Source organism: Sorex araneus, chromosome 1 (genome assembly GCF_027595985.1).
Source record: "Sorex araneus isolate mSorAra2 chromosome 1, mSorAra2.pri, whole genome shotgun sequence".
Lineage (NCBI taxonomy): Eukaryota > Metazoa > Chordata > Mammalia > Eulipotyphla > Soricidae > Sorex > Sorex araneus.
This window is the reverse complement of record NC_073302.1, coordinates 4,581,853-4,641,021: the sequence shown is the minus strand read 5'-3', so window position 1 is coordinate 4,641,021 and position 59,169 is coordinate 4,581,853. Positions and strand designations below refer to the sequence as shown.

Below are 59,169 nucleotides of genomic sequence, written 5' to 3'. Positions count from 1 at the left end.
ACAGACACACATGGCCAACATACAGAGATAACGCGACACATATAGATGCACATACATCTATACACGTATCGACACATATAATACACATAGAGATACATGTAGGTATGAATAGGCATGTACACAGACACATATTATACACACACAGAATATATACACAACACATGTCCTCGGTGCCCAGACATAGACGTACATACACAGATGTGCCACCGATACACAGACTTGTACACACATGAACACACGTATAGACTCAGGCACGCAGGATGCACAAACACCAACCCCCGCTTCTTCTCTGCAGACTCCCTCTGGGCCAGGGGTGGGATGTTTCTCTGCAGTCAGGCGGCCATCTCTGAAGCGAATTCAAATCCTGACTGCCCGGAGCGGGCACGGCCCTGGCCTCGGGAGGGCTTCAGATACCGGCCCTGACGCCGCTCAGGAGCCCCCTAACCCTCACACTGCTGCCTCGCTCAGGCGTCCTCAACCATGTCCCCAGCCTGACGGGTCCCTTGGAAGGTGCGCAGACTCGGACGGGTCCTTGCAACGCAGCAGGCCCTGCCCGGCTCTGGGGGGGCTGGGACTCCTGCCCGCCCAGCTCTGCCGGGCCTCGCCAGCGACGGAAGGAGAGTCCAGAGCGCAGGGACGTGCCCTGTGTGTGGGAGCCCGGGTGAGGCCCTGCCCCTCATGCCCCCGGCTCTCATCTCCCCTTCGGCTTCAGGGACTGGGGACAGAGGAAGACACGGCTTTCGTTTTTTTTGTTTTTGTTGTTTGGGTCACACCCGGCAATGTACAGGGGTTACTCCTGGCTCTGCACTCAGGAATCACCCCTGGCGGTGCTCAGGGGACCCTATGGGATGCTGGGAATCGAACCCGGGTCGGCTGCATGCAAGGCAAACGCCCTCCCCGCTGTGCTATCGCTCCAGCCCACGGCTTTCATTTTTATCACTGTGGCAGCATCGAGAGTTTTAGGCCCAGACAGGCGTTCACTGCATCCCTCTGGCCACGGCTGGGCAGTGCATGAGGCCTGGGCTCAGGGGTGACCTCTGTGCCCAGGACCAGGGAGGGCCCCGGTGGGCGCCAGGCTTCTACACAGAGCTCTGCTCCCGAGGCTCAGCTCGGTGGCCGTGACCATTCGCCCTCCTGGGTACCTTGGTTGTAGAACGAATCTTCATCATGTGGAAACCCTTGGCGTCCTGAGGTTCGAACCCTGACCAAGCCTCTGCTCTCAGTGCAGGGGAAGCTCTCTGAGCTCAGCCCACGTCCCAGCCCGCAGCCAAGGAGAGGCAGACGGAGGCCGTGGCCCCACGTGGGCTGGGGAAGAAGTTGGCACTAACCCACGCGAAGCCACTGGCGCAGCGAAGCCAGAGGCCAGGGCAGGGCTGGGATTCAAACCCCACAGGGGACTCCCCAGGGCCCTCAGCCACTTCCTCTGGCACCGGCAGTGTGCCCTGTCCAGGAACAAAACCCAAGCAAGACACGTCCGGTGGGATCAGATCCAGGTGGTAAGCCGGTGACAGGAACACTTGGTAGGGTGCCATCAGTGGGCAGCACTGGGCAAAGGGAGTGAAGAGTTATTTTATTTTATTTTTGGGTCACACCTGGCAATGCACAGGGGTTGCTCCTGGCTCTGCACTCAGGAATTACTCCTGGCGGTGCTCAGGGGACCATATGGGATGCTGGGAATTGAACCCAGGTTGACTGCGTGCAAGGCAGACACCCTCCCCGCTGTGCTATCGCCCCATCCCTGGAAATGAAGATTTAAACTCAGTCCCCAAAACTTAATATGAGACTGAATACTGAAGGGCCGGGAGGATTGGCCCACGGTGGAAGCCTGCCTCAGGTGCTGGGGGGAGACGGCAGCTGGGCTAGAGAAGGGACCACCTTGACAAAGAGAGTTGAAATGATCACTCTGGATAGGAACCGCACGCTGAAAGTAGGTAAAGGAACAAACATGATAAACCCTCAGTACCTACTTTGAAAAACTTGGGGCCGGAGCAATAGCACAGCGGGTAGGGTATTTGCCTTGCATGTGGTCGACCCGGGTTTAAATCCCAGCATCCCATATGGTCCCCTGAGCACAGCCAGGGGTAATTCCTGAGTGCAGAGCCAGGAGTAACCCCTGTGCATCGCCGGGTGTGACCCAAAAAGCAAAAAAAAAAAAAAAAAAAAAAAAAGGAAGATCTCAAATAAATAAAATTTACTTAAATAAAAAAAAACTAAAGAGAGGGTGGCGGGAGGGAAACTGGGAGCACTGGTGGTGGGAAATGTGCACTGGTGGAGGGATGGGTATAGGGACACTGTATGAGTGAAACCTGACCATGAAATGAACAGCTTTGTAACTCTGTATCTCACAGTGATTCAATTAAAAATAAATACATAATCAAATAAACAAATAAAATCTGAGGAAGGGCTGGTCCTGTGGAATCAGGTGAATTTTTCTTTTTTTTTTTTCTTTTTGAGTCACACCCGGTGATGCTCAGGGGTTACTCCTGGCTCTGCACTCAGGAATTAGTCCTGGCGGAGCTCAGGGGACCCTATGGGATGCTGGGAATCGAACCCAGGTCGGTTGTGTGCAAGGCAAGCGCCCTACCCACTGTGCTATTGCTCCAGCCCCTCTTTTCTTTTCTTTCTTTTCTTTTCTTTTCTTTTCTTTTCTTTTCTTTTCTTTTCTTTTCTTTTCTTTTCTTTTCTTTTCTTTTCTTTTCTTGCCACACCCGGCGATGCTCAGGGGTTACTCCTGCTTCTTCACTCAGGAATCACTCCTGGCAGTGCTCGAGGGACCAAATGGGATGCCAGGGATTGAAGTCGGATGGGTGGTGTGCAAGGCAAACGCCCTTCCCGCTGCGCTGTCACTCTGGCCCCAGGTGGATTTTTCTGAGGGTCTGGCGATCAGTGCAAGGGGACCACAAAGGACCATGGTCAAGCCCGGAGCTCGCAGACACAGCAAGGGCTCCAGCCCCTAGAGTCACCTCCTGGCACCCCCCAGTCTGGAAGTCAAAGCTCTGACTCCCAGCGCTGAGGGTGGGAGCTTCCTGGAGAGAAGCGTTCTGGAGCGAAGGCGGGCCGAGGGGAGTCTGTGCAACAGCCCACTTGGAGACACGCCCCGTGAACAGGAGGGCAGAGGCCAGGGTGATGGTCCTCGCAAGACTGCCAGCTTGGGGGCCGGAGTGATAGCACAGCGGGGAGGGCGTTTGCCTTGCACGCCGCCGATCCGGGTTTGATTCCCAGCATTCTATAGGGTCCCCTGAGCGCTGCCAGGAGTGATTCCGGAGTGCAGAGCCAGCAGGAACCCCTGAGCATTGCTGGGTGTGACCCAAAAAGTTAAAAAAAATACCCAACACTTCTAGCCATGACCAGAAGCAGCAGGGAGGCCTGGAACATTCTCCCTGGCAGCGTCAGAAGGACCCATGTCAGCCAAAGCCGGGTCTTGGACTTCCTGACCCTGGAGCCTGAGGGGTGTCTTTCTTTTGGTTTTCGGGGTCACACCAAGCAGTGCTCAGGGGTTCCTCCTGGCTCTGCACTCGGGAATCACTCCTGGCGGTACTCGGGGGACCCTATGGGATGCCAGGGATGGGACCCGGGGCGGCTGCTGTCCCGTCACTCCAGCCCCAAGGGGTTTCTGGCTGCAGCAAGGTGCCTGGTCTGGGTCTCCTGTTAGGGCACCCCCACCCCCTAAGAGGACTCTGGGGCACTGCTCCTTAAAGCTAAGTCCAGATTGCAACCCCCCCACCCCGGGGACGGGCTGAAACGCACCTTTCCCACCTGACCTACCCACTCAGAACCCACAGGCTGGCCTGGACTCTGGATTCTCGTTCTCTCTTTTTCATTTTTGGGCCATGTCTGGCAATGATCGGGGTGGACTCCTGGCTCAGTGCTCGGAGGACCACGTGGTGCCAGGGCTGGAAGCTGGGGGCAGCCGCTGAGCTCACAGCCCTGGAGCCGGATTCTCAATGATCTCTTTTGAGAGTCGCCTTTGGGTTTTGTTTTTCAGGACTTTATTAGGCTCCAACTGGGTGCCCCTCCCTTCTGTTGTTGTGATGGGCAGGTGCCGCACACCTGGCTGCGGGGGCTCGCCCCACGCCCCCAGCCTGGGCCGCGGTGCCCGGGGGAAGGAGACCAGTCCTAGCTGTGCTGGCACGCGAAGGCGGTGCTGCACTCACGCTGGCAGGGCACGTGTTGCCAGGTTTGGGGTGGCAGCCGTCACTCCCAGGGCTGGGGAGGGGGGCTTGAGGGCATCAGTAGTGCCAGGGACTGAACCCGGGGCCCCCACATACACAGCACGTGCTCCAGACGGAGAGAGCACAGCCGGCTGAGCACGGGGATTGTGTGCCGAGCCCAGGTTCCATCCCCAGGCTCAGGTCCCCTGAACCAGGAGTCACGCCCCAGCACTGCCAGGTGTGGCCCAGCCCTCTGAGCCCGTCCCCGGCCCCCCAGGCCTTCTCCAGAGCAGTGATCGGGGGCCAGAGAGACAGCACAAGGCTTGGCGCGCCTCCTCCACGCGGCAGATGCAGGCCCGGGCCCGCCGGGGAGCCCAGCACCGCCAGGGGTGGGTAAGCACAGAGCCAGAGCAAACCCTGAGCACCAGCGGGTGTGGCCCCAACAAGCACAACAGAAGTTGCCAGCTGGAAGGTACCGGAAGGAGCCCCCACTCTCACACTGCTGCCTCATCACCCTGGGCAGCCGGGCCACTGCTGGCTATGAACGATTAGCCGCCGATCCTGAGTCCAGAGCGGCTTCTGCGCCCCCTTATTTATTTATTTATTTAATTTATTTCTTTATTTAAGGTAAGAATCCTTTTTTTTCTCTCTCTCTCTCTTTTTTTTTATTGAATTACCGTGAGAACAGTTACAGGTCTTTCAGGATCAAGTCTCAGTCACACAATGATCCAACACCCATCCCTTCACCAGTGCACATGTTCCACCACCAAGAACCCCAGGATACCCCCCTCCCACTCCCCACCCTGCCTGTGTGGCAGATGATTTTCACTTTACTCTCTCTTTACTTCGATTACATTCAATTTTCGACAGAAACTCACTATTATTATTTGGAGTCCCCCCTGCCCCCAACAATCAGACCTGTCAAAATGGCATCATTAGATCATGTTTTCTATTGTTAACAAAGAACAAATGATGTTGCACGGTCGCGAAAGCGGTCGCCCAGTTTTGGGATTCTGGTATTTTAGTAATTAAGGCCAGAGGTATTTCTGCCTGCAGCCGCTGCATTCCGAGATTGGTTTGTGTGCCTCTGGGATCATGGCTGTTCGGGAGCAGTGGATCTGTTTGTGGGTGGCTGCTTGGGGTCTCGTCTGGGCGGGGAGCAGGGCGGGTTCTGCCCCCCCCCATTGCGAGATTCCCCGTGTCTGCGCCCCCTTAGAGCAGGGCCGGCTGCTGTGCAGACCCGCGTGTGCTGGCTCTGACTCAGGTGCCGGCCTTGGACGCCCTTGGCGGCTTGGAGGCTCTGAGGTCTGGGATTTTGTAAGGGCGCCCCACGGGATCCGGGTGGGCGGGAGAGATGCCAGAGGTGCCAGTCTGAGCTCATCACACCAGGTTCCCCCTGTGCCAGCCACAGGCCATCCTGCCCTGCTCTGACACCCGCCGAGGTGTGCCGTCAGGGAAACGGACGCGAGAAGCTCGCCCTGCGACCAGCCCGGCTCCCGCCAGCCCCAGCGAGGAGCCGGCAGGCGGGCGGCCGCCGAGGACCTGCTCTGCTCCATTCAGGCGGAGCTGGGGACGGAACCAGCGCTTCCTGCTCATGCCACAGCCTCTCGGAGCCACTGAAGGAGAGCACACAGGGAGCAGGGCTGGCGTTGCCAGGCTCCAAGCTGCCATCTGTCCTGGCACCAGCTCGGCGGCATGGCTGCCCAGGGCTCCTGGTGAGAGCCAAGCTCCCCGGGGCTCGCGGCCCACAGGAGCCTGCAGGACTATGGGGCCCGGGGGGAAGGGCGGTGAGTGGCCAGGCGGGGAGAGGGGCCTCTCCCAGGGCACGGCGGGGGCAGGAGCCAAGCAGCGCTGTCCTGCAGGGTCCGAGCCGGGGTCCAGTGGCAGCCATGCCTCTCTGTCCCGCCTGTGTTGAGCGAGTGCTCCTGGGACCGGGAAAGCCACACGTGGACAGAGGCTTAGAGAAACCGCTGGGGGGGGGGCTGGAGCAATAGCATAGCGGGGAGGGCGTTTGTCTTGCACGCGGCCGACCCGGGTTTGATTCCCAGCATCCCATATGGTCCCCTGAGCACCGCCAGGAGTGATTCCTGAGTGCAGAGCCAGGAGTAATCCCTGTGCATTGCTGGATGTGACCCAAAAAGCAAAAAAAGAAAAAAAAAAAAACCGATGGTGGGGCCAGAGAGGGGCTGCAGTGAAGAAGGTATTTCCCTCGTGTGGCTCTGTCCCCGGCACCGCAGGGGATCCCAGGCACTGCCACGAGCGAACCTGAGCACGGGGCCAGGAGTAAGCCCCGAGCACCGCGGGGTGTGGCCCAGAAACCAAACACACATGGAGGTGCCCAAGCATTCTGCCCGGGGCCACAGGGAACACAGCGGCTCTACAGCACTCGCCTTGCACAAGGCTGGCCCCAGCCGTGTCCATGGCACTGCAGGTGTGGCACCCCCAGGCATGGTCCCATCTCCCCCTCAAAAGGACAGAAGCAAGGGCAAGAGTCTACAGGGTGGGGGAGGGGGGCGGGAGGGACACTGGGGGTGGGAAATGCGCACTGGTGGAGGGATGGGTGTCCGGTCACTGTATGACCGAAACTCCACCATGAACGCTTCATAACTGCATCTCATGGTGCCACTGTGTCACTGTGACCCCGTTGCTCATTGATTTTGCTCAAGCGGGCACCAGTAACGGCTCCATGGCAAGACTTGTTACTGTTTCTGGCATATCGAATACACCACGAGAAGCTTGCCAGGCTCTCCGAGAGGGGCAGAGGAATCGAACCCGGGTTGGCCGCATGCAAGGCAAACGCCCTACCCGCTGTGCTATCGCCCCAGCCCATCTCACGGTGATTCAATAATAATAATAATAATAATAATAATAATAATAATAATAATAATAATAATAGAATCCACAGGACGGAGACTGATGATGAGAGTCCGGCGGGGAGGGCATTTGCCTTGCATGGACCCACCCGGGCTGGGTCCCCAGAGCACTGCCAGGACTAACGCTGAGCACCGCCCTGTGTGACCCTCCCCCACCCCCGCCAACAGTCTACAGCGCCCCAGCGTCCAGAGCGGAGAACAAACTCCACAGAAGAATGGCTGGAAAGCGCCACTGCACTCTTCGGTCACTCAGCCACAGGGCGGGGGTCCCGGGAGCGCCAGAGACTCATGCTCTCCGGGGGGCCCACCCCGGCCCCGCTCCCGTCATTGTTTTTGGGATGTTCGAAGAGCCGTCAGGTCTGCAGAGCTTAACTGACTGGCTGCTGAGAGGGCGGAGACACAATTCCACCGTGCTACCATGACGGGGCGGTTCGGAACAGCCATGCATCTAGAACCTTCCGCCATCGGGGCCGGGAGAGCCCCTGAAGGCAAACTGCCAGTTCACAGGGCAGGGTACGAAAAATTGTGAAAATGATCATCAAGCTACTCCTAAGAGGCGCCACAGGGGGGCAGAGAAATGGTACCGTGGGCAGGCGGCTTGCCTTGCGCAGAGACCTGGGCTCAATCCCCGGCACCCCCGTGGTCCCCGCGCTCCCCCCGGGTGCCTGCTGAGCACAGAGCCAGGACTAAGTGCAGAGCACCGCCAGGTGTGGTCTCAAAACAAACAACAACAAACCAATAAAGGCAGTAGTCACCTTTTATGCTTCTGGACACTGCAGATGCCCGGTTTGCTAACACCGGTGTTATCACTTCATCGCCACCTCGTCGCGTGATTAGGGGCGGGCCTGGCTGCTGGCCACCTGGCGTCCTCCGCTCCGTGAGCACGTGATTCTCGGTCATCGTTCCCCGGGCGTGTGCTGACAGCCCTCAGCCCCCCACGGGCCCCCGTTCTCGGGGCCCAGGAAGTCTCCTCTCGGACCTGTGCCGTCTGTCCATGTTCGTGGCCTCGGAGACTTTGTCAGTTTGTGGTGCCAGGAGTCGAACCCAGAGCCTGTGTGAGGCACACGCTCTGTCCGTCATGGAGCCACCTCCCTGGCCTGAGCCGCAGTTTGGTTTGGGTTTGCGGCCACACCCCGCAGTGCTCAGGGTGGACTCCTGGCTCAGTGCTCGGGGATCCCTCCTGGCAGGCTTGGAGGACCCTACGGAATGCCGCGGACTGAACCCGGGTCCGCCGCGTGCCAGGCCCACACCCTCCTGCGGTGCCAGGACCCCCCGGCCGAGTTCAGCGCTTCCTGCCCCGGGGAGGAGACTGTCGCCGCCGCGTCTCGCTTTCTGCACAGTTCTGGCTCGGGAGCCTTCTCGCCTCCGTGCTGCGTCGGGTCCTGGGCGCGTCGGGATCTCGGGGCTGCTGGGTGTCCAGCTCGGGCCTCAGGCTCTCGAGCTGCGCGGCCACCCGGGGGGCAGCGTCCTCGATGGCCTGCTGGACGCTGCGCAGGTCCCACTGGCCGCGCAGGAGGGCCTGGGCCAGCGTGAAGCAGCCGTCCCGCGTGCGCCTCACCTGTGAGCACACGGCGCTGCTCCTCAGCTCCAGGCCCAGCTCGTGCACCAGGCGCCGCAGCTCCCTCTGCGTCTCGTGCATGCACTGCACCTCTGCGGGGACACGCTCGGGTTTGCTCAGCGGGAAAGGGGGGCCCGGAGGGGTGACCCCGGGGGAGGCGGGCTGAGACACGGTGCCCCCCCCTCCAGGAAAGCCGGGCTCAGTGCAACAGGGGAGGCGCCGCCCGTGGGGTAGACAGAGAAGGACAGAGAAGCGGGGGGGACAGGAAAGACAGAGAGGGGCTGGAGCGACAGCACAGCGGGGAGGGCGTTTGCCTTGCACGCGGCCGACCCGGGTTCGATCCCCAGCATCCCATAGGGTCCCCTGAGCACCGCCAGGAGTAATTCCTGAGTGCAGAGGCAGGAGTGACCCCTGAGCATCGCCGGGTGTGACCCAAAAAGAAAAAAACAAAAGAAAAGCCACAGAGCAGGAAGCCAGTGCCACGCGAGTGTGTGGGGAGCCGGTGTTTCTTGTTTGCTGTGAGGGCGGGGACACGCCTGGGCGACAGGCCTGGGCGACATGAGGGGCACTCAGGGTCGAATCCTGGAACAGGGCCTTTGTACATCCCTGTTTCCCCGCCCCCCCCCCCCCCGGAGGTGGGATTGGGGCCACACCCGGCCGTGCTCGGGGGCTGGAGCTGGGGCTGGGGTTGAACAAGCACCGGCCACAGGAATGGGAGCGGGGTCAGGGGCCCAACGCATGGAGCACTGGGCAGCAGGAAGGTCGGGCGGGATGTCTGCTGAGCTCTGGCTTCTCTGGAGGGGGCCTGAGAGCGGGGCTGACCAAGACCCGCGTCTGCCGGGGCAGCCCACCTCCCCCCCACCCCCCGACTTCCCAAAGCCCGGAGTCCCATCATGCTGCCCCAGGCCCCGGGGCCAAGTACCTAAGAGGAACTCGGGGGGCGCAAAGTGGAGGCAGCGGATGCCGGTCACCAGCATCGGGGACGGGGTAAGGGGCCGGAGGAGGCCCCGCACGGCCATCTCGTAGGCCTCCTGCGTCTGCAGGTCCACGTTGGAGTACCTGGGCGCGAGGAGGGGGCGGGGGTGGCGCTGCAGCCCGGCCGGAAGCTCCCAGGGCCTCGCACCCACCACCGCCCCCCAGCCTTCTCCTTGGGCCTCCAGCCCCCGCTGCGGGCTCTGGCCCACGTCCCCGACACCCCCCACCCCCGCACCTGCCCTCCTGCTTCATCTCCTCCCCCAGATAGCCCAGGACTCAGGGGCTGGCACTGGCCAGGCACCCAGGAGCACTGTGGGCACCCGCAGGAGACCCACTTACCTCACCAGGGCCTTCTGGTGGGAGCCTTGGACCATGGCCAGGATCCGGTCCAGCTTCTCTCTGGTCACGTGGTCTGGGGCGGGGGAAGGTCAAGGTGAGGGGGAGCTGGTCAGCACACATGCTGAGAATGGGGCGAGCCCCGTGCCCCCCGCCCCCGACCAGCCCTGGAGCTGGGCAAGGCTGCCGGGCACCCTGTCCTAGCCCCCCTGCCCGGGACCGAGAGCCCCCCTAAGTCTTTTTGGCTTTGGGGCCACATCTGGTGACGCTCAGGCGTTACTCCTGACTCTGCTCTCAGGGGTCACTCTGGTGGGGCTCGGGGGACCCTTCGGGGTGTCAGGGATCGAGACTGGGTCAGCCGTGAGCAAGGCAAACGCTTTCCCGGCTGTGCAATCGCTCAGTCGAGCCCTGGATCCGACAGATGATGCGGATACTCAGCTCATAAACGCCCAGGAACTCAGGGCTTGGTTCTCCTGCCGTAGCCCCCCACCCCGCTCTGCTCAGAGGCTGCTCCTGGCTCCCTCAGGGCGCGGAGGGGCCTGAGGCACGGGAGACCAGGCTGGGGCATCCCCCAGCCGCTTCCCCGGCTCTTTGCTCCATCAACTAACTGGCTGTGTGCTCGGGGCCCCTCTGACGTGCTGGGGGCCTCACGGCTGCCAGGGAAGGTGCTGGGGTGGCCACAGGCGAAGGAGGCGGCTTTACTTTCTCCCCAGTCCCCAAGGCCAACGTTTCTGAGGGCACCTGGAGGGGATTCTGGACTCCAAGGCAAGACTGCGTGGCGGGGCGGGAGTGAGACTACAGCTCAAGGTGCTTGCCTTGAGCATGCCTGGCTCGGGTTCGATCCCTGACACCATCAATGGTCCCTTCAGGTCCCTCCCTGAGCCCCGATCACTGCCGGGTGTACTCCCCTCCCCTCCAGAAGAGACGACTAGGAAACACGGCTCGGGGCGAAAGGGGACTGGCCCCGGGGCCCCGGGCCCCAGCCGGGAACGTCTGTGTTGTTGCTTCTGTGCCACCCCCGGGGTGCTCAGAGACTACAGGCCCGAACCCGGGATCCTATAAGCAAAGCAGTGACCCAGCCCTGTGCTGCCTCCTCGGCCCCACACCCCTCGTTTCCTGCGAAAGATACAGAGGGACGTGTCTGTCCTGCCCGGGGACAGCTCCACAGTCTGTCAAATAGAACACAACTCCGCGTCCATCCACCCACCCGTGCAGCCACCTACCCCCCCAGCTCACCCGCCCAGCGTCCACCCCACGCCCCATCCCTCAGCCACCGTCCATGCCACGTCCCCCACCTGCCATCCACTGATAATCCACCCACCTGGCCGCCCCCCGCCCACCATCCACCCATCCACATCCCTCCATCCGTCACCTGTTCATCCGTCTGTCTTCCCCCGGTCCATCTGTCCGTCTACTCTCCACCCGTCCCCACCCCCTTCCTCCCCCCCATCTGCCCATCCACACCTGCTCCCCCTCCGCCTGCCTCCCATTCACGCCTCTCTGCCCACCCCTCCACTCCACTCACATGGATTCCTGCACCCCGTCACGCCCCCCGCCTGCGCTCTGGGCGCCCCCGGGGTCAAGTCGGGCCGCCCCTGCTACCCGGGGAGCACCAGTGACGCCCCAGGAGTCACCAGCTGGTCACTCCCGAGAGTGCGCCCAGGTCGTGGGTGCGGCCAGAGGAGCTGCCGTGGGGGCAGCCGAGATACGGGGCCCAGCGGACCCCTGGGCCGGCCCGAGCCTGGCGTGCAGGCGAGTGGGTGAGGGGAGCCCGGGCAGCTGCGGCCCCCGTAGGGAGGAGGCGACCCCGGCCGACTGCGCTCACCGGCCAGTGCTCACCGTACGTCGTGCGCTCCAGCAGCCGCCCGTCCTCACTGAAGTCGTCGGTGGCCTTGCCCAGGACACCGCGCACGGTGTAGTCCTGCGGGGGAGGGCACGGCCAAGCTGGGGCACAGGAGGGGGCGGGCCGGGGGCTGGGCAGCGGGGTCCTCCCGTGGGGAGCTCGGCCTGGCCCCCGGGGGAAGGACACGGCTGCCCGCAGCCTTGCAAGGCCCGAGCCACAGCGCCCACCGCTCCTGTCTGGCTTCTCGTGCTTCATCTGGCTTGGGGCCTCCCCAGCGGCCCGCCATGGAGTGCTCAGGGCCGAGGCGGGCCCCGCGCCAGCCCTCGGAGCCACCCCCTCCCCCCGTCCCATCTTAGAGGGGGGTGGGAGGTGGGGGCGGCGCCCAGCAGGGGCAGGCGGACACAGTCCGAGTCACGCAGGAGCGTCTGGCTGCAGAACCCGAGCTCAGAGCCACAGACACGGGCTTCCGGGGGCCCGACCCTGGACCGGGAACCCCTGCTCGGCAAGGGGAGAGATCATGCCCCAGCTGGGGCACAGCCTGATGCCAGCGGCACGTTGCCCGGTCAAGCCTGAGGGCGAGGCGGGGCGCCCCCGTGACAGAGGCCCAGTCCCCAGCCCACAACGACAAAACCTGCCAAGGCCGAATGACGTGGGAGGGGACTGTGTGCAGCGAGGGCGTGGGGCCCCTGGGGGCCATGTGGCAGAGGGACAGTCCCAGGGACGTGGCCCGGGGAAGGGGCTGGGGAGGAGCAGGGAGCCCCCGCCCTACCCTGGTGACGTGAGCATCGTACAGGTCCGTGAGGAGCCCGCATCCTCGTCCCACGCCGAGCACTGCAAGGGGCAGAGCTCAGGTCACACAGGCTCGAGCACTGGAGAAGGGGGAGCTCCTCTACGGGGGCCCCAGCCCGCAGCCGCTTGCACAGACGGCCCTCTCGAGCCCCGGCAGCGCCTGGCCCCCGGCTGTCCTGCAGAGGGAGGGCCAACGGGGCCAGCACGGGGCCAGTTCCCGGGGCCGGCAGCACAGCGCAGCCCTGCCGCGGGTCCAGAGCAAACCAAACAACCCACGTGGAAACCAAAGAAAGGCCCAGGGAGGGAGCACAGCCCTGCCCGAGCACCCGTCACGCTGGAAGAAGGAGCTCAAGGTCATGTGTGCCCGAGGGGCCGGCACCATCGCCCGCGGACGAGGGGACCTGGTCACCGCCGGAGCTGGGGACAGGATGACTCAGATCCAGGCCGTCGGGACCCCCGGGTGACACCCAGATCCCCGGTGCGTGGCACGGGGTGAGCCCACTGTGACCGAACACAGCCCGGTGCCCCAGAGCCTCACGTCCTGCACCGTGGGGTCAAGGCTGTGGGCCCGGAGGGGCAGCAAAGACGTGGCACAAGGGCCAAGCACAGAGCACTGAGGGCGAGGGGTGAGCACAAAGGGCTGAGAGGGACAGGTAAGGAGCAACGGGCCGGGTGCAAAAGGTCAGGCGCGAAGGGTCGGGTGCGGGCTTTGCATGTGGGATACCCACACACCATCCTTGACACAGTTTGGACCCCCCACCCCCGGCAGAGCTAAGGGTCACCCCCAGCTCTACCAGGTGTGGCCCCAGATGGAAACCAGCAACGGGCCGTGAAGGTGAACGCAGGCGCCAGAGGCTTCCCAGCACACCGGCCAGTCACCTCCCACTGACCAGACCAGGGGCAGGGACACCGGAGGGACGTCCAGTTGGCTCGTGCTGGTCCCGACTGCCCCCCACTGCACCCCAGGTGACCCCACACCTACCGAGCACCCCCGAAGCCTGGGGGTCCAGCCGGTGGCCCACGCCGATCTTCAGGCTGGTGAAGGCTGGTCCACAGACTGTGGAGAGAGAGTTTCCACCCTGAACCCCACCGGGGCGGCTCTGGGCTGGGGGTAATGCACAGTCTCGGGGCTCCCCACCAAGGAACAGGACACCCAGACTGCAGCGGTAGTGGGAGGCGGGGGGGCGTGTACCGCCAAGGGACTACCACCCCCACCCCCACCCCCGCTGACTGATGCCCCGACACCACCCAGAAGTGTTTCCAGAGACGAGATCTACTGTGGAAACGGGGTCCCCTGCCACCGGCTCAGCACCCTGGCTGGAAATGGACGGCCGTCAGGAATAATGGAGGCAAAGGAAGCCCCAAGACTAAAAGCCCTGGAGTCGGAACAGTGGTGCACCGGGCAGGTGCTTGCCTTGCAGCGTCTGACCCGGGTTCAATTCCTGGCACCGGATATGATCTCCCGAGGCCAACAGGAGTGATCCCCAAGCCCAGAACCAGGAATAAGCCTTTGGGGTGTGGCCTCCCCCCCAAACAAAACCAAACCAACAAACACAGAAAAAGACTAAATCCCTTGTCTGTGTCCCCCCAGCAATGCCCTCAGTCCTCGAGGACACAGGTAGGGGGAAAATGCTTTCAAGCCAGCACCCAGGGCGGGAGTGAGACGGGGGTTAAGGTGCTTGTCTGGCGCACCCAGACCCTGGTTTCGATCCCCAGCACCACAGGAAGCCGAGTTCTGTGGGTGTGGCCCTGGAGGTTACCAGCACCGCCGGGGTGGGGGGGGGCCTAGTCATAGGGCCCTGCGGAACTGCATCCTTGGACGCGTGCACTGAACCCCGCGTAGGTTGACTGACAACTGCACAAAGTGTCTCTGGGCCTCAGGAGCACCCCTGGGAGGCAAAACCAAAAACAAACAAAAAAACAGCTTCTCGAGCAGCTTGGGGCGCTCCCTATGGGGGCGGCCACACCCCAACTCACGTGCCATCTCCGCTCCGCTGTCTCTCCAGCCGCCTGGGCCCTGCCGCAGGGCACAGCTTTCCCTCCTTTGGGGAACTATCCTCCTTCTCCCTCCACAGTTCCTACATTTTAAACTAGTTCACTGTGTCATCTCTGGAAACTGGCTTTTACAGGAAGAGGCCAAGCTGACGCGCTCAGGGATTACTCCTGGCTCTGTGCTCAGGGATCCCTCCTGGCAGGGTTCAGGGGACCCTACGCAGTGCCAGGGATCAAACTGGAGAAGGCCACGTGCAAGGCATTACCCCTGTGCAATCTCTCCAGACCCTAATTTTCCTCCTTTTTAAAAAAGAAGCCTAGGGTTGGAGTGATAGCACAGCGGGTAGGGCGTTTGCCTTGCACTCGGCCAACCCGGGTTCAATTCCCAGCATCCCATATCCCTGAGCACCGCCAGGAGTAATTCCTGAGTGCAGAGCCAGGAGTAACCCCTGTGCATTGCCGGGTGTGACCCAAAAAGCAAAAAAAAAAAAAAAAAAAAAAAGAAGAAGCCTAGGCGAGTTTTGCTGCCACGGCTATTCTGGTCTGAGAAAATGAATGTTCTCAGACCCTCATTTATTCCCTTAGTCTGTTTATATGCAGAACTGCAACTACCTATTTTTGTTTTCTCAATGTGTGGTTAAAAACATCAGAACCTGGTGTTTTCCACCTGAGATCTTTTTTTAGGGGGGATTAATTTTGGGGTCACACAATGCTCAGGGATCAATCCTGGCAGTGCTCCGGGGACCAGATGCGTGCCAGGGATGGACCCCGAGTCAGCAGATGCAAGGCCTCAGCTCTCAGACCCCAAGAAGAAATGCTTGACCTTCTTTTCAGTATATTTGTGAATGGAAAAGTGGGTGTCCTAGAATTATTTATAATTACTGAAGCTGATTTTGCTGGTTTTGTTTGTTTGTTTTACTTTTTGGGTCACACCCGGCAATGCTCAGGGGTTACTCCAGGTCGGTCAGCCGCATACAAGGCAAACGCCCTACCCGCTGTGCTATTGCTCCAGCCCCCTGCTGTTGTTGTTTTGGGGCCACATCTTGTGGTGCTCAGGGATCACTTCTGGAAGTGCTCAGGGGACCATACAGAACCCACTTGGCTGCATGCAAGACAAATACCCCCCCCTACTGCTGTGCTAGTCCCAAACTTTTCTTTTGGGGGTTTGTTCTAGGGGCCAGACCTAGCGGTGCTCAGGACTTCCTGCCTGCCTACCCACCTAAAAGAGCCTTACCCAGCGGGTGGTTGGCGAGAGAGGGCACACTGGTGGCCGTGAGGGTCAGCTCCTTCTCTTCGCTGCCCTCCACGGGACCCAGCAGGAAACGGACACGCTGTTGGGGGGCGGGCCGGGGTGCCCCTGCGTTGAGACCTGAGCACAGACAAGGAGAGGAGAATCTGGTCAATTCTGGCAGAGCGCCAGGCAGGGCGGGACGCGGGGGCGTGTACAAAGGCTGGAGCCAGAAGCAAGCCTGCTGCGAAGGAAACAGTGAAAGCAGGCAGGGAACACGCGGGCAGGCCCGGGAAGGGCTCGGCAAGAAAGCGCAGGACTTGCATGCAAGAGCCCTGGGTTTCATTCCCGACACAGACGGAAAAAAAGGGAAAAAGCAGGAAAGGAAGGATCAAAGGCGGAAGGCAGGAGGGACCTGGATTCAAATCCCGCCTCTACCACCTATTAGCCACTTAGGACAGCTGAACTTTCGGGAAAGCGTGTTGAAAAGGCTGCCGAGGGCAGGAGAGGATCATGCACGTCCCAGGCCACCCAGTCACGTGGCTCACTTGGCAGGACCCTTTCAGAGGTTCGCGGCGCTCACCCTTCAGAAGCTGCAGCTCCACGGTATCCCGCAGGTGCTCCCACTTCAACCCAGGGGGTTTGTAGGCCGCGAAGAGCCCGTGCAGCCTGGCCAGGCTGGCGGACCCCATGCCTGAAGCCCACGACGCGGGGCGAGTGACAACAAACGGACCTGAACGGAAGTGCCGTACGGCCCCGCCCCCCCACGGCAGCCAGAATGTGGGCGCCGCCATGCCCGGCGCCGGAAGTGGGTCTCTCTTTTAGCGTCCCGGGTGGGAAACCCGCCGTGGGGAAGGAAGTAGGGTCCGGCGCTGAACCCTCCAAGCAAGCTCTGTTACGTCTAATTTGGAGACCGATTTTATTTTTTTCCTGTGAAATGCAGATAATTTTACCTCGGTGGAAGGAGGTGACAGTCAGATCATTTGGATTTCCTTTTCGTCTTTCGAGATAGAGACCTTTCGTGTTTGCCGAGGCGTTGCTCGGCGGGAGCCGGGTTTTTTGACCCTTCCGGCGCTCCGGCGCGGGGGGGGGGGACACGGGCCTCGCCCCGCCCACGCGCCCCGCGCGCACGTCGCGACCTCCCGGTGCCCGCGCCCATGGCGAGCCTGCTGCCCCGCGCCCTGCGCCCCTGGCGCGCGCTCCGGGGGCCCGGCGGGTGGGCTGCAGGCGAGTGGCGGGGCGGGCCGGCGGCTCGGGGTACCCCGCAGCCGGGCGCCGCTGACCGCGGCCTTTGCTCTCGCCCGCAGAGGTGCCCTCCCGCGCCGCGAGCCTCGGCGCCGCCCCGCTCTACCCCGCGCATATCCCCACGTCCCCGCTGCAGAAGGCGCTGCTGGCCGCGGGCGCCGCGGGCATGGCGCTCTACGACCCCTACCGGCACGGTAAGGCCGCCGCGACCCCCGGGCACCCGGGGGCGGGCTGGCCGGGCACCCCGAGCCGCGCGGCACTGCACCACCCAGCAGACCTCGGCCGGGTTCCCGGCGCACGGGGTCTGAAGGTGCCCGGCTGGCGAGGAGCACGAGGAAGGGGCGTGTCGTCGCGTTGCCCTCCTTTGGAAGCCGTGTCCAGCCGGGGCCGAAGCTGTCCTAGGAGTTGGACGCGGTGCCCCCAGGGCCCGCGACCGCGCTGTGCTGCCCCGTCGCCGGCAGCTTTCGCGCACTACGTTTTAGTTGCGTGTAGCGGCGGGACCTCCTGACATTCTGCAGAGCCGTTCTCGGCCCTGCCGGGTTTATTAGCTAATTATTTGCCTTCTGGGTTACACCCGGTGACACTCGGGTTATTCCTGGCTCTGCGCGCAGGAATTACCCCTGGCAGTGCTTGGGGGACCCGATGGGATGTGGGGGATCAAACCGGGTCCACTGCGGCAAGGCAAACGCCCTCCCCGCTGTCCTGCCGCCCCGGCCGCAGTCTGTGCCAGGTTTAAGCACGCCGAGTGTTTGCTCCTAATAAAAAGTGTCCTGCTCACCGCCCACAGAGCCCTTACTCCCGCGACTCCGCTACACTCTTTCTTTTTTGGGGGGGGCTTGGGGAGGAGGTGGGTGGAGTTAGAGGGGAGTTGAGGTCGTACCTGCCAGTAAGCTCAGAGCTTACTCCCAGCTCTGTGCTCAGGGATCAATCCCTGGTGATGCTGGGGATCAACCCCGGTCGTGACCCCTGTACGGAGCCCCCGGGCGATGCCCCTGACTTCCTCAGCTAACCCGGAGAACGGCCTTCACTGCACTACACGAAGTAGGGCACGGAGTCTGGGAAAGGTGAAGGCCTTTGCACAACGTTACCTGGAGAGCGATTACAGCCGAACCCCGATACCGCACGGTCATGCCATCACCCCATCTGTCACAACTCTCCATAGGGACGATGGGCGTGAAAGTGATCTCACCCCGAAGAGCCATTCCCAGCCCCCTCCCCAAGTGACTGAATGACCTTAGTGAGAGTCCCTGATCTCCTGCGGTCACCCAGACTCCCAGGGGCCCAGGGGGGTGGGCAGCTGAGCGGATTGCACCCTCCCCCCCCGGCCCAGTTCTTCCCCCGGCTTTGCCTTTCAGACATGGTCGCGGTGCTGGGAGAAACCACGGGACTGCGGGCCCTGAAGGTGCTCCGGGAGCAGATGAGGGGGCACCCGGAGGGCGCCCAGATCCTGCAGTAGGTGCTTGGCGTGCCGGGGAGGGGGACACAGTACTCTGGGGGGACCCGTGGCAGCTCAGTGGGCATCGTTCATGGCGCTGGCTGTGGTGGTGGTGCCTGGGCTCTGGCCTTCACCGAGCTCTTGTGCGGTGACTCCGCCCTGGTCCCCGCCGGTGCCTTGGCTGTGCCCTGCAGGCCTGGCCTGGCCTCTGGTTTGCCTCCTGATGGCTCGGGGGCCCCCGAGGCTGCCCCAGCAGCTGGCCCTGCTCGGCCTGGGGGGCTGGACAGGGCCACTCACTGCAGGGGTCAGGGGCCCGGGGGTGGGGGCGCTATACAGTGCGGGGGATGGAGCCCGGGTCCTTGTGCCAGCAGGCAGGGCTGCTGTGTCCCCAGCCCGTGGCTGGTGTCCTCCCTGCCCTCCCCTGGTGACTTGGGTTCCGTCCCGTCATCTCTAGGTGGGCCTCACCCCTGCCTTTGCTGCACCCCGCCCCGGCACTAACTTTCCCCTTCCGCCTCGCAGGGAGCGTCCCCGGATCTCGCTGTCCACCCTGGACCTGGCGAGACTCTGCAGCCTCCCAGAAGGCTCCCTGGGCCGCGAGTACCTACGCTTCCTGGATGAGAATGTGAGTTTCCCCGGCGGAGAGGGGAGCCCCGGGAGCTGTCAGAGACGCAGTCCCGGCCGTCCACCGGGCGGTGGTGCCCACCCGTCTGGTGCCACGCTTTGTGGCTTTCCTTGGGGCTGGCAGAGGTGCCGGGAACCTGGCTGCACACGGCCCGTTGGCAGCGTTCGTCAGGCTCTTACCGCTCGCGGCCGCCGGCTCCGGTGTCACCCGCCGAGTCCTCCCCGAGCCTGGGCCCGTCTGCCTCCGCCTTCCCCCTTCCAAGAGACGCGCAGGGCAGTGTGCCAGCTCGCGGGGTTTGCACAGTCAGGACCGCTGGAGCCAACGCGGGGTACGCCCGTCAGGGCCGCAGCACTGTGTCCCGGCCCCAGACACGGACAGGGACACGGGGCAGGGACACAGGGTAGGGACATGGGGTAGGGACACGGGGCAGGGACACGGGGCAGGGACACGGGGCCCCGATCACACAGAGGCGCTGAGCTCATTTGTTGATCGTCTGCCCTGTGTCCCCACTGTCCCCACCCCAGGGAGATAACGGGGAGAGAGTCGGGTGATGGAAGAGGCCTTACACTCGAGAGGCCCTGAGTGCGATCCCTGGCACCACGTAACCCTGAGCACTGCCTGAGCACTGCGGGAGTAGCCTTCTTACAAGGAAAAAAAATCGGGCTGGAGAGATAGCACAGTGGGGAGGGCATTTGCCTTGCACACAGCCGCCCTTGGTTTGATCCTGGGCATCCCTAGTGGTCCCCTGAGCACTGTCAGGAGTAACCCCCGAGCATCGCTGAGTGTGGCCCCCTAACAAACAGACAGACCGAGATTTCAGGGCCGGAGCAGTAGCCCAGTGGGTAAGGTGCTTGACTTGCACGCGGCTGGCTCGGTTCGATCCTGGTTCGACCCCCCCGGCATCCCATCTGGTTCCCTGAGTCCCACCAGGGATGATTCCTGAGCCAGGCCTGACTCCACCCCATCACCCCATCCCTCCCAAAGTTCCAGCGCCAGGGAGGTCACTCCGGGGTTCCGGCACAGGTTTGATCAGTCCCCCCAGCACCGCTGCCCCCCGGCACCAGCAGTCTGCCCCGGCAGCCCCGGCAAGGACTCGAGAGCACAAAGCCGAGCCCGGGAAGGGAGGGAGAGGCGGCACACGTGGGCATGCTCAGGGCTCCAGGTTGGCGCCCGCCCTGTGACGTCCTCCGTACCGCTGGGGATGTCCCAGAACCAACAAACAACAGTTCTGGCAGAATATGTGTCACGTGTGCTTGGACTCCCCAGACAGAACCAACTTCGGGCGTTGCAGAGACCCCAAGGCCCGCCCTGGCCCAGCGTCCACTCTAGAAGGACCCTAGACCGGTGGGCCCTTCTCTTAGGGAACCCAGGGATACCCCTCTGAGGACACCTGGAGGACGAGCAGTGGCCCCAGGAGTGGAGGGGAGGCAGGGGAGCAGGGCGGGAGGGAGAGTACAAGGTTACTGCAAGCCCAGCACTGCAGAGTCCCCGAGCACAGAGCCGGGAGTAGCCCTGAGCACCCCCGGGTGGGGACCAGCACTTTCCCCCAACCCACCTCAAAAAGAAAAGGGAAAGTCGGGCCCAGACGGGGGCTCCGGGCAGAGCACCTGCCTCACCTGGGAGGCCAGGGCCGTCCCTGCCAGGTGCCAGTGCCCCGGTGCCCCGGAGACGGAAGTCGGAGCGGGGACAGGGCTGCTGGCGGCTGGGGGGCGGCTGGGGGCAGCCAGGCCCGGCCCTGCAGCTGCAGAGGGGACTTGTCTCTGGTAATAGGAGCGAGAGGAAGCGCGGCGGCTTGGGGCAGGGCAGTAACCCGATCTCATTCTGATTTATATATATATATGTATGTATTATATATATGAATATATATGTATATACACATATATATGTATTTCTTTTCTTTTTAAAATTCTTTTAATCCCCCCTTTTTTTTTCTAGATTTGTCCTCTAGGGCCCCTTGAAAGCCAGCCCTGTGCTCGGGACGGCCCTAAACAGGGGGCATTGCTGTGGGCGCCACTGTAACCCGATCTCACTCCTCAGAGGCCTGTGGGCTGCACTCAGCTGCCCGCCTAGTCCTCGCCCAGGACGGGGCCAGTCCAGGCTGTGCTGCCGTGGGGCTGACCCCACTAGAGGAGGGCCACACAGCAGGGAGGGCGTTTGCCTTGCATGCGGCCGACCCGGGTTCAATTCCCAGCATCCCATAGGGTCCCCTGAGCACCGCCAGGAGTGATTCCTGAGTGCAGAGCCAGGAGTGACCCCTGTGCATCACCGGGTATGACCCAAAGAGGAAAAAAAAAAAAAGGAGGGCCACAGTGGGTAGAGGGGACTGCGGGCTGGCACGGGGGGTTGACCTGGGGCCAGCCGGTTCTTAGCAGTGGGTGTGTGTATATGTGCAGTGTGTGTGTATGTGTATGTGTGTGGTGTGTATGTGCAGTATGTGTATGTGTGCAGTGTGGCTATGTATGTGCAGTGTGTGTGTGTGTGTGTGTGTGTGTGTGTGTTGGTGCTGGCGGCCCCCCGTCACTGTCAACACTCCGGCTGTCTCCCAGACCTTACAGGAGACCCCAGTGGGGCGTGACAGTCCCTGCTCGAGAAGGTCCTCGTCCCTGAGGCCTGACCTGTCCCCGCGCCCCTGATTCACCCTCGAGGCTGCGCCGCCCCCGTGCCACCCGGCGGGCACTGCCCCCTGCTGAGGCCGTGGCTGGAGGCGGCCCACAGCCCGGGAGGTTGCCACACGCGGCCCGGGAATGCAGAGGAGCACCTGAGCCTCCGGGAATGTGGGCCAAGGTTCCCGGGGCGGCCGCCCTCCCTGAGGCTGACCCGGGGAGGGACGAGTGTCATCCTGTGACAGCAAGATGATGACCTGGACTCGAGTTCCGGCCCTCCCTGGGCCTGACCTCCTGAGCCTCTCCTTATCTGATGGCCGGGCCGGCGCCACCTGGTCCCCATGGTAGGCGTGGCGGACAGTACCGAGCTCCCAGTACTGCCTGCCCCGTCCCCTTAGCCCGCGTCTAGGCGGGTCTTCCTCCACGAACCCTGCGGCCTCCTCCTCGGGCTGACGGTCTGCGCAGAGGGCACGCGAGGCCGGCACACAGTGGGGCTTCAGAAACGCCCCTCCTGCCGGTTCCCACGGGCTGGGGTCTGCCACCAGCTCGGGGCGGCCCCTGCAGCCCCGTCGGCTCTGTGTCCCCAGCTTTGGGACTGCACGGTCCTGCTCGCGGCAGGCAGGCAAGGGTGAACGGTTGGCATTGCAGCCTGGCATCAGGAACACCCCAGGGCCCGCTTTGGGCCCCCGGAACCAGAACCCCGGGTTTACCCTGGCCTCTGGGAAGCCACAGTGAACGCAGTTACCTCGGCACCCCAGGCCCACTGTGGGCCCCTCACGCCACACAGAGAGGAGAGGAGAACTCGATATGTGTGTGTGTGTGTGTGTGCGCGTGCGCGCGTGTATGCGTGCATGGGCATGTGTGTGTGTGCATGTGTCGTGTGTCGGTGGTTTCAGTCATACCCAGCAATACTCGGATCATTTCTGAGATACAGGGTGCAGTGTGGCCGCCCGACATCTGATCGCCTAGTTCTCCCTCTTGGAGAACCTGGCAAGCTACCAAGAGTTTGCTGCCCTCACGGGGAAGAGCCTGGCAGGCTCCCCAGGGGGTATTCGTGTGCCAAATACAGTAACAATGATGGGTCTCGTTCCTCTGACTCTGAAGAGCCTCTAATGCAGCACCATTGGGAAGGACGAGTAAAGTGAGGCTGCTAATATCTCAGGGCTAGGACGAATGGAGACATTACTGGGCCCGCTCGAGCAAATCGATGATCAAAGGGATGACAGTGATACAGTGACAGGGTGCTAAGGACTGAGTCCTGGTCAGCTGCAGGCTAATGTCTTCACCTGTACTCTTTCCAGCCCCACTGGTTTTCTTTTTGGTTCATTTGTTTGTTCTGTTTTGGGGCCACACCTAGTGATGCTCAGGGCTACTTCTGCCTCTGCAGTCAGGAATCACTCCTGGCAGTGCTGGAGGGCTGTCTGGTTGTGTATGGGTGTGTGTGTGTGTGTGTGTGTGTGTGTGTGTGTGTGTGTGTGTATGTGTGTGTGTGTGTGTGTGTGTGTGTGTGTGTGTGTGTGTGTGTGTGTGTGTGTGTTGGGGTGTGCAAATGAACCTGGGTGGGCTGCATGCAAGGCAAGCACCTTCCCTGCTGTAAGGCCTCTCAGGCCCCTCTGTCCTTTTTGTTGATGCTTTGGTTCTTTTCTTTTGCCACCCCTGGAGGCTCTCAAGGCTTACTCCTAGCTCTGTGCTCAGGAATCACTCCTGGCAGGCTCAGGGGACTATATGGGGTGCCGGGAATCGAACCCTGGTGGGCTGCGTGCAAGGCAAATGCCCTCTCGCTGTGCTTGGTTAACCTTAGCTGGGGCTCAGGTCCCAGCCTGTCTTCCACGTGGGCACTGTCACGTTTCAAGACTCAGACTATGCCTGGCCTCACACATCACTGGTCAGCGGCTGGACATTGCCAGTCGTGCCCTGACCGTCAGCCTCCAGGCGTGCCGATGGCAGGGGGAGTCGGGAGCAGACCTGCTCAGTGCGGGCCGGGGCAGACCAGCCTCCCTGTACGGGGACGCTCACGCCAGGGTGTCACGGGGGACAGGTGTTGTCCGGCGACAGAGAGCGGGAGCCGGCTGTGGGGGGCCCTGCTCGGCCTCAGTGGACCTGGAGGGGGGTATATTTTGCCTTCTTATTTGGGGGCTTCACCTGCAGTGCTCAGGGGCCATTCCCAGCTCTGTGCTGGGGGGACCTTCTGCATTGGAGGCAGGGATGGAACCCAGGGGTGCACGTGCAAGGCAAGGCCCGGCCCCCTGCTGTCCTGCCTCCCCGGCCCTTTCACACCCCACGAAGCTGACGAGACTCAGCCCACTCCATAGGGGGCCCCACTAACTCGAACAGGCTGTATCCACCTCGGGTGTGGGTGCTGGCAGGCCGAGGGGTCCCAGCCCCCCACACTGCTGCCCGAGGGCACCCCCACCCTGTTGAGTCCCCAGAGATTTTGGGGGGGTCGGGAATTGGGGCAGGGGGGCCTGGGCTGCCCATGGAAGAGAGATCGAAGGGGGCTTTGGTGGTCAGGGGGTCTCCCCAGACACCCGCGCGCCCACCCGATTCGTGGATGACGAGGAGCTGGCCTACGTGATCCAGCGGTACCGGGAGGTGCACGACATGCTGCACACGCTGCTGGGGATGCCCACCAACATGCTGGGTGAGTGCCCGCCGCCCGCCTTTCCTTCCCAGCACACCTTGCCCACACGGCCAGGGGCTGGGCGGGGCTGAGCCCGTGGAGGCCGGGGGAGAGTGGGGGGTCCCCGAGGCGCCCGCTCCCCTCTGGCTGCCTCGTGCCCCCCCTCCCCCGCTCACCCCCGCCACCCCCAGGGGAGATCGTCGTGAAGTGGTTCGAGGCCGTGCAGACGGGGCTGCCCATGTGTGTCCTGGGGGCGCTCTTCGGGCCCGTGCACCTCAGCGCCCAGTAAGTGCTCCGTGGGGTAGGGGGGGCAGCCCGGGGCGCAGGGGCCAGCCTGGCCGTGGGTAAAGCCGGGGCCGTGCACGGGGCACTCGGCCGGTGGGGTGTCAGGCAGGGAAGGGGGTGTCTTGCTTGCTTCCTGGGGTTGGGGGGTCCCTCACTTGAGGAGGGGCCGCTCTGACAGTCTAAAGGGGCACCTGGCTGCCAGGAGCCGCGGTTCCGGGGCCGGGGGCCACGCGCCTGTCCCAGCCGTCATCCCTGTGCCCCCGCCCCAGGAACCTTCGAGTGCTAGTCTCCGAGCTGATCCCCTGGGCCGTGGACAGCGGCCGCCGCGCGCCCTGTGTCCTCAACGTGTACTACGAGCGCCGCTGGGAGCAGCCCCTGAGGGCGCTGCGGGAAGAACTGGGCATCGCCGACCCTCCCCGGACCCCCAGCGCCAGGCCCCACCCCTGAGGCCCGCCTGGCCGCCCGTTCTCCCCGTGCTGGGCCCCGAGAGGCCTTTCACTCCGTGGCGGAGCTCCCGGGCTCCAGGAGAACCTCGTGGGACCGGAAGCTGGCAGTCTGGCCGGCACTGAGCGTGCCCGGCCCCCTCCTGGGTGCCGGGGGGTCCTGAGTGCTGAGGGGGCTCCCCACCTTCCACTGGCCTGAGAAGCAACGAGGAGCTGTCGAGTGTCCCCCTGGGAATAAAGGCTCCTGTCTGCACATCTCTCTGCACATCTGTCTTCCGTTCCTGCCTGGGCAGCCCACCCTCTCCGAGCCCACCTCCTCAGGACGGGGGAGGGAAACTGTAGCCCCCTCGCTCCGTGGGGCTGTGGGGGGCCGTGCCAGGGCTCCTGAGACGCAGCATGGGGTGTGTCCGGGGGTGCTGGTGCCATTTGGCTGTGGCCTGGGCTGCAGGTATATTTGGAGGCGGCCCCTGGCATCTTCCAGGTAAGACGTGGGGGACACACACACTCACCCCTGTGTCCCCTCAAGGCTATTTATTTTATTTTATTTGCTTTTTGGGTCACACCCGGTGATGCTCAGGGGTGACTCCTGGCTCATGCACTCAGGAATTACTCCTGGCGCTGCTCAGGGGACCCTATGGGATGCTGGGAATCGAACCCGGGTTGGCCGCGTGCAAGGCCCCACCCGCTGTGCTATTGCTCCAGCCCCCGTACCGATGTTCAGACCCACGGAGCCTAAACCCGGGGAGAAGTTTAGAGCCGGCAATTCACTGCTGTCGCTCACTCACCCTTTCCGGGGCTTCGGCCACTCGCTCTGCATCCGATCAGAGACCCCGGGCACAGTGAGAACTTGATCCCAGGGGAACTCTGGCCACTGAGTCTGTGAACCACGATGGCCGTCGGGTCATTACTATACGTACTTCCCGCGACTCACTCCGTGTCCACCCTGTGGCTTGGGGCGGCCCCTGAGGTCAGGTCAGAAGTGGAGGCTGGGGCTGCAGCAGGGAGGGAGTTGGCCTTGCTTGTGGCCAACCTGAGTTTGATCCCCGACATCCCACGGGGTTCCTGAGCCCCAAGCAGGAGTGACCCCTGAGTGCAGAGGCAGGAGTCGGCCCGGAGCACTTCTGAGTGTGGCCCAGCAAGACAAGAAAAGGGGAAATGGGGATGTCAGGGCCAGGGACGTGGCCCGAGTGCTCAAGCACGTGCTGTGTTCTGCAGCCCTGGCCCCCACGAGCATCAGTGGGAGTGGGAGAGAGCTCAGGGGCTCAGCGTATAGACACGGCATGCTGGCAGCCCAGGTGTGATCCCTGGTACCACATAGAGCTCCGAGAACTGCCAGGAGCAACCCAGAGCACTGAGTCAGGAGTAGCCCCTGAGCCCTACGGAGGTATAACACAAAACCAACAAATAGACACACGTATAGAGGCCAAAGGAACAGGCGGGTAGGGCCCTTCCTTGCATTCGGCCCACCCAGGTTTGATTCTGAGCCCCTCTCCCGCCTGCCCGGAGTGAGGCCCCCAACCAAAGAGAAGTAAAATACATGTTGACACGGAACTCGCTTTCCTTTCTTGTTTTGTTAGTCTGGGGCCACACCCACCATGCTCTGGGGACCGGGCAGTGCCAGGGATCAAACCTGGGCCTCCTGCGTGCCAAGCGGGCGCGCCGGGCCTTCAAGCCGTTTCCCCAGTTCAAGAAACTTTGAACTTTTTGCTTCGGGGTGACACCCACTGTGCTCAGGGCTTTCTCTGGCTCTGTGTTCAAGGGTTACACCCGACAGGGCTTGGGGATGGGTCCCGGTCGGCCGCACGGAAGGCCAGCGCCGGCCCCACCGTCAGTCTCTCCAGCCCCAGAGATTCTGAACTTTCAGCTGAGCAGCTGGCGGAGGTCTGGTGACGCAAAGGACTGGTCCCCTGAGTGGACGGCCCTCGGGGAAGGAGGAACAGTCACTTATCCCGCTCCCCCGAAGTCCGCATCTGTGTTCCAGCAAAGAGAGACCCAAATCCCCATCAGACTAAAATCTCGTTTTTAATCCGGTTGAATAGCCACATCACCCCCTCCGCCCCTTTAAAGGGCTCTGCTGGACTAAGGGATTAGGTTCTATTCAAGGGCCAGGGTGCCAGCATGTGATTCTGGGGAACCAGGACCGAAGCGGTCCCAGGGCAGGGCGGGCACACGAAGGCACGGACTTACAGGTTAACTGGTTTGCACACAGGCAGCAGTGATCAGAGGTCAAAGGTTGCCCCATCGCTGCCTTTTGTATCACCAGGTGTGTCAGGTAGGTACAAGATAACGCGATGGGTAAGGATTCTACTGCGTGGTAACTTTATGGCGGTCTCAGCCCTCCCGCGCCAGATCAGTGACCCGATAGAGGTGAAAAGACAAACAAACAAACCAACAAACAAAAAAAACCCGCAGCTGTTCGGGCCGGCTGCCGGCAGAATCGGGCTCCAAGCTCCGCATGCCCACACCCAGATGGGCCAGCAGCCCGGCACCCTATCAGGGTCTGCCCCCGGGCGCACCTCTCTGCCCCCGGCCCGGGCGTGGCACGGAGCCGGTGCCAAGCTCGGCCCGGCCTGGGCGCGGTCCGAAATCTGCGCGGCCGGGGCGCGCGCGCGGGGCTGCGCGCGGGGCGGGGCGCGCGGGGCGGGGGTCCCGGCGCCGGGTGTGTGTGTGGGGCGGGGGGGGCTCGGCCGGCGGACTACAAGTCCCGGCGTGCCGCGGGGCGGGCGGCGCCGGGCTCGGGGCTGCGCTGCCGCGGGCTCTGCGGCTCGGCGGCCGCGGGGCAGGCGCGCGAGGCGGTGCCGCGGGCCGGCGCGGCCGGTTTCGGGCGCGGGCGGCGGGGGCGGAGCGCGCGGGCGGCGGCGGGCGGGGCGCGGCGGGCGCGGGGCGGGCGGCCGGGCCATGCAGGGCGCGCGGCGGGCGCGGCGCGGCTGAGAGCGGCTCTGCAGCCGGGCCGATCGCGACGGGCGCCGCGCGGCGGGGCCGACGCCGGTGAGCCGGGCCGGGCGGGCCGGGCCGGGCCGGGGCGGGCGGCCGGGCCGGGACCGGGCCGGGGCCGCGGGGGGCGCGCCCTGCGCTGCTGCGGGCGCGGGCATCCCGCCCGCCTCCCCGCCCGCGATCGCCACCTGTCCGGTCCGGGCGGGGGGGCGCGCGGAGGTCCGCGGGCCTCGGACCCCGGGGCCTGGGGGTCGGGGACGCGGGGCGGCCCCCGCCGGGGCGGGGGGAACGGTTGCGGGCGTCGGTGGTCCAGCGCTGGGCGCTATCGCGCGGCGGACACGCTCCCGCTCCATCCCGCCCGTGACCTTCAGCCCCTCGGCGGGGCGCGGGGCCCCGGCGGAGAGCGGCCGCCGCCTCTGCCCGGGCCCGGGGCGCCGCAGCCCGGCCGGGACCCCCGCGCCCCGAGACCCCCGCCGCGGAGCCCGACGCGGCGGCGGTGCCGAGAGCGGCCCGGGGAGGCGCCCCCTGCCCCGCGCCCCCTTCCGCGGGCACCTTCCCCCCCCACCTGGGCGGTCACCTCTCCGCACCTCGCGCCCGAACCTGTTTGCTCGGTCGCCCTCTATGGGCCGCACGGAGGCACGGCGCTGCCCTGCTTGGGGCCACAGCGAGCCGGGCCCCTTCCCCACGGGATAGGCTCGGGTGTGGCCGGGTGGTCCCCAGCTCTCCCCTGTGCTTTGGGTGGGCAGCGGGGCCGGGGCTCCTGTGTTGGCGCCGCCCAGCCCAGGCCACTAAGGCGGCAGGCTTCAGAGGCGGCTCCCAGTCGGGACTGGAGAAGTCTGAGTGAGGGTATACATGTACCCATTCCATAGTGGGGAAGAGTGAGGCCTCCAGTGCCTAAGGGACTTGCCGGTGTCCCCGGGGAGGTACAGATGTGTGACCTTGAGGTTGGAGCCTCGGAGCTCACACCTGGAACAGTGGTGGTTTGTGCACCTGAGGCTCCCGCAGCCTGGCCAGGGGGCCCGGGTCAGGAGGGCAAGGTCTGATGGGATGTGGCCCCCGGGAGAGGGGGGACCCAGACATCTCGGGGCTCACCGCCTGCCCTGTGCCCACAGGCCACAATGCTCCTCGGGGCGTCCCTGCTGGGCCTGGTCCTGGTCTCCAGGCTGGTGCTGAAGCTGCCCTGGACCCAGGTGGGCTGCTCCGTGCTGCTGCTGTACCTGGGCTCCGGCGGCTGGCGCTTCGTGCGGGTCTTCATCAAGACCATCCGGCGCGATGTCTTGTGAGTATCTCCCTGGGGTCCCCCCGCGCCACGTCCCCAGACCAGACCCCCTGGCCTGGACCGTGCAGGGCTGTTCAGGTCCCCAGATCGCGCCTTCTGTTCCCATCTCTGACCTTGGTCCCCAGGGCCTCCACATCCCTGGTCAGAGCCTCCTGGTAGAGGAGCCTTGGCCCAGCGGGGAGGGCACTGGCCTTGCCTGCCGCCGGCCCGGGCTCTATCCCCAGCCTCCCGTATGCTCCTCTGAGCACCACCAGGGAGTGGTTCCTGAGTGAGGACCGGCTGGGACCCTTGGTGCGGCCCAAAAGCAAAGAAAAAAAAAAGTCTCGTGGAGTCTCCTTAGCTCGGCCTGGAGCTTCCGCTCGCATGCAGCTGAGCTGGGTTCAGTCCCCGGCACCCCACCCCTCCCTCGGGTCTCTGAGCCTGCCAGGAGTGATCCCTGAGCACGGAGCCAGGAGTAAGCCCTGAGCACAGCTGGATACAGCTCCCGAAAAGATACAAACCCAGTATAGTGGGCTGGGCCAGACTCTGCCCCCCCGGGCGTGTCGAGCTGCCAGGAGGCCCGTCTCGCTGGTGCCAGCCAGGGGGACACCGCAGGGGGAGGCCAGCGGGAGGCCGAGGCCGCTGAGGGCGGGAGCGAGTCCAGCGCGAAGCAAACGTCTGGGCGAACCCACAGAGAAAAGCTGTTCTGGGCCAGAGCCCTCCCCGGCTCGGGGGGCCGGAAAGGGGACCACCGGGTCTGCACGTGGGCACCTGTCCGGGAGCAAGGATGGGAGGGCCGGGACAGGCAGTGCCGTGGGGGACGCCAGCAGAGGGGGCTTAGCACGGACTCTGAGCCAGTCACAGGAGGAGGTTCTGGGGAACCCCGTGGGAAGGGGCCCCCTAGGGCCCCCCGGGGAGCCTGGAGCACGGAGCAGGGACCCGGCCAGGCCTCGTAGAGCACAAGGCGTTGGGGCCCGGTGTCTGTTTCGGGGGCGGGGCGGAAAGCCGAAGAAGAGAGCATCAGCTGGCGGAGGCCGGGCGCGGGGGTCCCGGGGGTCAGAGTGGGCAGGGGTGGGGCGGGATAGGGGGCAGCTGCCCAGATTCCTCAAATGTATTGAATATCTCTCTCAGCCGGACACTGAGTCACCCTCGGGATAAGGAGGTGGCCAGGGCGCCCAGACAAAGGCGGACTCGGTCTTCTCTTTGCCTTGGCCCCGGGGGCTGGGCAGCCGTGGGTGGCCCCGAGCCCGGCCCAGTGCCCTGCGGGGCTGGACGGGGCAGTGCCCTCGGTGGGGTTTAGAGGCCGTCATCGCGTGCGCCCCGGGGCCCCAGAGCCCGGGGTTCCGGGCTCAGCTTGAGGGCTGGCGGGCCGAGCGCTGGTGGTCATGACACTCCCCCTCTCCCACAAAGCCCAGCCCCCCCCTTCAGCCTGGGGTCCTGGGTCCCGCCGCAGCTGCCCCCTCTCTCCACAGCGGCGGCATGGTGCTCCTGAGGGTAAAGGGCAAAGTGCGGCGCTACCTGCGGGACCAGTGCACGGTGCCCGTCCTGTTCGCCCGCACGGTCCGGCGCCACCCCGACAAGACGGCCCTGATCTTCGAGGGCACCGATGCCCACTGGACCTTCCGCCAGCTGGATGAGTACTCCAGCGGCGTGGCCAACTTCCTGCAGGCCCAGGGCCTGGCCTCGGGCGATGTGGCCGCGCTCTTCATGGAGAACCGCAACGAGTTTGTGGGCCTGTGGCTGGGCATGGCCAAGCTGGGCGTGGAGGCGGCGCTCATCAACACCAACCTCCGGCGGGACGCGCTGCGGCACTGCCTCGCCACCTCCCGGGCGCGCGCCCTGGTCTTCGGCAGCGAGATGGCCCCAGGTGAGCCGGGGCTGGGGGTGGGGGCACAGCCGCAGGCCGGACTCGGGAGCCCGGGGGTCTGGGCTCCCCCAGGTCAGCTTGAGATGCCAAGAACGCAGCCCTCGGCCCTGCCTCAGTTTCTCCCGTAGCTCTCACCTCACAGCCCCTGCAGGAGGTGTGATGAGCCCCCGCCCGGCCCCTGCCCAGGGCGTCTCTGCCCACCTAGGAGTGGGCACCTGGGCGCAGACGGGGCTCCCTGCCCTGCCCTGCTCTCCCTTCCCTGGGCCCCGCTGGGCCGGCGAGCGGGGTGCTGGCCGGGCGGCGGTTGGCAGCTTGGCGTTTGAGGACGCGGAGGGTCAGGGGGGCGGGGGTGGGGAGGCGCTGTCCTCAGGGCTCGGTGCCGGACGCCAAGATTCGATCCCAGGCTGCCCCGCAGTGGCCTGGTGCGTGTCCAAGCGCTGCTGTGGCGCGTGGGGGTGCCGGGCAGCGAGGGTGAAGGAGGACGGACACGGCGAGGGCGAGGCCTGCGGGGGGAGGAGGTGGCCCGAGCCTGAGCCTGGGTGCGGGGGGGATCTGGGCACAGATAGCCCGGGGCCTGCGGGGGGCTTGGGTCCCAGCACCGCCCGGGGAGCCCCCAAACTGCGAGAGGGGACCCTCCCATACTGTCGGGGACAGCCCAGCCCCCAAAGCCAAGCCCCCACGCTGCAGGGAGGCCAGAGGGGCCGTGGCTGGCCCCCTGACCGCCGTGCTCGGGCCTGACTCCTCGTCTGCGAAATGGGCGGCGGTGGGCAGGGCCGGAACCCACGCCCGCGGCTGGTGAGACCAGGCAGCGGCTCTGTTCCGTCGGCTGAGCGTCCCTGTGTCCTCCGCAGCTGTCCTCGAGATTCAGGCCAGCCTGGACCCCGCACTCAGCCTCTTCTGCTCGGGCCCCTGGGATCCCAGCGCCGTGCCCAGCAGCACGCGGCACCTGGACCCCCTGCTGGAGGACGCCCCCAAGCACCAGCCCAGCCGCCCCAGCAAGGGCTTCACAGGTGGGCCCCGACCTCTGGCTCTTCCGCGTACTTGACCGGGGTCCCCCTCTGCCCCCCTGGGGCTGCCCGCGCTGTGAGTCGAGCCCCCGGTGTGCGCCCTAGAGACCCCATGCCCACGGGCTCCAGCTCACGCCTCTGTTGCACAGACATTCCTTGGTGACCGGTGCGGGTGGGGTCCCCAGGGGGGCGGCGGGGGGACCCTGCTTGGCCTGAGTTGCAGTTGGGCTACTGCGAGCCCCCCCCACCCTCCCCTGCCCTCCAGCTTGCCTCTGGGGGTGCAGGGGGGGCTCCCAGGAGCTGGGCTGAGTCCCCAAGTTGGCGTCAGGCTCCGGGGCCCCCTCAGCCACGGTCTTGCAGGGGCTGCTGGTTCCGTGGGAGTTTGGGGAGTGGGTGTGTGGCAGGAGTGCATCGGGGCCGTCCTCGGCCCTGTCACTGCGGCTCCCGGGTGGTCTGGTAGCCATTTCGGGGAGCCCTGTCTCCACCCCCAGCAGTCCGGGCTCCCCTGGGGAGCACCGCCCTGGTGGAGAGCACACACGGGCACGCCCCAGTGAGTCCCAGCGGGCCTCCTGCGCGGGTCTGGCGGGGTGGGACAGCGTGCAAAGGCGGGGGGCAGGGTGCTGGGGTCAGGGACAGTGGCCACAGCTGCACAGCCCCCCTCGCCCCTTCCTGGGGCAGCCTCTGCCTCCTGTGAGGTGCGGGGTGGGGGGGGGAATGTGCCAGTCTGTCGGGGGTTCGAGGGTAGGGAGTGTGAAAGAGACGGACAGGCTGGGTAGGGGGCTCAGGCAACGTCACTTTCTGCAGCTCAAGCCCCCCACTCTCGGCGCTCCACCTGGGGTTCCCTGGTGTCTCCCCCCCCCCCGCCCCCGCCAGGCCTCGTGCTCAGGCTGCTGAGACCTTCCTGCTGGTCCCCTGGACTGGGCGGGGCCGGGCGCCCAGGAAATGGGGGTTGGAGGGACAGGTGCAGGTGCTCCCCAGGGCCGAGCCCCACGCTGGCTGGGTCATCAGGACGGGCTCCCTGGGGGAGGTGTGGCGGCACACACCGGTGTCTGCCCATCCCAGCTGCTCCCTCGTCTGTTTCCCGCAGACAAGCTCTTCTACATCTACACGTCGGGCACCACAGGGCTCCCCAAGGCCGCCATCGTGGTGCACAGCAGGTAGGAGGCAGGTGGGGTGTCGGGCGGGGGGCGGGGTCCTGCAGCCCTGGGCACTCACGCCGCCTCTGCCCGGCAGGTACTACCGCATGGCCGCGCTGGTGTACTACGGCTTCCGCATGCGGCCGGACGACATCGTCTATGACTGTCTGCCCCTCTACCACTCGGCAGGTGACCGGCGCAGGCGCAGGCGCGGCCCCTGGCAGCTGTGCCCCGTGCCACAGACCCCACACCGCCAGCTTTAGTTTGCGTGCCGCCCGTGTGGGCCTAGCCGCTCGTTCCACGCCAGGGCGGTAAAGGGTCACGGGCAGGCCAGATCCGTGTTTGCGCGTTGGTCCTAGGATGGGCCCCAGAGTGTCATCCCAGCAGACAGGCATGGGAAGGCGGCGGGGAACAGCCCTGTTGGGCTTCCTGGAGGAGGTGTGTCAGGACTGGCTGAAGGGAGGCCCAGAAACTGAGGTCACCTGCATGTCCCCCACCCCCAGCTGAGGGTCATTCCAGGAAGGGGAGCAGGAGCTGAGGGTCGGAGCTGGCCGGGGCTTCCCGGGGGCCGTGCTGGGAGAAGATGCTGGACCCTATAGATGCCTTGGAGTGACGGGCTGGACGGGGAGGCCCTGGGGGGGGCCCCCCGGCTGCTGACCCCTGTGCCCGCCCTCAGGGAACATCGTGGGCATCGGGCAGTGCCTGATCCACGGCATGACCGTGGTGATCCGGAAGAAGTTCTCGGCCTCGCGCTTCTGGGACGACTGTGTCAAGTACAACTGCACCGTGAGTGGCGGGGTGGGGGCGCCCCGCGAGCCCGGAGGGGGCCCCTGCCCGTGCAGCAGCCCCCCTCACGCCAGCGCCCCCTCCCCCCAGATCGTGCAGTACATCGGGGAGCTCTGCCGCTACCTCCTGAACCAGCCGCCCCGGGAGGCGGAGACGCAGCACCGCGTGCGCATGGCGCTGGGCAACGGCCTCCGGCAGTCCATCTGGACAGACTTCTCCAGCCGCTTCCGCATCCCCCAGGTGGCCGAGTTCTACGGGGCCACCGAGTGCAACTGCAGCCTGGGCAACTTCGACAGCCAGGTGCGGCGGCGGGCACAGCGGGCAGGTGGGGCGGGGGCTGGGCGGGCACAAAGGTGGGCACCACTGGGCAGGTGGGGCAGGGGCAGGGCGGGCACAGCCGGGCAGGTGGGGCGGGAGCAGGGCGGGCACCGCCGGGCAGGTGGGGTGGGGCCATTGGCAGGCAGAGCGGGCAGCTGGGGGTGGCACGGAGCCAGGCGCTCTCCAGGTGGCGCATGGGTGCACCCCGGCCTTGACCTTCGCAGGTGGGCGCCTGTGGCTTCAACAGCCGCATCCTGTCCTTCGTGTACCCCATCCGGCTGGTGCGTGTCAACGAGGACACCATGGAGCTGATCCGAGGGCCCGACGGCGTCTGCATTCCCTGCCAGCCAGGTCTGCACCGGGGCTGGGACGGGGGTCAAAGGCAGACGAGGGGGCTGGAGCGATAGCACAGCGGGGAGGGCGTTTGCCCTGCACGCGGCTGACCCAGGTTCGATTCCCAGCATCCCATAGGGTCCCCCGAGCACCGCCAGGAGTCATTCCTGAGTGCAGAGCCAGGAGTGACCCCTGAGCATTGCTGGGTGTGACCCCCCAAAAAAAGAAAGGTGGACGAAGTGATCAGGGGGAAGGGCCGGAAAGCTGCGGGGTGGGGGGTGTTTCTCTGGCCAGTGGCCCCGGCCAGCTCCTCCCTCAGGGCTCTGAGCCCTTTTTTCACTTGCCTACTCGCCCCCCATGTACCCATTGACCACCCGTCCGCTCATCAGTTTGTCCTTCCATCCACCCTCCGCTCTCCACCCTTCCACCATCTACTCACGTCCACCTGTCTGTTCATCCATCTGTCCAGCATCTGCCCCTTGTCCATCCATCTGTTCACCCATCCGCCTGTTTCTCCGCTGTCTGCCCACTAGCTGCCAACTTAACCACCACCCACTTATCCCCCCCTCCCTCCTGCCTGTCTGTCTGTTCACCAGCTGTCTGGCCACATCTACCTGCCCACTGCCCACCTGTCCATCCCTGGAGGTTTGTGTTGAAGACCCCAGGTTCGGGCCTGGCCCCACTCTCAGTTCTGCCCATTTGCAGATGGAGCAGGTGACAGCCCCACCTAGGGGCCGTCCTGAGGATTGCGGGCTGTGGCGAAGGCGCGCAGGGCTGGGGCAGGAGCGCCCGCCTGGCTCGCTCAGGGGCCCAGGTTCCTGGCATGGCCTCCCAGGAACTGCCGGGCAGAGCCCTTGTGGTCCCCAGTGACTCTGGGGACACCCCCCAAAAAGGAAGGAACCTATAAAGCTTGGGACAAAGGGATGATTTGAGTGACAGCGCATGATCCCCAGCACCTCTCAGGACCCCCGAGCCCCTTGGGGGTGGTCCCGCGGCTGCTGAGCATGGGCACGGGAGGGGGGGAGACGCCCCTCTAAAGACGTCCCTCTGAGGTAGACAGAACAAAAGGGCCAGCTGATTAGAATAGCAGCGCAGGCGCCTTCCCCGCTCTCACGGACCCGCCCAGGCTGCCCAGGGCCCCCAGGGCCTGCCAGGAGTGAGCCCCAAGCACTGCTGGGTGTGGCCCCCAGACCCAAAAAAAGTGGGAAAGAAAATAAATAACAAGAAGCTACCAGGGCTGGAGTGATAGCACAGCAGGTAGGGCATTTGCCTTGCATGGGGCCGACCCGGGTTCGAATCCCAGCATCCCATATGGTCCCTTGAGCACCGCCAGGAGTAATTCCTGAGTGCAGAGCCAGGAGTAACCCCTGTGCATCGCCGGGTGTGACCCAAAAAGCAAAAAAAAAAGAAGCTACAAACCTCCTTGAGCAGAGGCGCGCCCAGGAGGTGTGGCCTGGCCGGCTGCCCTGGCCGCACCGGGCCCCCGAGGGGGACAGCTTCTTCCTCCATCATCCCCCCCCCCCAGACAGTCCCCCGAGCCCGGGGCACCCAGGCAGGGAGACGCCCAGTGTCGGGGAAACTGAGCACTGTGGGATGTGCAGGTGCAGAGAGCAGGGCGGGGGGTGGTAGAGGAGCCCCCAGGACACCCGAGCCCTCCCCCCCAGGTGAGCCGGGCCAGCTGGTGGGCCGCATCATCCAGCAGGACCCTCTGCGGCGCTTCGACGGCTACCTCAACCAGGGCGCCAGCAGCAAGAAGATCGCCAGAGATGTCTTCAAGAAGGGGGACCAGGCCTACCTCACGGGTGGGTGGGCGCCCGGGGGGGCGGAGGAGGAGGAAGGGAAGGGCCCCCCCGTGCCGTGCCCACCTCCTGACTGCCCGGCCCATGCCTCGTGTCCCCCGCTCCCAGGCGACGTGCTGGTCATGGACGAGCTGGGCTACCTGTACTTCCGGGACCGCACCGGGGACACCTTCCGCTGGAAGGGCGAGAACGTGTCCACCACCGAGGTGGAGGGCACCCTCAGCCGCCTGCTGGACATGGCTGACGTGGCGGTGTACGGCGTGGAGGTGCCAGGTAGCGTGAGGTGTGGGCCGGGGGGCCGGGGAGACCCCCCCCACTCCCTCGGGGCCGCTGCCCGCCCCTCACCGCCGGGTGGGCCTGCCTGTGTCCCCAGGCACCGAGGGCCGGGCCGGCATGGCAGCCGTGGCCAACCCCGCGGGCACCTGCGACCTGGAGCAGTTTGCACAGCGCCTGGAGAAGGAGCTGCCGCTCTACGCGCGCCCCATCTTCCTGCGCTTCCTCCCCGAGCTGCACAAGACAGGTGCGGCCGCGCCCCGGGAAGGCCTGGCGGGAGGGGGGCCCCCTGGAGCCGGGAACCACGTGGTCAGTGGCTTGGGCGGGGCGTGGCCAGTGCTGTTCTCCCGTCCCTTCCTCGGCGGCCCTCAGTAGGCTGGGAGATCCTGGCCCCGCCCCCCTACCCCCCCACCCCGCCTCTCTCCCTTGCTTCTGCCCCAGGACACGGGCCCAGGGAGCCCCAAGACTGGGGGCTCCCCAAGCACTGGCCAGCAGCTCCGACTTTGCCCAGGAAGGGCCGGGCCAGGGTTTGCTGCAGAGACCCCCCTGCAGCCCCTGAAAACCTGCTCAGGGCTGACTTGAAACAACTCACTGGGCCGAGAGATAGCACAGCGGGGAGGGCGTTTGCCTTGCACGCGGCCGACCCGGGTTCGATCCCCAGCATCCCGTTTGGTCCCCCCAGCATCGCCAGGAGTGATTCCTGAGTGCAGAGCCAGCAGTAAGACCTGAGCATCGCTGAGTGTGACCCAAAAAGGGAAAAAAAAAAACAAAAACAGTCCTCACTGAAGCCAGGGAGATCATACAGGGGTTAGGTGCTGGCGCTGCATGCGGGGACCCCCCTGTCCTCAGCAGGGTCCGCTGAGAGCCAGGATTGCCCCTGACCTCTGGTTTTGGTGTGGCCCCAAAACCAAACAGAAAGGCAAGGGGCCGGAGAGATAGTGCAGGGGGTGGGACACTCGCCTTGCACGCAGCCCCCAAGGTTCAGCCTCTGGCGCCCCGTATGGTCCCCTGGGTGCCAGGAGTGACCCCTGGGTGCAGAGCCCAGAGCATCGGCTGCTGTGCCCACCCCTCAGCCCTCCCACAGATGAGACTCGGCCCTTAGCCTTGCTTTCCCAGGGGGCTCGGCCATGGGGGCAGTGCGGCGGCCTCCTGGGCCCAGCCCGGCCTCACCCGGATCCCGCAGGGCTGCCCGGCCCCCTGCCTGTGTCCCTGCCTGCCCCGGCCAGCGGCTGTGGGGCATGTGACGCGTGGCCAGTGTGACCGGCAGCGGAGTCCGGAGACTGGACTCACTTTGGTGTGTCTGGGGCTTGGGGGCCACACTCGGCCCCGGCTCAGGGCTTCGGGGTTTGTCCCGGCAGTGCTGGGGGGCTCCGCTCTGTGTCTCCTGCCTGCAAAGCGGGGCTCAGCCCCCTGAGCCACCCCCCGCCCCAGCGTCACCTCACCTCCTGCCCTGGCTCTCCAGCCCCTCCACTCTCACAGACCCCAGGCCCCCTCCTGTGGCTTCTGGGCCTTCCGGGGCGTGCCAGAGCCTGGGGTCTCACACGGGCAGCTCTGCCGGGTGCTCTCAGGTGAAGGGTCACACTCAGCAGTGCTCAGGGGCCACTCCTGGCTCTGTGCTCAGTGCTCGCTGCTGGCAGTGCTCACTCAGGGCGACCCTATGTGACGCCGGCATCAAGCCCGGGCTGGCCTGCTGCAAGGCCGGCGCCTTGTCCCCATCCTGCCTGTCCGGCGTCTGCCATGTACCTGGCTCTGGCCATCACGGCCCATCACAGTTTCTCCTGCCCGAGCAGGGCCCCGCACACGGCCCAAGATACTACTCAGCCCAGCAGCGCGTTGTCTCGGGCGGGCCAGTGGGACGGGGGGCGCTGTGGGCGGGACTCGCTGCTCAGGCCGCCGTCCCGAGCTGGGCACCTGCACACGCAGGGGCGGCCCCTGACCCCCTCCCCCCGGGCCCCCAGGGACCTACAAGCTGCAGAAGACGGAGCTGCGGAAGGAGGCCTTCAACCCGGCCGCGGTGAAAGACCCGCTCTTCTACCTGGACGCCCGCAGGGGCCGCTACGTGCCGCTGGACCAGGCGGCCTACGCGCGCATCCAGGCGGGCGAGGAGAAGCTGTGAGCCCGCGGCCGCGCCAGCCACACCAAAGCACGCGGGGCCGGGGCCGGCTCTCCCCAAACTGCCAAGTGACTCACTGCCGCCTCTCCCCGCCCCCGGGGGGGCTTTCCGTGAAAGCCAGTGGCCGAAGTGATGTCTTGGGGCCCTCCTGGCAAGGCCCCCTGCACCCCAGGCGGAGACTGACTGGCCCCAGAGGCTGAGGCCTTGGGTCCGAGCAGGGGGGAGGCGGGTCACCGGGCTCTTCCCAAGCCGGGGCCCCCCCCCCGGCACTGAAGCCCCCCCAGACTCAGGAGGCTGGCAGAGTGCGGGGAGGGGCTGGGGCCCGCAGAGGGTCCTGACCCCGCCCCCAGCTGCCCCCGCGTCCCTCTGCCCAGCCTGCAGATCCCCAGCCCATCACCCCCGTGGCCACCAGGCTGTCCCGCGGGCCGGGCCGTCGTGCCGGTGGGTCTGTCCCCACCGCCGCCCCCATCTCAGGCCTGGCCTGGCAGCGAGGAGGGGTGGGAGGCACTCAGGGGCCAATAAACTCTGCCTTGACCCCCAGCCTGTGTGCTGTGCCTGGTGCCCCCACTTGCCCCTTCCTTCCCCGGCCCGGATTTGGAGGGACGTCGGAGACCTCACAGTGCCCCCCAGGAGCCGGTGGCTGTGTGCAAGGGGCCGGTCACTGAACAGAGGGACACGGAGGGACCTGGGAGTAGCCGTGAGAAGGGGCGGCCACTGGGCTGAGCGCCGGGGCTCGGGCCCTATGCAGAGGCTCCAGCCCAGCCACCCGTGTCCCACACTGGGCTGCCTCTTCCCTGCTCTGCCGTCCCCATCCCCGCCCACCAGTTCCCGGGCTGAGGTCACTGCGCGCTGTGGGGGCTGGAATGCCCTCGAGTCCCCACCCCGCAGTGCCCCCATGCAGAGCGGAGCGCCTCCATTCCACGCGTGCCTGCCAGGCCGACTGTGGGCCACACCCTAGGCTGCCGCGGACCATGTGGGTGGAGGGTGGCCGGGACGGGGAAGCTTCGGTGCCTCCCAGGGGAGGGGCATGTGATCTGGGGCCTCGCTAGGGAGGGAGAGACCTCGGGGGAGGGGCCGGGGACGGCCGGGGCGGCTGTGCCCGGGAGTGACCAGCAGGGGGCGTGCGGTGCCCGGAGAATCCCATCCCGGCCCCGGGCAAAGTAAGGCCAGGTCAGCAGTTGGGGTCCACCCCTGCTGGTACGCAGGCGGGGGGCGGGGGGGGGCAGACCTCCTGGGGGGCTTTGATAGGGCTGTGAGGGATGGAAAGTTTGGCTTTTTCCTTCTCGGTTTTGGGCCACATCTAAAACGATCTCAACTCCTGGCTCTGTGCTCAGGGACCAGTCCTGGTGGTCCCCCGGGGCGGGGAGACCCTCTGGGGGTCGGCGATTGAACCTGGGCTGGCCAGTTTGGCTTCATATCCTAAACCCGTATCGGTGAGTGGTCTCCGGGGGCCCCTCCAGATTGGACACAGCTCCCCGAGAGGCGGTATGGGGCAGTGACCAAGAGTACCAGCTTAGTAGGGAAGACAGCGCAGTGAGCTGGGACTTAGACCTTTTGGGGGAGAGGAGGGGGCTCCACCCAGTGGTCTTCAGAGGTCACCCCTGACTGCTCAGTGGGCCGTAGGTGGCAAGCACCTTGCCCACTGCAGACCCAGAGCACCAGTTTCGCAGGCAGAAGACCTGGGTCGGGTCCCTGGCACCACATGGGCAGCCGAGCACTGAGTCAGGAGTCGATTCTGACGCGGGCAGGGCTAGTCCCTAAGACTGCCACGTGTCACTCCACAAGTTTCAGACGCTGCGTTTCAGTCCCTCGTCTAGCTGAGCCTGCAGACAGAAGTCCACGACCCAATCCCCAGCTTGGTGCCTGAATGGAGCAGGGGGGGCGTGAGTACCAGGCGTGCAGCTGAGCCCTGGCATGAGGGCGAGTTGGGCCGGGAGGAGGTTCAGTGGTCAAGCGTATCAGACTCAGTTTGATGATGGGCACCACTAAAAAAAAAAAATAAAGAGGGCCCAAGAGATAGGACAGAAGGTAGGGCACTTGCTGTGCACGTTGTAGCTTGACCCCTGGCACCCTACATGGTCCCGAGCCCCTGCCAGGAGTGATTCCTGAGCACAGAGCCAGGAGTAAGCCCTGAGCACTCCCAGGTGTGCCCCCACACACACACCACAAAAAAACATATATATATATATATATATAATAATCAGATTATATATATATATAATCAGGCGTTGGGGCTGGAGTGATAGGAGGGCAGGGAGGGCGTTTGTCTTTTTTTTTTTTTTAGGGAAGAATAAATTTTTATTGAAGTAGCATTGCATTTTGGTATATGTTTTACATTTGCATTATTATATATCAACATCTACATATAGTGCATTAAGTTCACACATTATTTTAAGCAATACTGCCCAATAAAAGTTTCAACAATGATGAAATTATTTTATATCTGCATTAAGCAGTATAATAGCCAATAACCACTTGTAGCTAACTGAGTACTTGAAATATGACTTACGGGACCTAGAAGCTGAGATTTAAGTTTTTTTTTTTTATTATTATTTTTTAATTTATTTATTTTTAATTAGAGAATCACCGTGAGGGTACAGTTACAGATTTATACACTTTTGTGCTTATATTTCCCTCATACAAAGTTCGGGAACCCATCCCTTCACCAGTGCCCATTCTCCACCACCCGTAAACCCAGTGTCCCTCCCACCCTCCCCAATCCCATCTCCCCCCCACCCCACCCTGCCACTGTGGCAAGGCATTCCCTTCTGTTCTCTCTCTCTAATTAGCTGTTGTGGTTTGCAATAAAGGTGTTGAGTGGCCGCTGTGCTCAGTCTCTAGCCCTCATTCAGCCCGCAACTCTCTTCCCCCACATGGAGGTTGACTCCATGGCTTCGAGGCTGGCCTCACGTTCCGGGGAAAGGTCAACTCAGAGAAGCGATCACCAACTACATTGTAGTCGAGGGCGTTTGTCTTGCATGTAGCCAACCCAGGCTGGATCCATGGCTTCCCATATGGTCCCCGGAGCACCGCCAGGAGTAATTCCTGAGTATAGAGGCAGGAGCTTCGTGGGTTCGTGCCCCACGTTGGGAGTGAGTTTTGGGCTGGAGCGATAGCACAGCGGGTAGGGCGTTTGCCATGCATGCGGCCAACCCAGGTTCGATTCCTCCGTCCCTCTCGGAGAGCCCGGCAAGCTACCCAGAGTATCCCGCCCGCACGGCAGAACCTGGCAAGCTCCCCGTGGCATATTCAATATGCCCAAACCAGTAACAGCACGTCTCACAATGGAGATGTTACTGGTACCCGCTCGAGCAAACCGATGAGCAATGGGGTGACAGTGATACAGTGATAGAGGCGGGAGGAACCCCTGCGCATCACCAGATGGGACCTAAAAAGCCAAACAAACAAAATCAGGTGAGAAGCCCCTAAACAAGGGGCAAGGGAGCCCCTTCCTGGTCTGTTGGAGATCATGTGATTCCCCCAGCCCCTGGGCCAGTAGAAGACCCCAGACCATTGTTTGGTTTGCCTCTCTGAGACGCAGAGTTTGCCTCTCTGCGTCTGCGCCCTCAGATTGCTTCACTCGGGGCAGGATCCAGCAGCTGCTGGCCTGGCTCCCGGGTCTGAGCGTCCACCTGGCCTGGACACAGATGTGTGAAGGGGGTCAGGTGGGACCAGGCGGCGATGGGGGATCCAGCCTGAGCCAGCCTGGGGCAGGGCAAGTACCTTAACCCCTGTAGGGTCGCTCCAGCCCTTCCACCAGGCACACACTAAACACCTCCAGGTGGGGTGCCTTGGAGAGTTAGATGGGGCCCTGGACCTGCCTCCTGGGCCCCACCCGGGGGTGAGGGGCAGGGAGACCAGCTGGGAAGCAGGGACTGGGTGCTGAGTAACTGAAGGGGCTTGTCCAGGAGCTGGAGGGGAGAATGTTCCAGTCCCGAGTGGGCGGGCCAGGCAGGGTTGCGGTGAGAAGGGAAGGGGGACCCCTTGGTAGCCCCTGAACCCGAAACCTTCCTTCCCGAGGCTGCTGGACGCCCCCCCCCCCCCCCCCCCCCCCCCCGCGCTCTGGCCCAGGCCACTTGGAGCAACCGAGGGACCGGCCGGCGGAGGTGCTCTGGGCCTGGCGCAGGGAGGAGGCTGGAAGGGCCGCGGACCGCGTCCCCGGAGGTCCCGCGCGCGCGCGCCCTCGGGGACAGGCAAGTGGCCGCGCTGGCCAGTGCTCGGCGGCCGTATCACTTTCAGCGGCTGGGAAGAAGGTTAAATACCTCGGCGGGGCCCATTGAGCGGCGGCGGCCGGGGAGGGGCCCGCGAGAGGCTTTCAAAGCGGGGCGGCCGCCGCCCCCCGGCCCCCTCCGGCCTAATGATATTCCCGGCCGGCCCCAGCTTTGGCGGCAGTTTAACCCGCGCCGGGCGGGTTCTTTTCTCACTGATCTCAGCTTGACACCCAATTAGCACAAGAATGGGAGGAGGAAGCCTGCGAGAGGCGCCTCCCAGCCTCCCGGGGCGCGCGGGGGCGCGGCGGGCAGACAAAGGGCAGCGCGCGGGGGCACCCGCGCCCTCGCTCCCCGCGCCCACCCCGCCTTTGTCCCTGGCCCAGCTTCAGAGGGGCCGGCCGGTCTGCTGCGGGGAGCCGGGTGGACCCCCCCCAAGACAGGCGAGTGGGTGACGGTGGACCCCACCGCCCACGACCGCTATGAGCAGCCAATCAGGTGGGGCCCGAGAGGGTCCCTGGAGGGGCCACATGGGAACCAACGCTGGCCCACGTCAAGTTAGCTGGACCCCCTGGACCAAGGTTCCCTAGGATGGGGGCCCTGAGCCGGGAGGGTGCTTGCCTGGCACGCGGCAGGCAGGTTTGAGCCTCACCAGAAGGGATTCATGAACAGACCCAGGGGTAAGCCCTGGGCATTACCAGATGTGGTCAATGCCCCCCAGTCAACCCCCTAATCCCCCCCAAAAAAAGCTCAAGAGATGGGGCAGGCTTGCAGCCTGAGAGATAGCACGGAGGGTACAGCCTTGGAGCTGAGCCGGTGCACTGCATGGTCTTCCATGCTGTCGGGAATGACCGACCCCTGAGCACCGCCTGGTGAAGCAATGCAGGTTAGATCCACCCGACAGAGAGCAAGCCAGGTGTCACCCATGCCCGGAAGTCAGGCCCCCGGAGACGGGGGCTGCAGGCCCCCCATACGGAGAAGAGGAAGCCTTCGCTCTTCTCTGGAGGACAGGCCCACTCCTGCACGAGTGCCTGCCCCTCGCCACTGCCACCTCCCACCATGCTTTTGTCCTTGGCTGAGGTGGTGGCATGGGGCCTCGCCGACCCCTCACGATCTTGCTGGCAGAGTGAACCCCACTTTATGGCTGCACCTTCCAGAACACCTCCCCATGCCCTTGGGAAGACAAGTCCAGCCCTGGCAGGAGATCAGAGAATGCGATTGTGGCCCAGCGGAGGGGACCCCCCCATCTCAAGGTCCCAGAATGTTCCACTCTGATGGGTGGGCTAAGACCAGAGCGAGGCAGGCCATTTGGTCAGCTCCCTGGATCTGGGCTCCAAGGGAGCGTCTGTCCTGGAGTTTAAACAGCGACGCCAATGCCAGAGGAGACCCTTTCACTGGCCAGCAGCAGCTGTGGGTGAGTGATGGGGCGGTGACCTGCAGAAGGGGCTGCAAACTCCGGAGGCTTAGGAGACTCCCCAGGATCTGGTGAGTAGAAGTGGGGAGGTGCTTGCTTGGGTGTGTCCCTGGGTGCCAGGGGATCCTTGAGATGAGCCCCCATTGCAGGAAGGAGGCCCGGGCCTCCAGCGCATGTCATTTTCACCAGGCCCACTTTACATGCGAGGAGACCAAGCCCAGCAATAACTCCTGGTGGTGCTCGGGGGACCATGTGGGATGCTGGGAATCGAACCCGGGTCGGCCGCGTGCAAGGCAACAAACGCCCTACCTGCTGTGCTATTGCTCCATTCCCCCCCCCTCAAAGGCTTCTGGTGACTTGTGTAAAGACACAGGGGAACAAGTGGAACTTGGATACAAAGCTGACACCTGAACCCCTAGCTCTTGGGGGGGGGCAGGGGGAGGTTCTGGGCCACACCCAGTAATGCTCAGGACCTATTCTGGAGAGTGAGGTCTGTGCTGGAAATAAAGGTTCTAGGGGGCACGGAGAATGACCTCAACGGACTGCGGGCATGATTTGCATGCAGGAGACCCGGTTCAATCCCCAGCACCACACGGTTACCCCCAGAGTGACCCCAGCAAGAAGCAGGGAATGGTTCATCCCCAGAAAAAAAAAAAAGCCACTAAGATAAGGCAGGAATGTGGCTTAAAGACAGAGCGCATGTTTTGCATGCATGGACCTGGGCTCTATCCGGGATGCAAAAGACTGCTGGATCTCGGAGAAGCCGCCGCCACCTCGAGTCCCTAAAAGGCAGGGGCACAATTCAAAAACCACAGAAGCCTCTTCTGCCCGCTACCGGCCTTCCTCCAATAGCTGAAGAAGACGGCACCGTGGGCACCGCCTCTTCCGGCCGCGACGACCGGAAGTGGGCGTGAACACCGGAAGTGGAAGGGAGTTTCCTGCGCGTTCGGCTTCCCCAACATGGCAGCGCCCTTATCAGTGGAGGTGGAGTTCGGGTGAGTGAGTCCCAGAGCTGGGGCGTCGTGGGGACGGACTGACGTCGTTAGGCTCGGGACCCCCTTCCTCAGTCTCTGGGGTCTGTGACAGCCGAATCGCCCACTGCCGCCGTCTTCCCTGAGCTGCGCCGTCCGCCGGGAGTGCCTGAGTCTCGGTCTCCCTTGGCGACCCGGCCGTATGTCCCGGAATAGAGGCGCAGCTCCCGACGTGGCGGTCTCCGTCCTGGCCGCCCGACTCCCAGGTCGCGGAAAGGCTGCCGGCGGCCACCGTGCCGTCTTTGCCCAGCCCGTGTCGGGCCGGGCTCGTGTGGCTGGCATCTGAGCGCCACGCATCCGCCCCAATGTCGTCCTTCGGGCACCAAGAGCCGTTGCCTCTCACGGATGGTGTGGCCGAGGGGGTGTCCCTTCTTACGGCCTCCGAGATGGGGGCGTGAAACGGATCGAGACGTTCGGGGAATTTGCGGGGCGGCCCGCGCAGGTCTTGCGTGTGTGCGGGCGGCGTAAAGGCGCGCAGTGTAGACCGTCAGGTTTATGCGCAAGCCGAGCAGCGCGGGGATTGGAAGCTAAGAACACATGGCATCAAGCCAGCCCCCCCGCCTCCCGCAGATGGGTTCTTGGGGGGCGGTTACCTTCCACGCAGAGGACCGGGGTGGATCCCCAGCACCCTCTATGGTTCCCCGAGCCGGCCAGGAGTGATCCCTGAGCGCAGAGCCAGGAGTTGGCCCTGAGCATCGCCAGGTGTGTCCCCAAAACAAAATAAGTGGAACAGATGGCCCGTGTGTCATGAGTTCCATGCCTGACACGCGGGGGTCTTAGGTCCTGGCAGAGAACCAGGAACCCTAAGAGATGTGCGGGATCCTTCCAGCCTTTACGCCGCCAGGCCAGGCATGTCTGTGGGAGGGAGAGGTGGCAGGGAAGGGGAAGGTCCTGCACAGGGGTGGAGACCCCTGCCTGTCCATGCCTTTTCTCTCAAGGGGGCCCAGCTTCCTTCCTGGGCCAGCCCCATCACCAGCCCGTTACTGCGTGCCGCCCTGCCAGGCGGGGGACGGGATCAACAGAACCTTGCCCGCTCTCCGTCCCCACTGTGCGTCTGGCTGGGTCTGGGCTCCGACCCCACCCCTGCTCTGACACACACACACACACACACACACACACACACACACACACACACACGCCTGCCCGCTCTCACACACACACACACACACACGCCTGCCCGCTCACACACACACACACACACACACCTGGGCCCGGCTCTCCACCCCACCGCTGCTCTGACACACACAGACACATACAAACACACACACACACACACACACACACACACACACATACACCCGCCTGCTTTTTCAGACCCCACCCCCGCTCTGACACACACACACACACACCACCCCACCCCCGCCTGCTTTTGCAGCTCTGGATCCAGGCTGTGTATCCGCTCATCCAAGGGAGCTCCCGTACCCCTGGTGCTGCACAGGGGCCACAGAGGGACATAGGGTCCTGGCTGGACCCTCACTGGCCCCTGCCTCTGGCCCGCCGCCCCTCCTCCTGACACCCCCAGGCCCCCGCCAGAGCCCCACCCTGGCTGTTCTCGCCTTCTCCTCCCCTCTCAGCTGCCTGCTTCTCTCAGCCTGAGCTGCACACAGGCCGCCGTGCCTGTCCTTCTCTTTGTCGCCGTTGTCACCTTGAAGAGTCGGGTCAGGATTGTGCCTCTTTCCCCTAAGAGATGTGACCACCTCCTCATCCCACTCTGCCCCCCCACAAATCGCTCAGGCCTGGGTTTCTTTCCCTCATCTTGCAGCCCCAACTGCCCCGTCTCAGGGCTCTGGGCCTGTGGGAATGTGTTTTGGGGCCACACGCTCCTGCCTCTGAGCTCAGGGATCATTCCTGGCCGTGCTCCGGGGACCATCCAGGATGCCAGGATTTGAATTTGGGTCAGCCACTGTGAGGCAAAGTCCTACCTGCTGTGCTGTCACTCAGGCTCATATATGCCCCTCCTCTTGTTATTCTTGCCCGCCTTCTTCCTTACTGGGGGGGGGGCACACCACTGGGATTAGAGAACTGGGCCTTTGCATTCATTCAGCAGGTGTTTTTTGGTTGTTTTTCTTTTTTTTGGCTTTTGGGTCACACCTGGCCATGCACAGGGGTTACTCCTGGCTCATACACTCAGGAATTACTCCTGACTGTGCTAAGGGGACCATATAGGATGCTGGAAATCGAACCCGGGTCGGCCACGTGCGAGGCAAACGCCCTACCTGCTGTGTTATTGCTCCAGCCCCTCAGCAGGTGTTTCTTAGGTCCTCCAGTGCCTAGGTTAAGTTCAGGACAGGGAAGGCAGTGTGGGGTGGTACCTGCCAGTCCCAGAGGCCAGCTCACAGCTCCCTGCTGAGATTGAGGGGGTGGCAGGAGGCTGAGGCGCCTAGAGGGTTCTTTACTGCGGCCCCAACAGCTCCCACACCCCAGCCAGCCTCCCTGAGTCCCTCAGAGGCCCGGCCTGTCCCTCCCTCCTCCCCCCAGATGTGCTGACCGGATGCCTGGCCCTGCCTTGGGGCGCTGGTGCCCAGCGGGGACGGGCCAGCCATGTCCCCTGGTGATGGGGAGGTAGCCGGGCCTCTGAGCCTGGCACCACCGGGTCTGGCCGCTCTTGCTTGTTTGCGCAGGGACCGGGGCCTTCTGACCCCCGGCGCCTGAGCCCCTCGCCCGGGCCCTCCCCCAGCCCAGCTGCTGTGGGTGCCAGCCCCTGCCCGGGCAGAGCGGGGCTCTTGGAAGGGGATAAATGGGGCTTCTGTGCGGGCTTGCAGCTGAAGCGGCCCCTGGCGGCCCCAGATGGGTCCCTCTCCCCTCCACGTTCCTGCATCAACAAAGCGTGACCTTGTTCGGGTGACAGTCGCCCCATGTCTCCCGCGTGACAGGCCTCGCCTTGCCCCAGCCTCCCCGCGCCGGCTCAGGGCACCTCTGTTCCTGCCGTGGGGACGGGTGGCGGGGCAGGGGGCGCCACTTCCAGCCAAGGCTGGGGGCTTTCTCGGTCCCCACGGCTGCTGAGATGGACCCCTCACCCCCCCCCCCCCTGCGCGTTCCGCCTCCCCGTGTCGCGCCCCCAGCCTGAGCCGAGGCTGCCCTCAGGGGGCTTCCGGCTGGGTTTTCTGGGCCCCGGTTGGAGGCCCCGGAGGGTTTAAGTCCTGGGGCTGCAAGGGGAGTGCGGCAGGTACGACGCTGGCCTTCCGCGGCGCCCACCCGGGTCCGAGCCTGGCGCCACGCCCCCCCTCCCCCCATCCCTGGCCAGGAGGGGCCCCAGAACAAAATGAAAGGATTTGAGTCTCAGTTCAGCCATGGCCTCTGGCCTTGACCAAGCCCCCTGCCCCCCGGGGCTGCCCGCAGGCCGAGATGAGTCCGGTGGCCACCCAGTGGTGCCCGGTGCCCAGCAGTGGGCAGGCCGCTGCCTCCTCTAGCCAGGGTGGAGGAACGAGAGGCTCCCCAGGGGCGACTTCTCAGCCCTCTGCAGGCTCGGAGACCGGGGACGGCGGGGTCCCTGCCCCGGGCTCGGGGCTGCAGCCCCCCCAGCCTGAGCGTGCCCCCCACTGTGCCGGGCCGCCCCAGGAAGCAGAGGCGCGAGCACGACTCGACACGAGTGGACCTTGGGGTCCCAGGTTATCTATCACTGGCCTTGCCCGCACTCGCCACGTTGGGGTATCGCAGGAGGGCGGGCTGCGGGGTCCCCGGGCGCCCCCCGGCCGGCGCTTAATGTCTTTCCCGCCTCCCTGCAGCGGCGGCGCGGAGCTCCTGTTCGACGGCGTCAAGAAGCATCAGGTCACCCTGCCCGGCCAGGAGGGGCCCTGTGAGTATGGCGCCCGGGGCCTCGCGCAGGAGGGGGACCGTGTGGGCGGGGGACGGCAGCCCCGAGGCCCCAGGGACCCCGCTTCCGGGCTCAGGCCACGGCGTCTGGGCCCGAGACCCCAGGGGCCTCGCCTCTGAGCTGTCCCTTTCCGGAGGACAGGGCCACCCGCCCAGAGCTGCCCGGGGGGACACAGCAGCCCCCCCCCCCCCCCCCCGCCGCTTCTCCTGCTGAGAACACCTCGCGTGCAAGCCGCGCTCTGGCCAACTGGGCCGGGAAGTTGGACTCAGTGAGAGGCCCTGCCCCGTCCCCACAGCCCTCACTACTGTGCCCCCGTCCCCACAGCCCACACCCGGACCCCCCTTCTCTCCCCGCTCCGTCTCCCCGCCTCACCAGCACCCTGTTCTGCTCCTTGCACGTTCTCTCTGGCGCCTTCCCTGCTGCCCACCCCGACCCGCCGGTGGCCCGTCTAGGGCGCCTGGCGGTAGCCAAAGGCCCGGAGCTCCCACACGGAATGCTGATCCCGGGTTGGTTGGCTGTTGGTTGTCTGGTTTGGGCCCCCCCCCCCCCCCGCCCCGGTGCTGGGGGCTGCTCTTGGCCTTGTTTGGGTTCCTGACGGGAGTTAACTGGGGTCGACCCCAGGTGAGACGCATCTTACCCCCTCTCCCCCCCTGTGCGGGTGTGATTTCTGGCCCCACACGGGCCCCGGCCCCACTGGGTGTGCCCCCACGCCCACGCAAACCTGCTGAATGGTGGTCTCCGTCAGGACCCTCTGAAAGGGTTCCTGTTACCGGTCAGACCCACCCTCCCGGGCAGGAGTCAACAGGAGCAGACCCGGTCCAGACAGACGGTGTGTGAGAGAGAGTGTGAGGGTGTGTGTATGGGAGAGAGCGTGAGAAGTGTGCGTGAGTGTGTGTGAGTGTGTATATAGGAAAGTATGTATGTAAGAGTGTGTGTATATGGGAGTGTGTGTATGTGACTGTGTATGTGAGTGAGGGTGTATGAGTGTGTGTGTGTGCATGTGAGAGAGAGCGAGTGAGCAAGCACATGTGTGCACATGTGTACATGTGGGTAGGGCCACTAACCAGGCCTTCACTTCTTCGAGGAGCAGGCTTTGCCCCTGAGCCCCCTAAACCCAGGTTTGCGTCCTCAGCCTGGCACCCTTGGGTGGGGGCGTCTCCTCCCCTCTCCGGCAGGCGGCAGGCATGGCCCTGCCGTGGGCTGGCGCAGGGCTCTGTCACCCGCTCCTGTGTTTGCGCCAAGGCCGAGCCCGTCACTGCGTGGTTCTGGCTGCAGCCCCCAGGCCCCCGCACCTGCGGACCAGCCGGGTCCGACCCGTCTGGGTCCTGGAGACACTCGGCCTGAGATTACGGGGGATTTGCTGCAGCAGGGGGACCCCAGGGCAGGGCGGAGCTTCCAGCCACGCCAAGTGTGGCAGAGAGGATGGGCAGAGTTGGGGTGACCTCTGTCCCCGGGCGCTGCCCCAGCTGCTGCTCCCCTGGGCTGACGCAGGGGCTCTTTCTGCAGGGTCGCTGGGAGCCGGCTCCCTTGGTCGCCGGGGCCCGCCCGTGCCCGCTCTGGTCAGCCTGAGGCTCGCCCGCAGCCCGGCTGGTGCCCGCCCCTGCCCCTGCCTCAGAGGGGCCTGCTCCCTGGGCCCTGCCCGCCGGGTGCGGTGCTTTAAACTGCTTAGCATGCAGCGGCCGCCGGGGCCAGCTGTGCCTTTCTCTGCTCCGGGCCTGTTTGCCCAGCCCCTCCCCCTCCGGGCCCTGTGCAAAATTGCTTTTGAAAAGACCCACTTTCTGCTTAATTAAACAATGAGGAGCGTCCCTCACACATCTGTAAACCTCCTTCTGAGGCCAGTTTAGCCCACAAACTGCTCCTTTCTAACCCCCATTCACTTGTAAATGGCTCCTCTGATGTTCCCTGCCCGGCCTGCGCTTTCTTCTCCCGGTTCAGCCGCCCCGGGGTGGGCTTCGCGGCACCCCGAAATCCTCAGGCCCAGGCCCGGTGGGGAAGAGGATTCTCATCTGTCACCCCTCAGCTGGGCCCAGGAGGGGGGTGGGGCGGTGAGGAGGACACCTGGTTGTGGGGTGGGGGCTCCCAGAGGTGGTGGCCTGGGAGGGAGTGTTGGCCCTGGACAGAGTTGCTGTGCACGGTGCTGAGCTGGCCTGGCTGCAGCCCCCTGGGGTCCAGGACTGGGACTTAGGGACTCTGGGCTCAGATCCGTAACTGGGACTCACCCCCACTGCCTCTGTGTGCCTGTGTCTGTGTGTGTATGTGTGACTGTCTCTGTGACTGTGTGATTATGTCTGTGTCTCTGTGTTTGTGTATGTGTGTGTCAGTGTGTGTGTCTGACTGTGGCTGTGTGTGTGTGTGTGTGTGTGTGTGTGTGTGTGTGTGTGTGTGTCTGTGCGGTGCCTGTTGGTGGGGCCAGAGCCCCCTGGACATCCCTTCCACCGAGGTTTGTCCCCAGAGCCCCCCAGGTGTGAATGTCTGGGACCTTCTGCCTGCTCCAACCTCCCGTGGAAAGGGGGAGTCCCCTAGAAAACGTCCATGCTCGCCCTGTGTGCTGGGGGTGACTGCCCACCCTCTCTGTGCCTGCGCACAGCTCTGTGTGTGTGTGTGTGTGTGTGTGTGTGTGTGTGTGTGTGTGTGTGTGTGTGTGTGTGTGCATGTGCATCTTTGCGCATGTGCAGAGTGCGAGGTGACTGGGCTGTAGGAGAGCCGAGCATAGTGTTTGTCCTGGGTGGCCACAGGGCGTCTTGAGCCGGCAGGCCAAGGGCCAGGAGCTTCTGTGGGTTCTGTGGCTGGAGCCTCTCACAGCGCCTCCGTTCCTGGAAGTGATGGCCCCGGGGCCAGGCTGAGCCCTGTTCCCGCCTTCCCCCCACCCCCAGCAGCCGGGGTCGGGTCCGTGTCTGGGGTCCAGGCCCCCTGCAGTCGGGACGGGGTCAGTGTCTGGGGTCCCGGCTGTGCGCTGCGGTCAGTGCTGAGCTCAGTGGCCTTGTGGCCCCGGGCACGGCCATGCTGTCCCTCCGTGCTGCACTGGTCAAGGCAGAGAGTGGGACCCCACAGCCATCATGGCCCACGGAGCGCGTGCTGGGTGCAGGCCCGGGGGTCCCTGAAGAGCCAGAGGCCCTCCGCCCTGACCGCCTCTGCTCCATAGGCCCCCTCCCGCCCTCCCGCCCCCCTCTTCCTTTTCGGAGTCTCTTCATTGCTTGTGTGTGTTGGGGGCCACGTGCAGCTGTGCTCGGGGATCACGCCTGTGGCCCTGGGGTCAGGCTGGCGTTGGCCCAGTGCAGGGCGAGCGCCTTACCCGCCGCACCATCGTCCCGCCTGGTTTTCTGTTTTGGGTTTTTGGGGGGGGTGTTTTTTCGGGGGGTGCCTATCTGGCTCTGCTCAGGGCTTACTCCTGGCTCTGTGCTCAGGGATCACTGCTGGTGGGACTTAAGGGACCAAGTGCAGCGCTGAGGATCAAACCTGGGCCAGCCACATGCCAGGCAAGTCTGTACCCCGTCCTCTCCCCAGCTCTGGGCCCAGCTCCCTGTGAGCCTCAGGCTGGCTCTCCCTGGCCCTGCCCCCAGGCAGGAGCCCCTGTTGTAGGCTTGGGGATGCAAGTGCCACATACTCACCACTGCATTCTGGCCCCAGGCGCCGCAGTAGTTGCTCAATAAACGTTTATCTTGTGGGTGAGGGTCCAACACCGCATTGGGGAGATGACCTGGGGCTGGGCGTGGGGGGTGAGGGACAGTGCGAGTGTCCCAGCCTCCTTGCTCCCAGCACCCGCCCCCCCCACCCCCCAGCCACCAGCCCCTGACTCTGCTCAACCCTCCCCCCCTCCCAGGCTCCTTCAGAGCCGACCATCTGGCTTGGCGGCCATTTGCATATTGTCTGGGCCCAGCCTTGTCCCTGGGGGGGTGTCGCAGGCCAGGCCCGAGTGGCCCTTGCCGCCTGCGAAGAGAGACGCAAGTCCCACCTCCCCCCACCCCCAAATCCAGGCATGGGGGAACAATACGGGTGCTGATGCGGTGGTCTCACCATGGCAACGGGCCATCAAGAATGCGGCAGGCCTGGGGGTGCGGCGGGGGGAGGGAGTGACCCCAGGCGCACGAGCGTCATGATAAATGAGCGGCCCCGCAGCCCACCCCCTCGGGACTGACTCCGTGACGAGGCCATCGCTCGAATGACCCTGGCGTGACCACGGAGGGGAGCAGGCAGCCCCGCCTCGAGAAGGGCACCCGGGCTGCTGCCCAGCTGGGCCCCGGGTCCATGCAGGCCAGCCGGGATGGCCCTCGGCCGGAGCCCCTCCGGCCCGGCCCGGGACGGGCGCTGTCAGACCGCGGGCGGCGGGAGACGCGTGGGCTGGCGGCCCGCCAGACGGGGCCGAGGAGGAGGCCGGGTGGGGGTGAGCGGCCCGGGGTCCGGGGCCCTGAGCCCTCCGTGATGCCCCCATCCCTGTGCACTCGGGAGTTTGTGTCCAAGTCAGAATCCGGGGGCCCGAGCCGTAGAGCAGGGGTGGGGCACCCATCTCGCGCGGCCAGGCCCAGGTGAGTCCCCGGCACCATCCGGCTCCTTGAGCACTGCTGGGTGTGACCCCAAAACAAAACAGTGCGACCGGAGGGGCAGGGCGCTGGCTCGAAGGACTGGGCCGCTAGGCTCGGGTCCCAGCACCCCGCGATCCCCAGGCCCTCCGGAGCCGCCCTGGCACGGCCGGGCCGGCCCAACACCAGCCAGACAAGATGCGAGTCAGGTCAGCACCACAGTCCAGCGCACTGGGCTCTCAGCCCCGGACTTGCTGGCCCGAGCCAATGGACACCTCCACCCTGGGGCCGCCGGCCTGTCCCCGGGCCAGGGCTGGTAGCAGGGCCTCGGCGTCTGCTCTCCTCCACGTGAGGACTGACCACTCCACTCACGCGAGGGCCTGGTGGCTGGGCCAGTGCCTGCAAATGCGCGTCTCCGTGGCAGAGCCGGGGGAGACCCTGAGTCTGTCCCCTCTTCCAGGGGCCACCCCGGGCGGGCTGGGTGATTTGTCAGCGTCTCCCGCTGACGCGGAGCTGGCTCCCTTCAGTGGAGGAAATTAACTGATGCTATCGGCGGAGCAATTGTTTCCTTCGCTCCTGAAGGGGGGAGGGGTCTGTGCGACACCCCCTCCCTCCAGGCCTGCCACAGAGCGAGGTGGGGGACCCCTCCTGAAGGAGCCCTGGGCCACGACAGCGTCGGGACACCTTCCTGGCCTGGTCTTGTGCTGTTCCGGAGGGACAGTGTCCCCGGGGGCCTTCTCTGCAGGACACTCCCGACCCAGGGGCCCGCCTGAGCGTCCCCGGGCTCGGGACCCTCTGCGGCCGGGGGGATGTCTCAGGGGGCTGTATGTGGGACCCTGGGGCGAGGCCCCGGCTCTCCAGCAGGAGCGACCCCCGGGCACTACCGGAAGGGGGCCCCTCACCCCAAGTACAGTCAAACCAGAGACCCTGTGCGCCCCCGCCCCCCGTCTTCAGGGAGTGCTGCCAGCCTGGGCCTGACCCCGCCTCTCTGTGCCTCCCGCGCAGGGGACGTCCGCAGCCTCCTCGTCTGGATCAAGAAGAATCTGCTGAAGGAGCGGCCGGAGCTTTTCATCCAGGGAGACAGTGTGTGAGTGCCCCCCCCTGCCCCCGCCCAGCTTGCCCTGTCGCCGCCTGCCGCTGGACCAAGTCCGGCCAAGTCCAGCCCTGGGCACACGTGGCTGACTCTCCGTTCTCAGCTCCACACTGGACTTGATTGGGGGGTGCCCCCCAGTAAGTGCTCAGGGACCGCTCCTGGCCCTGTGCTCCGTGGTGCTGGGCCCAAACCCAGGTGTCTTGCAGGCAGAGCCTGTGCTCGGCCCCCTGACCGTGTCCCCAGCCCTGGAGAGGAGCCGGGGACGGACACACCCAACGATGCACAGGTGCTCTTCCTGGCTCCGGGGGACCATCTGGGGCGCTGGCCTGGACCCCGTGCAGCCCAGCCCGTGTCCGGATTGGGGGCTTTTTAGTCTAGTTGATTGGAGACTAGGTGCCACGTCCTGGAGCCCCTGACCAGCTGGATCTTGACCCCACGGCACCTCTGTTCCCAAGCCGGCACCCCCTCGGGAGGGAGCACTTGCCTCGCATGCAGCCCCTCAACTACCGCCCGGGTTTGATTCCTGGCCCCGAGTGTGGTCCCACCTTCAGCACTGCCGGCTGTGACCTCACTTCCCCCAACCCCCTCCGGAAAAGATCCAGGGGCCGAAGCGATAGCACAGCGGGGAGGACACTTGTCTTGCACACAGCTGACTTGGGTTCGATTCCCGGCCTCCCACTGGCTCCCTGAGCACCACTGGGAGTAATTCCTGAGTGCAGAGCCAGGAATAACCCTGAGCATCATTAGCTGTGGTCCCGCCAAAAACCCACAAAACAAAAACCTAAAGAAATTTTTATAAGCGGGGGCCAGAGATAGTATAATGGTCAGGGTGCTTGCCCTGCAACCTGGCCAGCCGAGTTCTTTTCCTTGGCACCACGTATGGTCCCCTGAGCCCCGCCAGGAGTCAGCCCTGCATGTGGGCAGGCATGCAACCCCCTCCAAAAGAAAGGTTTGTTTGTTTGTTTTTTAAGTAACCAGAGAAATAGCATAGCAGGGAAGGTGTTTGCCTTGCATATGCGACCCAGGTTCAGTTCTTGGTGCCACATAGGGTCCCCCAAACCCTGCCAGGATTGCTCCCTGAGCACAGAGCGGGGTGTGACCCCAGAAATTTAATTAAAAAAGTCAAAATACTGAGGAAGGATGCTGTTCCCTAGTGTTGCTCTGAATCTAAGAGTTAGAAGTCGATTTTGCCCTCCCATAGAACTTTCTGGAGGATGGAAATGTTCATGAGGTAGCCGCTAGGTTCATGAGGCTGCTGAGCCCTTGATCTGTATCTTATGGCTGAAGGACCAACTATTCCACTTTCCCTCAGTGTCCAGGGGCTGGTGGCCGCCCCTTTGCAGCATGCAGGCCCAGGACTCCTGGGGGGCAGGGAGGGGGCAGACCTCGACGCTCGGGAACCCCCAGCTCCAAGCGTCTGTCCTGGGCCCTCCTGCTGACGACGCGTCTGTCCCAGGGTCCCTGCTGCAGGATGTGCCCCGACCCTCCCGAGTCCGGCAGGGCTTGCTGGTGGGGTGACCTCCCAGGACCCCTTTTCAGCTGGAAGCTGCCACTCCAAGAAATAGGCACCCCCATCCCAGCATGGGGGGGCTGCAGTTTGCACCCCCAAACCTAGAACACCCTGCACCCTGCAGCCCGCCTCACCCCCGTCTCCCCTCACAGGCGCCCCGGGATTCTGGTGCTGATCAATGACGCCGACTGGGAGCTGCTGGTCAGTGCTGGGGGACCCCCACCCTGCCCCACCCCTCCACACCCCCAGGGAGAGGAACGGGAGCCTCCTGGGGGTGGTCTCCCCCAGCAGGGAGGCTGTCGGGCGGGGTCTCTCCCCACAGCGCCCCTGAGTGTCTCTCTCTGGGCAGGGCGAGCTGGACTACCAGCTGCAGGACCGGGATAGCGTCCTCTTCATCTCCACGCTGCACGGAGGCTAGACCCCCCCTGCCCGCCACACCGGCAGGCAGACGGCACCCCGGGCCCGCCTCCCCTCGCTGTCCCCTCCTGCCTTCCCGCCGCCCTGTCCCCGGAGCTCCCTCCGGGCAGGAAAAAGAGGCCAGGTGCTAAAAATGAGCCTTCCCCGGGCGCGTGAGCAGGGGGGAGGTGGGGTGCGGCGGGGTGCCCGAGCAGGGGGCCCAGCCCGCTCCCGGACGCACCCAGTGCCCGTCAGCATCTCCCTCTCCCTGCATGTGCCCCCGTGGAAGATGGACGGACCCCAGGAGCTGCGGTGGGGCCCCTCCCCTCCCCCAGACTGAAGGTGCCACCACCTCAGTTTCCCCATCTGGCCGGCAGAGGGCTCTGGCTGTCCCCCCTGGAGTCATTATGGAACCCCAGCTGGGGTCCCTTCTCCAGAGCCGGCCCCCTCCCCCCCTGCGCCCGGCAGCTGCTCTGGCAGCCACACCCCTCCTCCCGCTACTCAGCCCTTGACCCTGGCCGGCCACCCCCCACCCCCAGGCCACCAGATGGGGTCCTGCGACCCTCCTCCTGCCCAAGGCTGCCCGGGGCTGTGGAGAGGCGCCTGGAGGGCAGCGTGCCTCAGTTTCCTCCCCCAGCGCTTAGTCCCTAGACCCTAAGAAACGTGACTGATGGGACAGATGCAGACGCCATGCCATGGGCAGCCGAGGACAAGTGGCCCTGGGAGGCCTCCGTGTCTAAGCGACAGGCTGCCTTGGTCTCCTCCCCACACCACCCGCCGCCCTGCCCCTGCCTGTGGGTCTCCGGCCTCCCAGGGCTGCCCTTCACCCCAGCGGGCGTCCACGCCGAGACCCAGCCCGTGCCAGGGCTCACCTGTCTGGGCCCCAGGACCCCGCCCCACCCCCGCCCGCCTGGGCTTTGTTTGTCCAGGACGGGACGGGAGGGTGGCGGCAGAGAGAAGGCTGCTGGGCACCCCGAGCTGCTCCTGCACTGGGGCAGGGCTTCATTCGCCCGGAGGCCTCGGAACAGCCACCGTAATAAAGATAGAGGAGCACGTCGGCTGGCACAAAAGCGTGGCTTTCACTCCATCTCCCGTTTCCGAAGGTTTCTCTCAGCCCAGGCCCGACGGGCCAGCAGTGTGGGGGGGCGGGGTGTGGACACGCTCCAGGCTTAGAGGACAGGTCCCCGGCTGGCCCTGCTGCGGGTGGGGGCGCCGGGAGCGGGAGCTGCTCTGGGGCCGCTTGGGGCCGATGGGCGCTGTCCAGACGCTGCCGGTGACCTGCCCCTGGTGCTGAGGTCAGGGTCTCCACCGTGGGGCGCAGCCCTCCTTCGGCCTCTCTGGCAGGGCTCTCTGTCCCCCGAGTCGAATCCCACCCACCGAGCGGCCCAAGTGGCTTCTTGTCCCAGCAGGTCCCAGCAGGTCCCAGGCTCCTGCTCCCGCACTGGGGGCTGGGGGACACGGGGCTGGAGAGCAGATTCCCCTTGGTGCCGGGCGCTGAAACCGTCTGACCCGGCGGTCCCTGGCATTTCGGCCCCGGATCAGCCCCCGAGCTGCCGGAGGAGGAGGGGGGTCAGGGACAGTGATGGGGCGCACCCAGAAATGCCCGGCTGCACCCCCAGGCAGCGCCTCACCGCCCGCCCCGCTTTTGAAGAAATAAACGAATAAATAAGCCCCAGCATCTCCGAAGGTGTGTCTTTAATGAAAGGGATTCGTTTGGCCAAGTTCTCTCTCCCCTGCCGGCGGCGGCGGCGGCGGCGGCGGCGGCAGCGGCGCGCGGCGGCCCCTGGAGCGCCGGCAGCGCGGGGGAGGTGGGTCTGGAGGGGCTGCGGGGAAGGGTCGGTTTATTCGGGATTCGGGGGTGGGTGTCGGCGTGTCGGCGGGAGGAGGAAGGTTCGAAGCAGTCCGCTCGAGTCCGCGAGCGCGTTCCGCCTGCGTCTTCTTGCGCCCCGCGCCTTCCCTGCGGCCAGGGCAGCGCGGACTCCGCGGGCACCGCCGGCCCCGCCGCCGCGCGCCCGCTCCGGTCCCGGCCGAAATTTGAAAAAGGGGGAAAGCGACGCCATCGGCCGGCCGGAGGCCCCCGCCGGCCCGGCCCGGGCGCGGAGGAGGAGGAGGAGGAGGTGGAGGAGGGCGACGAGGGTGAGGACGGCGGCGGCGCGCGGCCGCAACCCTCGCCCGCCCGGGGCACCCGGCCGCTCGCTCGCTCCCCGCGGCCCGCGCCCCCGCCGCGGCCGGGACTCAGCCACAGATGTCCAGCCACAATTCTCGGTTGGCCGCAGACTCGTACAAGAATTGCGTTTGGACAATCAGTGGCGAAGCCCCCGAGTGGAGAGCCCCCCGGCTCCCGGGGGGTTGCGCCCGCGCCCC

At 64.9% G+C, this 59,169-nt stretch overlaps 4 protein-coding genes across 4 annotated transcripts; 3 read left to right on the top strand and 1 right to left on the bottom strand.

The window, feature by feature from the left end:
- Positions 1-7,767: 7,767 nt before the first annotated feature.
- Positions 7,768-16,496, bottom strand: TRUB2 (TruB pseudouridine synthase family member 2). Its single transcript, XM_004613476.2, has 8 exons — positions 16,329-16,496; positions 15,752-15,886; positions 13,508-13,582; positions 12,506-12,567; positions 11,733-11,814; positions 9,897-9,969; positions 9,505-9,641; positions 7,768-8,674 (listed from the first exon to the last, which is right to left on the bottom strand). Exons 1-8 carry the CDS (start codon positions 16,435-16,437, stop codon positions 8,307-8,309), a joined length of 1,041 nt encoding a protein of 346 aa, XP_004613533.2. The 5' UTR covers positions 16,438-16,496; the 3' UTR covers positions 7,768-8,306.
- Positions 16,497-16,815: 319 nt separating this feature from the next.
- Positions 16,816-25,251, top strand: COQ4 (coenzyme Q4). Its single transcript, XM_055130803.1, has 7 exons — positions 16,816-16,972; positions 17,053-17,184; positions 18,346-18,442; positions 18,945-19,047; positions 24,162-24,291; positions 24,462-24,555; positions 24,825-25,251. Exons 1-7 carry the CDS (start codon positions 16,903-16,905, stop codon positions 25,000-25,002), a joined length of 804 nt encoding a protein of 267 aa, XP_054986778.1. The 5' UTR covers positions 16,816-16,902; the 3' UTR covers positions 25,003-25,251.
- A 2,610-nt stretch (positions 25,252-27,861) lies between these two features.
- SLC27A4 (solute carrier family 27 member 4) lies at positions 27,862-39,378 on the top strand. The gene is made up of 13 exons (XM_055119290.1): positions 27,862-27,986; positions 29,045-29,211; positions 30,663-31,057; positions 31,909-32,067; positions 33,152-33,221; positions 33,298-33,389; positions 33,877-33,986; positions 34,077-34,286; positions 34,529-34,655; positions 36,302-36,439; positions 36,545-36,709; positions 36,810-36,956; positions 38,668-39,378. The coding sequence occupies exons 2-13, from the start codon at positions 29,051-29,053 to the stop codon at positions 38,823-38,825; spliced, it is 1,932 nt and encodes a 643-aa protein (XP_054975265.1). The 5' UTR covers positions 27,862-27,986; positions 29,045-29,050; the 3' UTR covers positions 38,826-39,378.
- A 5,975-nt stretch (positions 39,379-45,353) lies between these two features.
- Positions 45,354-58,475, top strand: URM1 (ubiquitin related modifier 1). The gene is made up of 5 exons (XM_004613291.2): positions 45,354-45,439; positions 49,201-49,271; positions 54,812-54,893; positions 56,562-56,610; positions 56,759-58,475. Exons 1-5 carry the CDS (start codon positions 45,405-45,407, stop codon positions 56,825-56,827), a joined length of 306 nt encoding a protein of 101 aa, XP_004613348.1. The 5' UTR covers positions 45,354-45,404; the 3' UTR covers positions 56,828-58,475.
- Positions 58,476-59,169: the final 694 nt, after the last annotated feature.

What these genes read in the sequence shown, in the direction of transcription:
- TRUB2 (XM_004613476.2), bottom strand. Translation starts at nt 16,437, where the DNA reads ATGGGGTCCGCCAGCCTGGCCAGGCTGCACGGGCTCTTCGCGGCCTAC. An exon ending in GGAGCTGCAGCTTCTGAAGG is followed by an intron (nt 15,887 to 16,328) that starts GTGAGCGCCGCG and finishes GTCTGTGCTCAG; the next exon opens with GTCTCAACGCAGGGGCACCC. An exon ending in CACCAGAAGGCCCTGGTGAG is followed by an intron (nt 9,642 to 9,896) that starts GTAAGTGGGTCT and finishes CCTCGCGCCCAG; the next exon opens with GTACTCCAACGTGGACCTGC.
- COQ4 (XM_055130803.1), top strand. Translation starts at nt 16,903, where the DNA reads ATGGCGAGCCTGCTGCCCCGCGCCCTGCGCCCCTGGCGCGCGCTCCGG. An exon ending in GCCCGGCGGGTGGGCTGCAG is followed by an intron (nt 16,973 to 17,052) that starts GCGAGTGGCGGG and finishes TCTCGCCCGCAG; the next exon opens with AGGTGCCCTCCCGCGCCGCG. An exon ending in TACGCTTCCTGGATGAGAAT is followed by an intron (nt 19,048 to 24,161) that starts GTGAGTTTCCCC and finishes TTTGGTGGTCAG; the next exon opens with GGGGTCTCCCCAGACACCCG.
- SLC27A4 (XM_055119290.1), top strand. Translation starts at nt 29,051, where the DNA reads ATGCTCCTCGGGGCGTCCCTGCTGGGCCTGGTCCTGGTCTCCAGGCTG. An exon ending in ACCATCCGGCGCGATGTCTT is followed by an intron (nt 29,212 to 30,662) that starts GTGAGTATCTCC and finishes CTCTCTCCACAG; the next exon opens with CGGCGGCATGGTGCTCCTGA. An exon ending in GCCCCTCTACCACTCGGCAG is followed by an intron (nt 33,390 to 33,876) that starts GTGACCGGCGCA and finishes GCCCGCCCTCAG; the next exon opens with GGAACATCGTGGGCATCGGG.
- URM1 (XM_004613291.2), top strand. Translation starts at nt 45,405, where the DNA reads ATGGCAGCGCCCTTATCAGTGGAGGTGGAGTTCGG. An exon ending in GCCCGGCCAGGAGGGGCCCT is followed by an intron (nt 49,272 to 54,811) that starts GTGAGTATGGCG and finishes CCTCCCGCGCAG; the next exon opens with GGGACGTCCGCAGCCTCCTC. An exon ending in TTCATCCAGGGAGACAGTGT is followed by an intron (nt 54,894 to 56,561) that starts GTGAGTGCCCCC and finishes CTCCCCTCACAG; the next exon opens with GCGCCCCGGGATTCTGGTGC.